Source organism: Pelodiscus sinensis, chromosome 1 (genome assembly GCF_052426305.1).
Source record: "Pelodiscus sinensis isolate ZL-2025 chromosome 1, ASM5242630v1, whole genome shotgun sequence".
Taxonomy (NCBI): Eukaryota; Metazoa; Chordata; order Testudines; family Trionychidae; genus Pelodiscus; species Pelodiscus sinensis.
This window is the reverse complement of record NC_143052.1, coordinates 351826985-351898331: the sequence shown is the minus strand read 5'-3', so window position 1 is coordinate 351898331 and position 71347 is coordinate 351826985. Positions and strand designations below refer to the sequence as shown.

Genomic DNA, 71347 nt, shown 5'->3' with positions numbered 1-71347 from the left:
CCTCATCTAGGTTGTATTTCCCTAGTTTATTTCTGAGAAGAGTGTGCAAAACTCCATAAATGCTTTACCAAAGCCACAACTACCGCTTTCCCCTTATCCACAAGGCTTGCAATCCAATCAAAGAAAGCTATCAGGTTGGTTTCAGATGGTATATTCATTACAAATTCATGATTGCCCCCTTGTTATCTTCCAGATGCAAAAGGATTCCTTAGTTATTTCCTCCATTATAGTTCCTGACACAGAAGTTAAGCTGAGTGATCTGCAGTTTCCCAGGCTGTCAGACTGACAGAGCCAGATGAGTTCCCAGCAATAACCTTATTTGGGACAGCACACAATGCACAGGAAACCTTTGGAACTACTTGTTTGCGGATGCTGTGAAGACTAAGACTAGAACAGAATTGGAAAAGAACTAGATAATTTCATGATGAGCAGGTCCATCAGTGATTATTAACCAAAATGTCTGGGAATACAAAATCCTGCTCTGAAATTTTCCTAACCAATGTTAGCCAGAAACTGAGAAGGAACAACAGGGATGAATAACATGATGATTGTCCACTTGATTCAATCCCTCTAAAGAACCTGGCATACGCCATCAGCAGTGGACAGGATACTGGGCTAGATGGACCATTGGTCTGACACAGAATGGCCATTATTATAAAGCTCAGAATGGAAGGGGTTCCTGTGTCAGAGGCTGAATGCAAGGTGGAGGGAATGTAGCCCAAACTCAAGAGCCAGATGTGGTAGGGGTGTGGTTCATTTACCTGTGTCCTCATCCCAGAAAGCCACAGCTGCCTAAAATATCTCCCCTTTGACATAGAATCATAGAACACTAGGACTGGAAGAGACCTCCAGAGGTCACCGAGTCCAGTCCCCTGCTCTCATGGCAGGACCAAATACTGGCCTTAGAGAAACAGATTAGGGGAACTCTGTGGCTATTACCTCATCATGTATGAGATGCCCTGTGAGATGGGCTGCCCTCTGGCCATAGGAGTGAGGAAGGAATCACTCAGTGAGTGGACACATCCCGCAGAGCTGAGACAGGACAGCACGACCCATTTCTGCATCGCTTTCTGACAGAGGGACAGCGTCTTGAAATGTGATGCTTCCCTGAGGCAGGAAATAGATGAGACATTTCAACAGTTTCAACTGACAGATATGTATCTACATTAGACGAGGGATGTAATAGTGTAGCCGATTCACCTATTATCCACTAAGACAAAGCGTATAGGTTAATGCTATAGGCTACTCTCATTTCCACAACAGGGGCTGCTGTCACCCTGCACTGCTGCCTCTGTATCAGAGGCAGCAGCACGGGGTGACAGGCAGCCGATACGCTAGGGGAGCCGGTTTTTAAACTGGCTCCTCTTGTAGACCAGCTCCTGCTTGGTATCCCATGCAGAGTGGCAGAGGACTCTTTGGGAGTGGGGCTGCTGTGCACTAGCTGCCAGTCCTGTTTCTGGGGACTGTAGGATAGTCGACTAACCGATAAAAATTCATGAGATTACTTGACTATTCAATTAACCGATATTTGGTTACTTGACTATTCAATTAATCGACATCCCTACTTTAGACTTCAGATAGTCTTACTGGACAGGACTTCTGATATCAGAATCCCATGATGAAAAAGCCTTTTCCGTGCCCTTTAGCCTATAATAACTCAGGATCCCCTCATTTCACCTCCAGAGCATGACAGTGACTTTTCTGAGGCCATAGGTTGCTACAATCAGCTTTGTATTTCCCGGGCTTCATTTGCATGTTGCCGGGTGCCACCATTTTTAAATGTCCACTAGTTCGGACTCCGTGCCCCGTGGCTACATGCGGCAAACAAAAATGAGTTTTTCTTCACATAGAACACATTCAACCTGTGGAACTCCTTGCCAGACGAGGTTGTGAAGACAAGGACTTTAACAGACTTCAAAAAGGAACTGGATAAATATATGGAGGTGAAGTCCATCAATACTTATTAGCCAGGATGGGTGGGAATGGTGTCCTTAGCCTCTCTTTGTTACATGCTGCAAATGGATGACAGGAGAGGGATCGATTGATGATTCCCTGTTCCGTTCATTCCCTCTGGGGCATCTGGCATTGGCCACTGTTGGCAGACAGGATACTGGGCTGGATGGACCTTTGGTCTGACCCAGCATGGTCGTTCATATATGTTCTTACACACTTTTTCAGTCAGAATTTTTTTTAACTTCAACCTCCAACCATTAGTATATCTAAGTCGCTATGGCTACGTCATATTTCAAGTAGGAATAAGATATCCTCCGGAAAAGCCTTTATTTTCCGGAGAATAACGTCTAGACTGGCGCTTTTCTCCGGCTTTTCTCCAAGCTGGAAAAAAGCGGCAGCCATGTAAATGCAAATCCCGCGGGGGATATTTAAATCCCCTGCGGAATTTGCAATTGTGATGTGCTACATTAGCATCCCTTTTCCGGAAGGGATGCCAGTGTAGACACAGCCTATATGTTTGGCTGAGAAGTCTATTATTAAATATTTGCTCTATTAAAAAATATTTGTTCTGAATCTAGGTACTAGAGTCTGTTATTAAGTCACTCCTTAACTGTATTTTGTTATCCTAAAGACATCGAGATCTTTGAGTCACTATAAATCAGATTTTGACATCTTTTACTTATTCTTGTGATTCTTCTTGGAATGCCCGTTAGTGTATCAGTATCCATCCTGAAACATGGACACCAGAACTGGACCCTGTATTCCAGCAGCAGTCGCACCAGTGCCGAATACAGAGGTAAAAAAACCCTTCTCTACCTCTCCTTGAGATCCCCCTGATTGTCATCCCAGCATCGCAATGGTTCTTTAGGCAAGAGGATCACAGTGGGAGCCCATTTTGCTTGATTATTCTTTCATGTCCCCCCAATTTTCTTCAGAGACTCTGCTTCTAGTGATTGTTCCCCATCATTTCAGCATTTTTCGTTCCTAGATGTAGATCGCTACATCGCTCTATGAGCACACATTCCATTGGCTGCAACTCACTTTACCAACTGCTCCGGATTGCTCTGAATCGGCAACTGCTCCACTTCATTAGTTATGATCCCCCAGTTTGTGTGTCATCTGCAAACGTTGATGCTGAGGCATGGGAAGGGAAAGCAGTTGGGATGCTGGTACATGTCTGTGCTTACACTTGTCAGTCAAAGCCTTTAACTTATATCTCAGACACAGCTGGTACCTGCAAAACAAAAAAAGCTGGCATGTAGCACTTTAAAGACTAACAAGATAGCGTATTAGGTGATGAGCTTCCATGGGGCAGACCCACTTCTTCAGATCATATTCTGAAAGCAAAATGGCATGACCATTATATACAGAGGGGTACTATGAAAAAAGTAAACAAATTACAAACTAACAAATCAGCTACATAGAACAGAAGGTGGGGGTGAGGGGACAAGGAAGAGATAAGGAAGGAGGAAAGAGACAAGGGAAGTAATAGAAGTGCAGGCCGGTAGCCCTAAATAACAAGGCCCTTGTGCTCTTCATGACCATGCTGTTGAGCAGAAAGTCACAGCTCAGTTGGATAATCTGTGTTTTGTCACCTTTTGGCACCCCAGATCAGGACTATGGTCCATCTAGTCCAGTATCTTCTTTGTGAGAGTGACAGTCCCAGGTGCTCCAAAAGAATTTGTAAGCCCCCCAGTATTAGGGAGATGGGGAGGCGTGACTTCACTGTCATGAGGATGTCAGCCTAATGCCCAACAGACAGAGGTTGGTTTGTGCTGTGAAACACAAGGATCCATTGGCTTTCCAAAATATTTACTCGGCTGTAACTATTCTACCTGGCTAGTTTCACCATCCATGTATATATATTCAAACCCTTCCATGTTCTTGCTTAGTTCATTGCCTGAACCACCTCTTATGACATGAGTTCCTCTGTCTAATTAGGCACTGGGTGAAGAAAAGCATTCTGAATTCCAGAGTTTGAATTTGCCACACTTCAGTTCAGTTGAATGTCCTTTTGATCTTGGGTTATGAGACAGGGAGAGCATATTTTATATCTACTCTCTACCAGTTAGTATTATATAGAACTTTCTCTTCTCCCCTCTTATTCATCACATGTGTAAGGAAACATTCCCAATTTTTTTTTCAACCACTTTCTATATATGTGTTTCCCTCAGCCCTTGAATATTCTTCTTGCCTGAACTCTAGTTCTGCAACACTCTGTGTGAGATGGGTACCCAGTACCACAGAGAAGACTCCAGAAGAAAGGGAAACATTAATTGACTGATCTCATGGTATGGCCTTTTCTGTCAGATTCTGCCTCCCATTTCTCCCGGATCAAAATATTTTCCTTAGCTTCTGTCTGTGCTTATACTGTGAGCAGGGTTTCACAGAACTCAGTGCCCTTCACCCAGGTCCCTCTGCTGAGTCCACATAGTGAATAAAAACATGGTTAGGAGTTGGAGGCATTCAAGCTGTTTCCTACAATGGTCATTTATGATGCTACAGAGATAGAGATAGAGAGAGAGATAGAGAGAGAGAGAGAGAGAGAGAGAGAGAGAGAGAGAGAGAGATAGCGCCCACGCAAATGTTGCCGCCTCAATTGCTTACCCCTCTTTCTAGAGTGATAATAACTATAGCATTTATGGTCTCCAAATTGTTGTGGACAGTGCATAATCCCTTCCTGCGCATCTCTCCTTTCACAGGCAACATAAAACTTTCTGAGACCAAATTATACATTGAAGACGTCATGGCTGGTTTCAGCCTCACTCCTTCTGATCAGTCAACATTTGTCCTAATGGGCATTCCTGGCCTGGAAGCTGCCCACGTCTGGATTGCCATCCCTTTCGCGATGTCCTACATTATCACCATGTTGGGAAATGTCACAGTTCTCATTGTTGTGGGCAGAGATCAGACCCTGCACAAGCCGATGTACCTGCTGATCTGCATGCTGGCACTCACAGACATCATCAAATCCACCTCCATCTTGCCAAAGGCCCTGTGTATATTTTGGTTCAATTTGAAAGGCATTACCGTGAGTGGCTGCCTCACCCAGATGTTCTTCCTTCACACTGTTTCTTTTACACAGTCAGCCATCCTGGTCACAATGGCCTTTGATCGCTACATTGCCATATGTAACCCCCTCAGATATGCCACCATCCTCAGCAATGCACGAATAGCTAAGTTAGGGCTTGTAGGTTTGATAAGAGGCGTCCTCTGTATTCTGCCTCTGTCGCTGTTATTAAGCTGGCTGCCATATTGTGCCAACCACACTATCGCCCATACATACTGTGCAAACATGGTTGTGGCAAAGTTATCGTGTGGGGACATCACCATCATCAGCATGTACAACTTGGTGGTAGCATTTACAGTCAGTGGATTAGACCTGATGCTCATTGCTCTGTCCTATGGTCTGATCATCAGGGCCGTCCTCAGAATCTCCTCCAGGAAAGCCCACCAGAAAGCCCTCAACATCTGCACAGCCCATCTCTGTGTGATGCTGACCATTTATACTCCAGGCTACTTCACCAGCTTGACACAACATTTCGGTCGGGGCATCGCTCCCCATATTCACGTCATCTTGGGTAACCTCAGTCTCCTCATCCCTCCCATGCTCAACCCCATTATTTACGGGGTCAAAACCAAAGAGCTTCGTGACAAAGTGAGCAAATGCTTCCAAAGAAAGTGATTGCCTGTGTGTGACAAGAGGGGGTAAAGACATCTACATCTCCTCATTAATCAGGGAGCTGTATCCCAGGCCAGCTAGGCTCAGCGTTGTTCCAGTTCACAGTCGGAGCAGTTCCAGACACTTAGGCTACGTCTACACTGGCATGAAAAGTTTTCCGTTAAAAGCATTTTTGGAAAAGAGCGTCTAGATTGGCAGGACGCTTTTCCACAAAATCACTTTTTGTGGAAAAGCGTCCGTGCCAATCTAGATGCGCATTTCCGGAAAAAAGCCCCGATCACCATTTTCGCGATCATGGCTTTTTTGCGGAAAATAAATTTCTGCTGTCTACACTGGCCCTTTGGCGCAAAAGTTTTTCGGAAAAAGACTTTTGCCCGAACGGGAGCAGCATAGTATTTCCGCAAAAGCACTGACAATCAATCTTACATGAGATTGTCAGTGCTTTTGCGGAAATTCAAGCGGCCAGTGTAGACACAGCATTAATGTCTTATCACTCTGTTACCGCTCACTACTCTCTCCATTGCTTCTGCCTGACCTTGCCTCTTTCTGTATCCCCCATCAGACCCCAAATTCCCACTCTCTGCCACTTGACTTCTCTCTAACTCCTAGACTGGCACAAGATACTGAAGCTTCCTTAGGCAAGGGAGTTTTCCATTAGTCCCTGCATGAACATGGGTTTTGATCAGTTTGATGGATAGAAGCTCGATTTTCAGATAACCAAAGAAAATGAAAGAAATGACCATGCAGAAATTCTTAACAATATGTACAATGATCTGCTGAGCAAAATTTACCTGATTTTTTTTATACCAATCTTTCAGGAAATCCCGTGGATAAACTTAATAACGTTTGAATCCAATTGGAAATAAATAATATAACGTCGTGGTTGTTTTTACACTACCTGTGTTAAGGGTTCCTTTTGGGCTATTTTTAATGCTGCCAGCTGCCATTTCTCATCTGAAATACCTGCCAGACTTTAGTTAGGATGCAATTATCAGTGCTGGGGTTTTGATTTTTAATCTGCCATTTCATATGTTTGTGGCTATTGTGAATGAGCTTCTTCTGTGGCATACAACTTTAAAAAATTAGAAATCAAATCTATACTAGGTATTTAACAAGAGCTTTCCTTGGTTACTTCATGTATAGACCAAAGGATGAATAAAACAATATTTCAAGAAATACGTCGGGCTACGTTTAAGTGATTTGTAAGTAACTGTGGAAGCAGGCTCTTTGCTGGCCAGGCCTCTTGCCCGTATTGCCATCCAAGCAAAAGGTCAACTTCCCCTTGATGAAAACCCTTACACTATGTAACTTAAAGATCAGTGACGAACAGGAATCAAAACCAGACCTGAAAAGTTCATGTAAAGTTCGTGCTGGTTGTGCTGACTGTGTTATGCCCGATAAGGCAGAAAAGGAAAAACAGGAAACCATCTCACCCTCTTACTCCTGTCACTTAACAGATAGGGTCTGCTAGCCTATCAAAAAAAGTGCGCAAAAGCTCTCTCTATAAAACAGCTACCCCTCCTATATCAAATTGAGGAATCCCGAATAAACATTGGATAGCGAAATATGAGCCAGGTCCGAGGACTGATCACCCCAGGACCCCATCCCGCTCACCGAATCAAACGAGTTCCTGTAGAGCGTAACGTATACCAAACATAACGAATACCAAATATATTGTTATTCTAGTTTGTGTGTCTGTTAAATGTAAGTATTGTTCTCTGAAAGTTTTTTAGAGGTATTGTTAAGTAGCAGTGTTAAAAATTTTAGATAAATGATTAGTCTTATAAGTAAGACTGATGTAAATGTAACTGTTAATAATCCCTAGTCCCTTGTTAACAACTATTGGGATTTAGAGAAAACTCAAGGAATTTTCTTTACTGTATTGCATTTTGCTTATTGGACATTCTAATAATTATTTAGTGCCTACGTATGTAAGAAATTTATAAAATAATAATTTATATGTAGAAGCCCTTTAATAAACGTTTAAAAGATATTTAGTAATAGTTTGCCTGTTTCTATGCCTCCCTGGGACTAGCCACATTTCCAAACCTTTTACTTTAAACCACAGTAACGTTGGGCTATAAGTGCAGTAGAAATCTGGCAAACCCACTCAGAACCAGAGGGGCCAGAGATGCAGCCCGGAAGGTAGACTTGGGCTCGAGTGAAGGAGCAGCACTGAGTCAGAATAACCAGAGCTGGGCCAGAGGCTGAGCAGTAGCCCTGAGGCAGAGGTGGGGAGATGGCGCAGATTAGAACTGGGAGATGGGGAAGCAAACACCAGCTGTGTCAATGGGGAGCCAGGGACAATGGACAGCCGGGAACTGAGGGGCCGGAGCCAGGAAAGTACATGCCAGCCCTGCTACAAGTGAATATGGGGAGCGATGCCCCAACCAAAATGTTGTATCAAGCTGGTGAAATAGCCTGGAACATTATTAGCAGCCATGGAGAGCAGGGTGGGGCCATGAGGAGAGGACTGAACTCAGGAGAGGGGACATGATCTTGATAGAAGGGCACATGCTGAGGAAAAGGGACCTGCCAGCTAATGCTTACGGATGTGTGTGTGTGTGTCTATCACAGGAGCAAGTGTCTGACCCCAGGTGTCACTGTAGAGCAGCCAGAGTGTGCACAGGCAGCTTGGGATCTGTGGGGGCCGATTGTGAACATTTCTCACAGCCCAGAGATGGCTGCTGGCGCTATCCCTATGCCCCAAGAGCGGGGTTCCTTGCGTCCCTGGGCCTCTTTCCTTGGTTGTTTTTCTCACCATTGATGTGGAACACATTGCATATGGTGTGAATGTCGTGGAGGGTTGAGTTGCTCAGGCAAATGACAGATCCCCTGTCTCTCCTGAGTACAGGAGCTCGCGTCCTAAGTGATCACAATGAGACTGTCAAATATGCATCTAATATCAAGAGCTTTCATGGGCCTAACACACTTCATCATTTGAGCTAGGGAGGGATAATAGGACCAAGAGTTTATAACAGTAAATAAAGTAGAATAATAAAGGTAGCTGTCAATTGTAGGGCCAGTGCAAAAGTGAGGTTTTAAATGCAGGGAAAGCTGGCCTTATAATGCAGTAATCAGATCATGGGTTTTTTCAACCCCAAGGAAACAGTGTGAAATTTGCAGCTGAACAGCAGTTCCACACTCTGTCGTTGGCTGGTGAAATTCCTTTGTAGAAGGACAGCTCCTTTTAAATCCATTCATGAGGGCCAGACAGGTTAAAATGTTCCCTTACAGATTTTTCTGTGTTGCCATTTCTGGTAACACCATTAAATTGTATTTTAATAATTTCGTGAGCCGCCTCGAACATGTACTGGTGCATGTACAAGAACCTCATGCGCCAGCACATTCGTGTGCCTGAAAGGCTGGAGGAGACCATGGCCAAGTGGATGTGGGCAAAGGCTCAATGTCATGACCAATTCCTGGATGAGCTCGTCCAGCAGCAGACAGCAAGCTGTGCCACAATCTGGGAATGCCATGGCAATCCCAGGTCCTGTCCCTTTTGCCAATCCTCCTGCTCAACCTGCTCCAGCCCCCGCTGTACTCCCTTCCTCCCTACCCCCAGCCATTGCAGACCCAGCTGCAGCCCCCCTCCTGCCCACCCCCCTACTGTCCCAGGCACCACACAACCCCGATCACATCTAGCTCCACAGACCCAAGGTGGCAGGACTTTGCAGTCCAGGCGACACCGTCTGCCCTGAGTCCCCCTCCCCCTTCCAGGTTTACAGCTCCCCTTCTCCACAGTTAAAGAAATGTTTTTATATTTAAAACAAAGTTTATTTTTGAAAACAACACTGTTATTTTGTTATTGATTGTTATTCCATGCTCACTTTGTTGGTTATTTAATACACAGTCTATTTTCCAAAGAAAACCTGGTGTCTGTGTTTACTGTCCGGAGAGTGGGGCAGGGATGGGTTGTGGGGGGGAAAGGTCTTGGGGGGGGCAGGTCCTACCCCCATTGGGGAGGCCCTGGGGAGAGTCACTGGGATCCTTCTGAGAATCTCTCATGCAGGGCCTCCCAGATGCACATTCTGGCCTGCTTCCCCTCAACATCAGCCAGTGTCTCCCACCCTGAGAGGAAGGCCTCCCCTTTCTTCTCCACCATGCTGTGGAGCACGCAACACGTGGCCACCACGTTGGGGATGCTGTGTTCCCCCAGGGCGAGTGAGTAGGCACCTAAACCTCCACTTCATACCCCCAAAGGCACATTCTACTTGCAAGTGAACCCGGTTCAGGGGCGGGTTAAATTGTTCCCTGCTCTCATCCAGGTGGCCAGTGTAGGGCTTCATGAGCCAGACAAAAGGGGATGCGCCGCATTGGCCACGATGCACATTGGCATCTGCACAACCCTGACTGCAAAGTTTTGCTGTGGAAAAAATGTTCAAGACTGCAGCCCGCAGTACAGGTAGGAATTACGGAAGATGCGGGCATCACGTGCCCGGTCTGACCACCCCATACAAATGTCCATAAACTGTCCCCGGGGGTCTGTAGCCAGACAGGAACCCCCCCTGTAACATCCATTTTTGCTTGCCTGGAGCATACAGGGCACCCAGAGCAGTAAAAGCCTTGAACAGGGGGCTCAGGATATGACAGGCTGCTGTGACCGTGAATGGCTGTAAACAGAGGTATGCCGTTTGCTGACCAAGAGGCTGCCGAGGAGTGCCCTTGACTAAAACCCATATTGATACGAACACACAGCCATCCGCAGGGGGAGGAATCTCTTGCCCAGTAAAAAAATGTCTAGTACTCACAATTTAGTTATCTCTCTTGCAAGTGTAAATTAAGTTGAAACTTGCTTGTAAGAACTGGCGTCACAAAGACAAACCAGTACAATTCGGCATCTTAGACAAGAAAGAGGATACGGGCCCCTATAGGTATAAAGATGGGTCCAGCAGCACATTTACTCTGAGTGTCAATCTACCATCTATCTGCTGGTTGGGTTAGGGGTTTGACCTCCCGAGGTTCCACTGGGACGCCCACCTCGTATTCGTCTTTCCTAGGAATTGAGGGACCGGCCCTGGCTTGACCCTCTGGAGTCGAAAGGCACAGAACGGGTAAAAATTGTACCTGGATGTGTCCTTTGTCTTAAGTGTGCACATAGACTTAGAGGTCTTTAAAGATTAAGCTGTCACTTGGTACCATTCTTTCTGTTTTCTATCTTTATTTTCTTTGTAACCATTTTTAAGATCTGTATTTGCTACCAGTTAAGAAATAGAGCAATAGCCATTGTAACCATATGATTTATAAGCTTTTTTAATAAACCTGTAACTATTTAAGTTTTAACCTGTCTCCTTCATTTGCTGTAACAGAACCAAGCACAATTTAATAGAACTTCAGCCGGTCATAAGGGATAGGTATAGGAAGAGCTTGGGCATTTGGTTCGTGCCACTCCCTGGTGACAGATCCGTTGTGGCATCTCTCAGACTTCCCTAGACTGCACCCTACGAAGGGATCTTGTATCCTAGCAGCTGAAATCTGAGATGTAATAAGCTCTTCCTATTAACTCGGGGCATCTGTCAGGCTGATGGTTGCGCTCCGCGACGGGACCCCGGTCCTAGTGGTAAAGGAATGGACGTTAAAACTTTTCTCGGTAATACACACACACACACACACACTGTCCTGGCCGTCAGCTGACAGGGTCGACCAGGGTCTGCAGCACCATGGAGAAGTAGCCCTTCCTGAGTATGTACTAAGCTGCTTGATGGGGTGGTGCGCGGATCAGGAAACGAGTCCCATCAAGCACTCCTCCACAATTCGGGAATCTCAGCCCAGGAAAGCTGACCATGATGGTGCCCAGGTCTCCAGGACAGACAATCCTGTTCAGCAACTCTGAGTAAAAATAGACACATAGAAACACACAAAATAGGAAATTAGAGGGGGTGCCTGAGCCCTTTGGAGGTGGTTCCCCCCACTGCTCCCAGCCATGACCCCAGGTTCCCCCCTTCACATGCCCCACCCAGCAGCAGGGCAGGGTGAGGCCAGGAGCCCCCCCCAACTCCCACTTCATCACCCACTCCCTCTGTCCTTTCCTGACAGTCCCCCATTTCTGGCCCCCCAACCCTGCAGGGATTGTCCCCTGAGAGTGACTTGCCTCCATCAAGATGGCCCCAACAGTAAACCTTCCCACACCAAACTGGTGTCCCACCAAATGGTAGCTGTCGGGGGTGGCCAGCTTCCACAGGTCAATAGCGACTTGCTTCTCCAGGAGGGTGGCGGGCTTCAGGTGGGTGTCCTGTCATTATAGGGCAGGGGCGAGCCAGGTACACAGCTCCTGGGATGTGGCCTTCTGCATTCGGAAGCTTCAAATCCAATTCTGGTCGTCCCACGGCTCCATGACGAGATGGTCCCACCAGTCGGAATGGGTGTCCAGCCTCCAAAATCACCTCTCCAGAAAGAAGTTCAGTGGCAAGGCCATTGGTGCTACTGCCTGGGCTCAAGGCTGGGTTCTGAGTCCAGATGGGGCAGGAGCATCATGAGGGTGTCATGGAGGTGCAGCAGAATTTCCAGCATGGCAGCATGGGGCCATTGCCTGCCCAGGGGTAGCTCTGGCTCCATGGCAAAAAGAAGATTCAAAACAAGAAAAACCAACCAAGCACCAAACTTGTCCAAGAGGCCACCTGTGTTTTTTCTAGGAGCCCAGTTCTTGCACAAAACCCCCTGCGGATCATCCACACATATCTTTTTGCACAAGAGCTATGGCACAAAAAGGAGTTATTCCTTTTGGGGAGAGGAATAACTCTACCGCAAAAAGCCCTCTCTTCTGCCATTTTACTGTAATTTTTTTAATGCAAAAACATGCTTGAGGTGAGGACACTCTGCTGGTTTTTGCTCAAAACCAGCCGTTTTGGGGGCAAAAACCTTGTAGTGTAGACATAGCCTGAGTGGAGAAGATCCACAGTCCTGAGACAGGACAAGGCAACAGATTTCTGCATCGATTTCTGAAAAGTTAACACAGAATTGAAACTCGATGCTTCCCTGAGGCAGAGAATAGATGAACAAGAGTTTCAACTGCCAGATACCACAGATTCAACTACTTTAGACCTCAGCAAGTCATAATAGAAAGGACTGCTGAGACCACAATCCTGAGACAAGAGAGACTTCTCCATGCTCTTTGGCTTGTAATAGTTCAGAAGCACATTGTTTCATCTCCACAGCAAGGCAGTGACTTTTCTGATGCTACGTCTAGACAGCTGCTTTTTATCAGAAAGAGGTATGAAAATTGCGCTCCGCATTTTGCGTACCTTTTTCCATACTTTTCTCAGAAGAGGCTTTTCCAAAATTTGGCCCATCTACACTAGGCCAAAGTTAGAAAATACCTCCTCTTTCAAAAGAGCCCTCCTTCTTCAGGGCACGAGGAAGACAGGGCTTCTGAAAGAGCACATCTGCTCTTCCGCAAAAAATGTCAGAAGAGCAGATGCATTTCCTGGACGTGGCAGAGTTTTTACGGGATACGTCCCATATCCCAAAAAGACCTCTGCTGTCTAGACATAGCCTGTGGCCAAATAACTGGATATTTCAGCCACAAGGGTGGTATGCAGCCATATGCAGCTACAATCAGTTAAAAATGACTTTGTTCTTTCTTGGGGCAGCATCCCACACTCAGTGCACCTGGATTTACATTGCAACCAGGATTGAAAAGTAAAACCATTAGTTGCTAGAACCTGCAAAATTCAGGTTCACCTGAGACTTTCTGCCTCATCTAAGCAAATTATTTCTTCACTCCCAGGAGAAGCTCTCAAGCTGCACCTCTCTAGGGTCTCTGCTGCTCACGGAGCCAAGGGAATTGTCTGAGAGTCCTGCCAACCTGAGAGTCCACAGAGGCTGTGAACGGGAATGATAAATGGGACGGCCCAGATTGGCGCCTGTCAGACATGTGAGACTCAGACGCTGGTTTAGGGGGCTCAGCCTCTCTGTAGCAGTAGGAAATTTCCTCCCTCTGCTGAGCAGGATTTTGGTGAGTTGCTTTTTTCTGCATTACTGTTAATGCTATGGTAACCCGGACACCTAGGCTGTGTCTAGACTGGCCACTTTTTCTGGAAAAGCAGGTGCTTTTCCGGAAATACTTGCCAGCTGTCTACACTGGCCGCTTGAATTTCCACAAAAATACTGACGATCTCATGTAAGATTGTCAGTATTTTTGCGGAAATACTATGCTGCTCCCGTTTGGGCAAAAGTCTTTTTCCGAAAAACTTTTGCACAAAAGGGCCAGTGTAGACAGCAGAGATTTGTTTTCCTCAAAAAAGACCCGATCGCGAAAATGGCGATCGGGGCTTTTTTGCAGAAAAGCGCGTCTAGATTGGCCATGGATGCTTTTCCGCAAAAAGTACTTTTGCAGAAAAGCATCCTGCCAATCTAGATGAACTTTTCCAAAAATGCTTTTAATGGAAAATCATGCCAGTCTAGACATAGCCCTAATGTGTGGTTCACTGTCCCATGCAATAGCCAAGAGCAAGAGACCTCTACAGTATGGACTGAGAGCCAGCTGACTTGTAGCTCAGAGAGTCGATTCTCCTATACAAGGTCCCAGGTTCAAGTCCAGCAGTTACACTATGGGCACAGGAAGAGGCTCAAGGCAAGAACCACCAGGGAAGGAATTCAACAAGACAGTGGTGGGAAGTGCTTAGTGTTGTCAGAAACACCAAAGGGTTTACCTAGTAAAATTAGAAATAGACAAATATTTATTTATTTTTACTTTTCTCTTACTTTGTTCTTCCATCTGTCCCAGTAGCTTTTTTTTTAGCTGTGCCACTTTTCCTATGGTTTGTTCAATGTCTCCAAATCAGCAACTTCCTTTCCCTTCCTTCCCTCTGCAATGGGCATCTGTGTTTCCAGAACATTCCTATGAAGAATAGGTTGTAGAGTACCCAGATTCTGCTCTCAAATTGTGCCTTTCCTGGGTCACTCCAGATTGACACTGGCTTCCCTGAGAACCGTATCAAGACTCAGGTGTATTGAGATCCCCAGCTTTTAGACATTGTCTCAGAATGCTACATAACCTGAGGGGTTTCCCTCAGACTCTCTCAGCAGCCTCACAGACCAGTGCTCTCTGTAGGACCCAAAGCCGTGATTTTTAAACCTGGGAGCCAAAATATACACAATACGGGTCCCATTGAAGTCAATGGCAAAGCTGCCAATATAGTCAGGAGTTGACCGTGAATCTACACATAAGGACATGAATGGAACGGCCTGATTTACAATGACCATGAGCCTCCAGTGTCTTCAACTGGAGTTGTCCCATGTCCTCTAAGAATGGGTGAGCTCGTTTGGACAGAAGAACTCACTGGAGGCTTGCTGAGATCCCGAAGTTATAAGGGTAAACATTGAAAACAATCAGGATAATAATTTCTTCAGGAAGGCAGACAGCTCTGCTTTCTCCTTGCTCCTTCAGCTCTGTGTTAGTAGAGGATACAAAGTTCCAAAATGAATCGTTCTGGCTGAAAGGAAACCTAGCAGGGTTGAAATCGCATGGGTCAGGTCCAATGAGACACAGCTTCTGGGGCAGAAAAGAGGGTGGGATGGGGAGGCGGGGACACAGGACATGTGGTATTCACATCAGGATGGCCCAGAGTTTGGAAATGCGCTGAATGCTGCTAAAGGGACAGATCAAAGAGATATCACAAGACCTCCTTGGATAAGAGTGGACGAGTTCTTTGGCACCTTGTACACTAACAGATTTATTGGAGCATAAGCTTTCGTGGGCAAAGACCCACTTCATCAGATGCATGTAGTGGAAATTCCATCTGAGGAAGTGGGCCTTTGCCCATGAAAACTTATGCTCTGATAAATATGTTAGTCTATAAGGTGCCACAGGACTCCTTGTTGCTTTTGCAGATCCAGTCTAACACGACCCTGTAGCTGCCTGTAACAGTGGGACCCTGGAACACACCTGTTAAACCCAGGATGATCTGGTGCCATTTGCTAGCCAGTTCTGTTAGTCTTTCATGGCAAGAGTGGGAAACTCATTCCTCAGTGCAGAGATTTCATGGGGTCAAATCATTTTTTTCCCCACCAATAATGTCCATGACGATGGTGACAGGATCGCTCAGACTTGTGAAATGTACATGTAATGTCACATTTCTAAGGTGCCACAGTCACATGAGGATTTTGCCCGATAAAGATAATTCAGCTCGGTAGAGGGCAAAGTGCCCCCAGGTGGGTCCTGGGGAAAAGTGCACAGATTTCACGGCGAGGAGGGAACGTTATGACTGTGCGATCTTAATTCCTGTAGAGAATGATCCAACCTTCATTTAAAACTTCTCAATCATGAAGAATCTGCCATGTCCTTTCGGAAATTATTCTCAAGGTTAAAAGATGGATGCACTGTACCCAGTCAGAATTTCTTTTTATTTCAACTTCCAGCCATTACATCCACCTAAATCTCCTTATGCTCAACTGAGAAGCCTATTATTATATACTAGCAGGGGAAAATATAGTAAAAGGTATGATGAATGAACTATGTCAATAACATTAACATAGCATATTTTATTGGAAATACTTTTCTCTTATATTTTACTTTAAGAAATTAACATAGCTAGTACTTTTTCTGTTATCGTAGGGAAAGGATCTCGTAGTTGCAGTTTATGTGACATGCTTAACAGAAAATCCAGCAAATGCCTATGATCAGGCACTACTAAAAGCTAATTAGTGGCCCAACTGGGGTTCTGGGGCCCAATTGGGACTCTGGGGAAACTGATTTTGAGATATAATCAATCCAGTTAACTTAGGAAATCAGTAGTATCTGTGCAAAATTTAATGTTTCTAGCTCTTACCATTTCGGCGATCTTTTGGGACAAACAAACAAACAAACAAAGAAATTTTCAGAAATATTTTAAAGAAGATGTGTTCCACATCTAGGTAGTAGAGTCTGTTATCCAGTCACTCCATAACTCTATTTGTTAAACTAAAGAGATTGAGATCTTCGAGTCTATCACTCTGAGGCCGGCTTTGAAATGTTTTACTAATTCTTGTGATTCTTCTTGGAATGCCCTCCAGTGCCCTCCATCTTGAACCATGGACACCAGAACTAGACAATGAATTCCAGCCACAGTCACATTAGTGCTCAATACAGAGGTAAAACCATTTCTCTACCTCAGATTGATAACCCTTGGTGGTCATCCAAGGATCACATTGGTTCTTTGGTCCACCCTATCAAACTGAGAGCTCATGTTTGGTTTAATTATTCTTTCATGTCCCCCAAACTTTCTTTTGAGAACCCGTGCTTCCAGGGATTGTCTCCCATCGTTTGAGCATTACCTACGTTCTTTGTTCCTAGAGGTAGATATCTACATTGCTCTAGAATCACATGTTTTATTTGCTTCGACCCACTTTACCAACTGCTCCACAGGGCACTCAATAGGTATCTGCTCTGCTTCACTAGTTATGATCCCCCAATTTTTGTGTCATCTGGAAACGTTGATACTGAGGCATGGGAAGGGCAAGCACTTCAGTAGCTCACACAAGTCTTTGCTTACATTTGTCTGTTAAAGCGACGAGGAGTCCTGTGGCACCTTATAGACTAACTGAAGTGTAGGAGCATAAGCTTTCGTGGGCAAAGACCCACTTCATCAGATGCATGTGGGTCTTTGCCCACGAAGTGGGTCTTTGCCCACGAAAGCTTATGCTCCTACACTTCAGTTAGTCTATAAGGTGCCACAGGACTCCTCATCGCTTTTGCGGATTCAGACTAACATGGCTACCCCTCTGATATTTGTTTGTTAACACCTTCAACTTATGTCTCGGATAAACTAGTGTCTGCAAGAAATTGATGCACCAAAATAAATATGGGAAGTGACAGAGGAACAATCCTGTAGGCCTAAATACCAAGGACTTTCTGCAGTTCATGAACATCCCGGTGAGCACAAAGTCGTAGCTCAGTCTGACAATCTTTGTTTTGTCTCCTTTTGGCATCATAGATCAAGATGATGGTCCATCTAGCCAGTGTTTTCTCTTTGGCTACATGTACATTGCACATACTTGCGAAAGAAGATGTGCAAATGAGGCACAGCAATGACTATCGCTGAGCCTCATTTGTATACCTAATGAGCCGTCATTTTTGTGCAAGGGGCTTTTGCACAAGAAGGAGCAGTATAGACTGCTCCTTTTTGGGCAAAACTTCCTCTTGTGCAAGAGCTGTTCAACCTGAAAATATTCATCACCACGACTCATTTTCATATCTTCTTGCACAAGAATGTGCAATGTAGATGTAGCCATAGAGAGTGACAGCCCTAGGTGCGGCACAGAATGTATAAAACCCCCAGTATTAGGGAGTTGGCCAGAGGTGACTTCATTGTCTGAGGATGCCACTCTATGCCTAGCAAACAGAGATTGGCTAGTGCCATGAAACCCAGGGAGGCATTGGCTTTCCAAAATTTTTACTAAGCTGTAACCGTTCTACCTGGATAGTTCACTGTCCATGTAAATGTCCAAACCCTTCTTGATTCTTGCTTAGGTCATGGCCTCAGCTTTTTGTGTGATGTGAATTCTTCAGGCTGCTTCGGACCTGGGAGATGAAAAGCATTCTGAATTATTGATTTTGATTTTGTGTCATGAGACGGAGGTGTGTCTACACTGCATAGCTTAACTCAAAGCAAGCTATGCAAGTTGAGCTATGTCAATTGAGTAGCTTCTTTCGAAATATGCTACGGAATGGACATAGCTCAGCTTCAACGTAGGGAGTGTCTACATAGTACTTAATTAGAGCACTCTTCCTCTGACTTCCCTTACTCATTGTACAATGAGGGTTACAGGAGTTGGAGTAATAAGACCTCCACCTTGACAGTATTTTGATATTATTTAGAAATAACTCCCTGCTGTGTAGACGCGGACTAAGTTATTTCAGAATAATGCTAGTTATTTCAAAATAGTGTTGCAGAGTAGACGTACACCACGGAGAAGACATTCTTTATCTGCTGCCTAACAGTTAGTATTACAGAGAGTTTTCTCTGTCGTTCTTATTCAGCATCTTTGTGAGGTAACATTCCCACTTTTTTTCAACGTCTTCCGCTATAAGAATTTCCCTCAGCTCTAGAATATTCTTCTTCTCTTGGCCAGAACTCTTCTAGTTCAGCAGTATTTGGTGAGAGATGGGTTCACAATACTACACACAGAGGAGTCCAGAGAGAATGAAACATTGAATGACTGATCTCACGGCACTGTTTTTTCTGTAAAATGGTGCCTCCCACTTCTCCTAGATCAAAATAGTTCCCTTAGTTTCTGGCCATTCTTGCACTGAGAGCTGTGTTTCCGAGAATTGTGTTCCATGAGCCCCACGTCCCTCTGCTGAGTTCACATAATTAAATAAGAGCCTGGTTAAGGCTTGAGAAGATCATGCTTCTCCCTACAATGAGCATGCATGTTGCAATTATGGACACTGATGTTTCTCTGCCATTGTACTGCCCATACACTTGGCTTGCTTAGGTCCCTCTCAGAAGTTCTCTTGATTTAGCTCTAATTTTTATATACAGATCTAGATCTTTAACACAATCTGTATCTAGCTCTAAATATAGATCTGTATCATTACCTCTATTTAAACCAAGATCTAGATCTCTATCTAGATATAGATACAAATATGTAGACAGATGAGAGAGGCTATGTCTAGACTGCAATTTTGAAAAAAGCAGATGTGTTCTTTTGCTATTCCTGTAATCCCCATTTTATGATGAAAAAGGGCTGTGCCAAAAGAGGAGGTTTTTCCAGAATTTGGCCCCATGTAGATGGGACAAATATCAGAAAAGTCTCTTTCGAAAGAAAAGTGGAAAAAAGATACACAAATTAGGTTCACAATTTGTGTATCTTTTTCCAACTTTTCTTTGCATTCTAGATATAGCCAGAGAGAGAGAGGCATAGATATAGATATACATATAGATATAGAGCCATCTACAAATGATGCCACCTCCCTGCAACCCCCCTTTCTATAGACTTATTAATTATAATTATTATTGTGGTGTAACGCATGTAACCCTTTTCTGTGCTTCTCTCTCTTCATAGGCAACATGAGCCTTTCTGACACCAATCTACAAATTGACTACGCCATGGCAGGTTTCAACCTCACTCCCTCTGACGAGTCAACATTCATCCTAACAGGCATCCCTGGCCTGGAAAATACCTATGTCTGGATTGCCATTATTTTTGCTATGTCCTACATTATCACCATGTTGGGAAATGTCACAGTTCTACTTGTGATCGGCAAAGATCAGACCCTGCACAAGCCGATGTACCTGCTGATCTGCATGCTGGCACTCACTGACATCGCCAAATCCACCTCCACCTTGCCGAAGGCCCTGTGTATATTTTGGTTCAATTTAAAAAGCATCATAGTGGGTGCCTGCATCACCCAGACCTTCTTTCTTAACACAATTGGTTTTACGCAGTCAGCCATTCTGGTTGCAATGGCCTTTGATCGCTACGTGGCCATATGTAATCCTCTCAGATACACCACCATCCTCACCAATGCAAGAATAGCCGTGTTAGGTCTTACAAGTTTCATAAGATCTGTTCTCTTTATGCTGCCTCTGCCCCTGTTCTTAAGCAAGCTGTCATTTTGTGCCAACCGCACTATTGCCCATACGCACTGTGAGAACATGGCTGTGGCAAAGCTGTCGTGTGGGGACATCACAGTCAGCAGCATGTACAGCTTGGTGGTATCATTTGTGGTCAGTGGGTTAGACCTGATGCTCATTGCTCTGTCCTACGGTCTGATCATCAGGGCCGTCCTAAGAATCTCTTCCAGGAAAGCCCACCAGAAAGCCTTCAAGACATGTACAGCCCATATCAGTGTAATGCTGACCATTTATACTCCAGGCTACCTGAACAGCTTGACACTAAGATTCGTTCAGGGCATCGCTCCCCATATTCAAGTGATCGTGGCCAACATCTATCTCCTTATCCCTCCCATGCTCAACCCCATTATTTATGGGGTCAAAACCAAAGAGCTTCGCGACAAAATGAGGAAATGCAGCTGCAGAATGTGATTGCCCGTGTGTGTGAAGATGGGATAATGGGATTCCTCATAAACCAGGGGGCTCTGTCCCAATCTGGCTGAGCTCAGCATACTTCCAGTTTGCCATCGGAGCTGTTCCTTACATCTAATGACTTATCACTCCACCACCCAGCACGGCTCTCTCCATTGCTTCTGCTTCACCATCTCTTGCCTCTTTCTTTGTCCCCCATCAGCCTCCCAAATCCCACCCCACCCTCTGCCACTTGGCTTCTGTCTGCAGGGGGTGAACTGTCTGGGCCAAAAGAAATCTGATGAGCTTCAGCAATGAGAAGAGCAGAGTTCTGTAAGAATCCCAAACATTGGTACAGGCTGGGACAGACTGGTTAGGCAGCAGTTCAGCAGAAAAGAATCTCGGGATCATAGTGTCTGAGAAGCTGGATATGAGTCAACAGTGTTTCCTTGTAGTGAAGGCTAATGGCATAGACAGATGCATTAAAAGGATCATTGCCAACAGATCGAGATAAGTGATTATTCCCCTTTATTCAGCACTGGTGAAGCCACATCTGGGATATTGCATCAAATTTTGGGGCCCCCATTCCAGAAAGAATGTGGATACATTGGAGAAAGTCTAGTGGAGGGCAACAAAATGACAAGAAAGCTGTAGCACATGACTTAGGAGGAGGGGCTGATAGATTTGGGCTTGTTTAGTCTTCAGAAGGGAAGAGTGAGAGAGGATTAGATAATAGCTTTTAACTACCTGAAGGGCGGTTCCAAAGAGTCTGGAGAGAGAATGTTCTTTGAAGTGACAGATGGCACAATGAAGAACAATGGTCTACAGTTGCAGAGGGGATGGTCTAGGTTGGATATTAGCATGAAGTATGTCACTAAGAGGGTGATGAAGCAGTGGGATGGGTTCCTTGGGGAGGGGGTGGAATCTCCATCTCTAGAGCTTTTTTTGTCCTGGCATGACAAAGTCCTGGCTGGGATGATTTAGGTGGGGTTGGTCCTGCTTTGGGCAGGGGGTTGGGCTCAGTGACCTACTGAGGTCTCTTCCAACCCTAGGATTCTGTGATTCTAGGATTCTTTTCTCTGCAACTGTCTGAAAGTCTAGCATCTATCCATCAAACTGATCAAAAACCCTGGCCATGCAGGGACCAATGGAACGCCACCTTACCTAACTAAGCTGCAGTGTCTTCCACCAGTCTACCTATCAATCTTCATGCCTTAAACCACTGGATCTTTTTATCTGATTTTGGTATACGTGTCATTCTTGTGTGTGAAATGGGACATATGGAGTAGGGTCTACGTTATGGGGTTTAAATGTGTGAATGAAAGCCATCAAGGGAGGCTTCAGTGTCTGGGCAGTCATAAGCAAAGAGCCTTTTGTCCTTAAGTCTTAGCAGTGGTTGGTAGGGACAAGCCAGGTGACTCCCCATGCAATAAGGGAACCGTTAAAAACAACAGGAAAGTAAGAGTCTTTTGTCTTCAGCTGGAACACCCAGGGGAGTGAACCAGGGACCCCAAGGGGAGGGGAGGGGAGATTTCCTGGTTTGAAAGTGCAGCTGGAACAGAAAAAGTTTTAAGGTGACCTTGTAATAAGTTACTACTGAGGATTTAGTGTTAGAATTAGATTTTTCTGTTACTTTCAATTTGTGATCTTCTTTGCTCTGCTGGTTCTCACTTATAACCACTTAAATCCTACTGCTTGTGCTTAATAAAATCACTTTTATTTATTATCAAGTCCAATGTAAATAATTATTATCTGCAGGTCCAATCAGTATGCATATTGTCCCTTTCTTTGTTAAAGGGGGCTTCCCAAAATAATTAATTGCAGGTTCTGATCCCAGTTGGGAACTGGTATCCCAGGAAATTGGGCCCAAAACTGCCCTCTCCTTAGACCTGAAGAGTTTCAGTGTCTGTGCTGCTTCTCTTGGGGGCAGTGCTCTCGGCTTGGTATCTTGGTTGGGGTAGACCAGCAGTGCTGGCCCAGCAGAACTGATCTGTGAAAAACGTACATATGGACCTAAGTTCAGGACTGGGTCAAAGTTGACAGCATGATGGATAGTAATGGAAATCTTCTGTGTGTGAGGTAAGGGGCAATAACCAGGTAACAGAGGGGGGCAAACCAGTATGTCAGGAATGATGTGTAACATCACACACTGGACAAAAAAAAATCCACAACCATTAATTGCTAGACTGTAAAAAAAGTCTGAAAAATTGAGGTTCCCCTGAGAATCTGTACAAGTCATTTATTCATTCCCAATAGGACTTTCTCAAGTTGCAGTTCTCTGGGGTCTATTTTCTGCTTTTCTCCCTGCTTATGGTGCCAAGGGAATTGTCTTCGAATCTGGCCAACCTGAGACTCCACAGAGACTTTGCAGGGGGATGATAAATGGGACAGTCCAGTTTGGTAACTCTCAGACATGTGAGACTCAGACGCTGGCTCAGGGGGCTCGGCCTCTCTGTAGGAGTAAGGGAATGTTCTCCCTCTGCTGAGCAGGATTTTGGTGAGTTATTTTTGTTTTCTGCATTACAGTTCTGCTAAGGGTTCACCAAGATTTTCAGGGTCAAGGCAGAAACCTTCTGGGAAGGAATTCAGCCAGACTGTGGCTGAAACTGCTTAATGTTGTCAGAAACAGAAAGGGGTAAACCCAGTAAAAATGGAAATATAGACATATTTATTTACTTTTCAGATCAGTTCTTTTCTCTTACCTTGTCCTTCCAGAGGTCCCAGTTACTCTTTTGGGAGCTGTGTGGTTTTTCTTCTGGTTTTTTTTAGTGTCTTCAATTCAGCAACTCCCTTGCCCTGCTGGGGAGTGCATTCCTAGACTCAGCAATGGGCATCTGTGTTTCCAGAACATTCCCAACAAGAAGTGGTTGTAGAGTGCCCAGACTCTGTTCTCAAATTCTGTCTTTACTGAGTTGCTCCAGATTGACACTGGTTTTCTTGAGAGCCCTATCAAGATAATGGAGATTTTTTATCTCCTAGAACTGGAAGGGACCTTGAAAGGTCATGAAGTCCAATCCCCTGCCTTCACAGCAGGACTAAGTACCATTCCTGAGGAATTTTTGCCCAAAATTCCTAAATGGCTTCCACAAGGACTGAACTCACAACCCTGGGTTTAGCAGGTCAATGCTCAAACCACTGAGCTATCCCTTCCCTATTACAGCCCTGTATTACAGTTCTGCTCAGGGTTCACCAAGATTTTCAGAGTTCAAGGCAGAAACCATCTGGGAAGGAATTCAGCCAGACTGTGGCTGAAACTGCTTATATCAAGGCCCAGGTGTACTGAGAGCCCCATTTTTAAACTTTGTCTCATAATGCTTTGTAACTGGGGTGAGGGAGGTTCCCTCAGATCCTCTCAGCAGCCTCACAGAACGTTATCTGTAGCATGACACAAAGCCATACTTCTCACAGCTGGGATACAAAATATAAGCAGTAACGGTGAATCATGATCCCATTGATGTCATGGCAAAGCTGCCAATATGGCCAGGAGTTGACCCTAAATTCACATGTACGAACTGAACAGAATGGCCTATTTTACAATGACCAGGAGCCTCCGGTGACTTCGAATGTAGTCGCTCCATGTTCTCTGAGGATGGGCGAGCTCATGTGGAATGACTGAAGATTTGCTGAGATCTCAAAGTCATAACGTTAAAAGTTGAAATCAACCAGGATAAACATTTCTTCAGGAAGGCAGAAGAACCTCCTCTCTCCTTGCTCCTGCAGCTCGCGGTCTGCAGAGGATACAACGTTCCAAAAGGCCGTACAAATGAATGGATCTCTGGCTAAGAGGAAACTTAGCGTGGTCAACATCTCATGGCGCAGATCCAGTTAGTGCAGCGTCAGGGCAGAAAAGAGAGACACAGGACATGCGGTATCCAGATCAGAATGGGCCAGAGTTTGGAAACCTGCTGATTCCTGGTGAAGCCACAGACCAGAGATACCACAAGTCCTCCTGGGATAGGAGGGCGTGTCAGGCTGGAACATAACCCGGACCGCACTGCAGCAGGTGGTGTCTGATACCATACGGTCCATCGCTCCTCCCGTTAGCAATCCCACCGCATTCTGATAGCAACTTCAGCAATTGCCAGCACAGAAAAGCAGACCCAGGAAGGCAAGGTTGGGTTTCTATCTGGCTGTAGCATGTTAAATGTTTGTCATTGCAAGAAAAAGTTACTCACATGGGCTCCTTTCAGTTTCCAAGTCCCTGTCTCCTTCCCTGTACAAGCTGAGCTGACCTGCTGGGACTCCCTTCCCTCCCCAGGAAATCAGTTTATGCTCCTCTCCCCCTTATCCCTGGTGCAGGCAGACTCTGGGTTTAATTTGGCTGTGGAGGTTTTTCTCTGAGCTGTTGCTATGGGGTCTGGCACCTGTTTTACAACCTCAGAGAGGGATAACACTGTCTGGCAGGGCTGGAAATGGCAGGACCTAGATGGATGTGTGGGCAGGACTGGGGATTGTGGGCAGGGCCAGCCCAAGACATTCTTGTGCCCCGGTCCCCAGGAGCGCAGCACCCCCCACCAACTGGCACCCCGCTCATGCGTGGCCCTGCCTCTAGGTGCCTGGTGCATGTGTGGTGCCACCCTGGGCACGTGGAACATGCACGGTGCCACCCCAGCCCGGCCCGGCAGCCCCGTGCGGCACCCCCTACAATGGGGCGCCTCGGGCGGTAGCCCGGTCAGCCCGTAGCTTGGGCCGGCTCTGATTGTGGGGCAGGGAACAGGATGAACACACTGGCAATGGTAGAGGTAGGGAGGGTACACAGCGATGAAAGCAGTACTGGGGGCTTTGGGAGAGGCAGGAGGTATGTAGAGAAGCAGGCAGCACTGGGGAATGTGGGAACACAGAGGACCATGGACATGGACAGAAGGAACATGTGCACTATTGTAATCCATGCGCACAGTGTGGGTCACTGTCCCATGTAGTGGCACGTGGACCACTTACAGCCAGAAATAAGAACAAGGGGGCTCTACAGCCTAAGCTGAGAGACAGTTGGCTTTATAGCTCAACTTGTAGAGGCTCCTCCACTAAGCTCCAGAGCACCCGCGTTCAAATCTGCTTGGTGGCGGTTACTCGGTATCTGTAGAGTCTGGTACTTGGTTTTGGTCCTGGTTGAGATGTATCATTGTGTGGCTGGAGTGGGGTGTGTGATAAAGGGACATATATGGGCAGCTGAACAGCACTGGACTTTGAGGAAGGAGGCAGAGGATGTACCTGGACAAGCAAACAACAGTGAATGCAGTGGGACTAGGCATTGTAAAATAAGAACCGGCAAAAGTTACAACTCTGGTATTCGGCATAATGGATAGTCCAAATAGGAGAGGCAGACCCCACAGAGAATGGGGAGAGGATCTAGTAGATTGGTGAGGAGCTAGTCTACAGAAATGAAGCCACTCCGCACTGCACAGGGAAAGATGGAAGAAGATAGTGGGAGAGGCATAGGACACCAACGGGCTTTGAGCCAATGGTTGTTGATGATGATGAAGAACTCTGGGACAAAAGACATAAGGGAGCGGTTGACAAAGGCTTCCCTTGTTGACAATCCACGTCTTGACTCGCGCACTGTGCCGACGATCAGCTGAGCTAGCACATCACGGCGGCCATTTTTATTTTAATGAAGCCGGGGATATTTAAATCCTGGCTTCACTGACTATGTCGGGTAGCCTATTTTACATGTCTCTGTCAGCAGAGGCATGTAGTCTAGACCTACCCTGAGAGTCCTCAGAGATTGCGCAGGGCAATGATTAAAGTAACTGGTCCAGTTTGCCAACTGTCAGACATGTGAAACTCAGGTGCTGGCTCAAGGATCTTGGCCTCTCTGTAGAGTAATGAAATGTTCTCTGCTGAGCAGAAGTTCGGTGAGAGGCTTTTTACTGTATTGCAGTTAGTGCTAAGGGCTCAGGAAGAGTTTCATGGTTCAAGGCAAAAACCAGCTGGGAAGGAATTGAACAAGACAGTGTACATTTATTATGCATCTATATATGAGATTCTGGCATCAAGCGACTCCTGAACTATATTTGTTGAACTAAAGAGATTGAGATCTTTGAGTCTATCACCATAATGCAGGTTTTCTAATCATTTTCTAATTCTTGTGATCCTCTTTGCAATGCCTTTCAGTGTATCAATATCCATCTTGAATCATGGACACCAGAAATGGATCCTGGATTCCAGCTTCAGTCGCACCAGTGCCAAATACAGAGGAAAAACCATTTTCTCTGCTGCTGATTGAGAACCCCGGATGTTATCCCAGGATCACATTGGTTTTTTGGCCACACGGTGACAGGGAGAGCTCATGTTCGGCTTAATTATTCTTTCATGTCCCCCAGATTTTCTTCAGAGTATCCAGTGGTTATCCAGCACCATTTCAGCCTCACTTACATTCTTTATTCCTGGATGTAGATGTCTACATTGCTCTATGAGGACACATTTTATTGGCTTAGACCCAGTTTGCCAGCTGCTTCAGATTGTGCTACATCTGTTACTGCTCTTCTTCATTAGTTGTGATCCCCAATTTTTGTGTCATCGGCAAACATTGATTCTGAGGCATGGATAGAGCAAGCACCTGAGTTGCTCACACGTGTCTCTAGTTACACTTATCCAGAAAGGCCTTCGGCTTATGTCTCAGAAGAAGCAGGTGTCCGTAAGAATGGTCCTCACCCACAGAACACTGGGAAGTAACAGAGGTGCAGGCCTGTAGCACTAATAGCAAAGCCCTTGTGCTCTTCGTGAACATGGTGTTGAGCACAAAGTCAGAGCTCGGTATGAAAAACTCTGTTTCCCCCCTGTGATGGATAGGAGGAGTGCTGGTCAACATCTGGTGACCAAGAGGTTAAACTCAGGTAACTCACAAAGGCGTTGGCAGGTGGCCAGAAGAACCAGTTGGGATAGAGTGGCGAAACGTTAATTATATAAGATAACTTGCCTGTTTTCTTTGTGTGGGAGAGGTATACCCGGAGTTGAGAGACACAGATAGATTTTAACCTAAGCAGGATTTCCATGCCTCCAGGGATGATGGTCCATCTAGCCCATTGTTTTCTCTTTGAGAGTGACAGCCCCAGGCAATCCAAAAGTGTGTGTAAAACCCCCAACATTGGGGGTGGGCAGGAACTTCACTGTCATGAGGATGTCACCATCATACCTAACAGAGAGAGATTGGCTTGTGCCATGAAACACACTGAGGTATGGGCTTCCCAGAATATTTATTGAGCTGCAACTATTGTACCAAGATAGTTTCACTAGCCATGTAAATGTCCAAACCTTTCCTGACTCTGGCTTAGGTTCCTCAGTCTGGCTAGGCACTGAGGGACAAAAAGTATTCTTAATGATTTATTTTGAATTTGAGACATTTCAGTTCAGTTGAATGTTCTCTTGCTCTTGTGTTATGAGACAGAGAGAACACAAATCTTTATCTACTCTCTACCAGTTAATATTATACAGACTCTTCTCATATCCCCTCCTACTCATCACATTTCTAAGGTAACATTCCCGCTTTTTTTCAACCTCTCTGCAGAAGCGTTTTCTTAGCCCTGGAATAGTTTTCTCGCTTTAGCTGATCTCCTCTAGTTCTGCAATACTACTAATGTTTCACAGTCATGCCGAAAAGGCATAACAAGTGGAATTTTGCTGGAGTCTAGAAATGGGTGAGAGGAGAGGGGTCAGATGAGGATTCCCTGTTCTGTTCCCTCCCTCTGGGGCATGTGGTATTGGCCACTGTCATCAGACAAGTACTAGGCTAGATGGACCTTTGATCTGATCCTGTATAGCCTTTCTAAAAAAAAAAGTGGGGAGTCAGTTTTGGGACCTTCTCTGTTCAATATCTTCATCAACAATAACCTAATAAACCATCTTGTTAGTCTTTAAAGTGCTACATACAGTAGACCTGGTTTTTGTTCAAGCTAGGAGGGGTCCTCGTTCAAAAAGGAGAAATGGCCCTAGGTAAATCGGATGAAGTTTAATAAAAATGATTTGGGGATGCATTAAAAACGTGTTGTGAGCAAGACACATGAAGGAATTTTTTATCTCTACTCTGCGCTGATTAGGCGCCGGAGTGCTGTATCCAGTTCTGGGCATCACATTTCAAGAAAAATGTGGAGAACTTGGAAAAGGTCCAGAGAAGAACAAAAAAAGTGACTAGAGGTTTTGAGAATATGACCTACGAAGGAAGGCTGAAGGAAATGGACTTGTTTAGTTAGAAAAAGGGAAAACTGAAAGGGGGAAATGAAAGTATTTTTCAAGTATCTAAGGGTATGTCTACTCTACCCCCCTAGTTCGAACTAGGTCTACACTACCTCCCCAGTGGAACGAGGTGTACAGCTAGTTCGGATTAGGAAGCCTAATCTGAACTAGCTAGTTCGTGCCTAGGGAGAGTGAATATTTAAGAGCAGGTATAAACTCCTATGAGAGATGATCTAAATGGTGTTTGGTTCTGCTGTGAGGAGAGGGGATGTGATATGATGACCTCTCAAGGTCCCTTGCAATTCTAGTGCTCCATCATTCTATGATTACTCTGTGTGGGATGGTTACCCAGTATTACAGGCAGTCCCCGACTTACGTCGGATCCGCACTTACGAATGGGGCTTTTCTCGCCCCGGAGCTCACGGGCGGCGGGTCGCCGCCCGTGTCCTCCAGGGCGAGAAAAGCTTCTCCTGGTCTCTCTGGTCTGCTGGGGGGGTCCAGCAAAGCCTCTGGACCCCCCCAGCTGACCAGGGACACCCGAGTAAAGCCGCCGCCTGGGCAGCTTTGCTCGTTTGCCCAGGAGCAAAGCCGCCCAGGCGGCGGCTTTGCTCGGGTGTCCCTGGTCTGCTGGGGGGTCTAGCAGCTTTGCTGGACCCCCCGAGCAGACCAGGGGGACAGGAGCAAAGCCACATGGGTGGCGAGGTCCCTCCGCCTGTGCGGCTTTGCTTGGGTCTCCCTGGTCTGCTGTGGGAGGAGGGGGCACAGCTAGTGCACCCCCCCCCCCAGCAGACCAGGCTTTTGTTGCGGGACGCCTTGGGTAGAGCAGCTGGGGTGCTGCCGGGTTGGTCCTGTGGGAACCTACCGGGCAGCACCCCAGCTGTTCTGTCCCAGGCTCCAGATTCAGCAGCTGTTGAAATTGATCAGGCTGATTCCAGGAAGCTGGGGGCAGAGCAACTCTGCCTCCGGCTTCCTGGAGTCAGCCCCTGGTCAGTTTCAGTGGCAGCAGCTGAATCTGGAGCCAGTTCCGACTTACATACAAATTCAACTTAAGAACAAACCTATAGTCCCTATCTTGTACGTAACCCGGGGACTGCCTGTATAGAGAAGAGTCCAGAGGAGAGGAAAACATCGAATGACTGCTCTCATGGCACTGCCTTTTCTTCTAAGATTCTGCCTCCCACTTCACCTGGATATATTTCCTTAGTTCCTGTCCATTCTTGCTCTGTGAGCAGGGTATCACAAAGCTCAGTACCATGACTCCCCGGTCTTTTTGCTGAGTCCATACAGTTCAGAATATGGTTAGATGTTTGAAGAGTTCAAGCTGTTCCATACAATAGGCATTTATGTGGAGAGGGACAGAGGGAGATGGAGATAGATATAGATAGTGCCATCTGAAATGTTGCCACCTCATTGCTCGTCCCTCTTTTTCGAGTGTTACTAACTATCATGTGTATACTGTACTAAGTGTTGTGGATAGTGCATAAGCCCTTTCATGTGTTTCTCTCTCTTCACAGGCAACATGAGTGTTTCTGAGACCAATCTACAAATTGATAACGTCATGGCAGGTTTCAACCTCACTACCTCTAATCAGTCGATATTTCTCCTTATGGGCATCGCTGGCCTGGAAAACGCCCATGTCTGGATTGCCATCCCTTTCGCTATGTCCTACATTATCACCCTCTTGGGAAATGTCACAATTCTATTTGTTGTAGGCCAAGAGAAGGCCTTGCACAAGCCGATGTACCTGCTGATCTCCATGCTGGTGCTCACAGACATCGCCAAAACCACCTCCACCCTGCCGAATACCCTGTGTATATTTTGGTTCAATTTGAAAGGCATTACGGCGGGTGGCTGCTTCACCCAGATGTTCTTTGTTAACACAGTTTCTTTTACGCAGTCAGCCATCCTGGTCACAATGGCCTTTGATCGCTATGTTGCCATATGTAAACCCCTCAGATACACCACCATCCTCAGCAATGCAAGAATAGCTACCTTAGGGCTTGTGGGTTTGCTAAGAGCTGTTCTCCTCATGCTGCCTCTGCCCCTCTTCTTAAGCAGGCTGCCATTTTGTGCCAGCCGCACTATCGCCCATACATACTGTGAGAACATGGCCGTGGCAAAGCTGTCATGTGGGGACATTAAAGTCAACAGCATGTACAGCTTGGTGGTAGCATTTACAGTTAGTGGATTAGACTTGATGCTCATTGCTCTTTCCTATGGTCTGATCCTCAGGGCCGTCCTCAGAATCTCCTCCCAGACAGCCCACCAGAAGGCTCTCAACACCTGCACCGCCCACATCTGTGTGATAGTTATCAGTTATACTCCAGGCTACTTCACGAGCTTGACACACCGATTCGGTCAGGGCATCGCTCCCCATATTCACATTATCTTGGCCAACCTCTATCTCCTCATCCCTCCCATGCTTAACCCCATCATTTATGGGGCCAGAACCAAAGAGCTTCATGACAAAGTGAGCAAATGCTTCCGCAGAATGTGATTGCCCACGTGTTGCAAGAGAGGGTACAGGTGTCTCCGCATTAATTGGGGTGCTGTATCCCAGTCTTGCTGGGTTCTGCATTGTTCTACTTCACAGTCGGAGCAGGTCCTGACACCTAGGCTGTGTCTACACTGGCCACATTACCCGTTATAGCTATGGAAATGAGAGAAGTCAGAATAGGGAAATACGCGGGGGATTTAAATATCCCCTGCGGGATTTAAATAAACATGGCTGCCGCTTTTTTCCGGCTTGGAGAAAAGCCAGGAAAAAGAGTCCAGACTGGCGCGATCCTCTGGAATAAAGCCCTATTCCGGAGGATCTCTTATTCCTACTTGCAACCCCACCTAAACCCCACCTAAACCATGCCAGACAGATCTTTGTGAAGCCGAGATTTCAAAACCTCTATGGATGGAGGTTCCACCACCTCCCTAGGGAACCCATTCCCATGCTTCAACCCCATCCTAGGGAAACCAGGTTTCCTAATATCCAATCTAGAGCTGCCCACTGTAACTTGAGACCATTGCTCTTTATTCTGCCATCTGACACCACGGAGAACAGCTTCCCTCCATCCTCTTTAGAAACCCCCCTTCAGGGAGTTGAAGGCTGCTATCAAATTCCTCATCACTCTTCTCTTCTGTGGACTAAGGAAGCCCAAATCTCTCAGCCTTTCCTTGTAGGTCATGAGCTCCAGCCCCCTAATCAGTATGGCTGCTCTCCTCTGGATCCTTTGAAATGCATCCACATCCTTTCTATACTGGAGAACCCAGAAGAGGATTCAATTCTCCAGATGTAGCCTCACCATTGTCAAATAAATAGGATGAATAGAAGTTAGATTTTCAGATAGGCAAAGTGAAAAGAAAGAAATGACCATGCTGAACTTATAAATGTATAATAAGTATGATGATCCAGTCAACAAAGTTTACCTGATTTTTTTACAGCCAATCCTTCAGGAAACCCTGCTGATAATACAAAGATTAACAATAACAAAGTAATTATTTGTGCATCACCCTTGGAGTGTTTTATAGCACATGCTGCATGTTTCATCATGAAACAGGAAAAGTCTTTTTATTTTATTGTTTTCTAACCATCTCTCGTGATAAATGAGACAATGTGGAGATCCACACCTATTCACAAATGCATAGAAGTCTGCCCACTGCTTATGAAAATGTTGATATCTATCATCACGTATGATTATGGAAAGATTACTCAAGCAATCAAATAAAAAGGGAATATACACAACCCCCAATGAGTGGAGAGGATCGATGCTTATTAAAATGAACAGTTAAAGGTAAAATAGTCAAAAAAATCTTGACATGAGTAATTACACCATTTAAAAATGTTGAATTAATTTGTCATTTTAATTTAAAAGAGTTACGTGTATTTTGGGGATGACAGAAGAGCCATATTTGGGTCTCTACTGAACCATATTTGACTCTATAAGCATAGGTTGTCGACCCCTGCATTAGACAATGTACAGTTGAATGAGCCTCTGATCTTGTAGTTGATGTGGTTAGGTCCTGTGATGGTGTCACTTGTATAGATGTGTGGACAGAGTTGGCAAAGGGGTTTGTTGCAGGGCTAGGGGCCTGTGTGAGTGTGTCAGAGGTGTGACATGTTTGTTTTAAACCTGCGGTCTATTAATTTTATTTGGTTCCCCTGAGACTTTGGGCTATGTCTCAGCCAATCTTTTCTTCACTCCCAGGGCATATTCTTAAGCTGCAGTTCACTAGGGTCTATTTCTGCTGTTCTCCCTGTTCACGGTGGCTAGGGAATTGTGTGGAAGTCCTGCCAAACTGAGAGTCCACAGAGACCGGGCAAGGGAATGATAAATGGGACAGCCCAGTTTGGTGACTGTCAGACATGTGAGACTCAGATGCTGCCTCGGAGGGCTCAGCCTTTCTGTAGCAGTAACGGAATTACCAGCCTCTTCTGGCTAGAGTTTCGGTGAGTTGCCTCTTTCTGCAGTACAGTTAGTGCGAAGGCTTTCAGGGTTCAAGACAAGAACCACCTGGGAAGGCATTCAAGAAGAAAGTGGCTGGAAGTGTTCGGTGTTGTCAGAAACACCAAGGGTTTTACCTAGTAAAATTGGAAATAGACAAATATTTATTTATATTTAAGATCAGTTCCTTTTCTCGCACCCTGTCCTTTCATCTCTCCCTGTAACTTTCTTGGGAGCCGTGCGGTTTCTCATGTGGTTTGTTCAATATCTCCAATTCAGCAACTTCCGTGCTCTGCTGGGAAGCGCATTCCTACCCTCTGCAAAGGGCATCTATGTTCCCAAAAGATTCCCAACACGAGGGGGTCTGTGAAGGGTGCTCGGATTCTGCTCTCAAATTTTGCTTTCACTGGCTCACTCTAGATTGACACTGGCCTCTTAGAGGAGTATCAAGGCCCAGGTGTATTGAGACAGAGGACATGCAGTGTTCAGATCACAAAGGCCCACAGTTTGGAAACAAGGTGAATCCTGCTGAAGCCACAGACCAGAGATACAACAAGATCTCCTGAGATAAAGGGGTGTCTCAGACTGGCACATCACCTGGACCACACTACGGCAGATGGCGTCTGGCACCGTATGGACCATCCCTCCTCTGTAAGGAATCCCACTGTGTTCTCATGGCAACTTCAGGAATTGCCAGCACAGAAAAGCAGCCTCAGGAAGATGGGTTTGGGTTTCTAACAGGCTACAGTACGCTAAAGCTTTGCCGTTGCAAGGAAAAGTTACTCACGCTGGCTCCTTCCAGTTTCTGAATCCTTGTGTCCTTCCCTGAACAGGCTGAGCTGACCTGCTGGGGCTCCCTTCACCCCCAGAAAAGCAGTTCATGTTGGTCTCCCCATTTTCCCCACGGCTGGCAGACTCTGAGTCTGTGGAGGTGTTTTTCTGAGCTGTTGCTCTTGTAACCACCACTGGGTTGATTTGAACCTGGGACCGCTGAAGCTGAGTAGAGGAGCCTCTACCCTCTGAGCTAAAAGCCAGGCTGCTTCCAACCTCTACTGTCAAGAGCTCTTGGTCTTAACCGTTGCTGTGGTCTAGGTACCACTTGCATTGCTCAGTAACCACACTAGGTGTGCGGGTTACACTATGGTGTCTGGCACCTGTGTTACATCCTGGATGAGGGATTTCACTGTCTGTCCGGGCTGGAAATGGCAGGACCTCTCTGGGTGAGTGGACAGGACCCGGGATTTTGGGGCAGAGAACAGGATGGACACACTGGCAATGGTAGAGGTAGGGAGGGGGGGTTGCACAGTCAGGAGGGCAGCGCTGGGGGTTTTGGGAGAGGCAGGAGGCTCGTAGAGACGCAGGCAGCACTGGGGAATGTGGGAACACAGAGAACCATGTCCATGGAGAGAAGGTCCGTGTGCGCTATGGTAACCCATGTGCACAGTGTGGGTCCCTGTCCAATGTAGTAGCACTTCCAGAGAGAAATAAGGTCAATGGAGCCCTTCAGCCTTGTTTGTGCAGCCACTAGCTTAATAGCTCTAGCTGTAGCAGCTCTTATGCTAAGCACCTGCACCCCCTGGTTCAAATCCACTGGGGGGTGGTAGCACTGTTTCTGTCATGTCTGGTACTTGATTTAGTGCTGGCTGAGGGGAATAAGTGGGGGGAGGGTTGAACAAAGAAACATATGTGGACAACTGAGCAGCACTGGAGTTTGAAGGAGGAGGCAGCAGGTGGATGACCAAGCAACAGTGGAGGTTAAGGGGGTAGGCATTCCACAATGAGAATGGGACATCTGTGGCCTGGTACTAATACACGTGCCATGTCTAGGGGCCACTGAGAGCTGCTCTGGAATCATTTGCTGACCAGCTCTGTTTCTCTTTCATAGCAAAGGTTGGAAACTCATTGCTGGGTGCAGAGATTTCCGGAGGTCAAATCGTGTTTTTCTCACCATTAACATTCATCCACAAAGACGGTAACAGGATCTCTCAGTGTTGTGAAATACACAAGTAAAGTCACATTTCCAAGCTGCGACAATCACAGGAGAATTTTGCCTGACAACGATCATTCAGCTCAATAGATGAGAAAGTGCCCCCAGCTGGGTCCTGGGGAAAAGTGCACAGATTCCACGGCTAGGAGGAAACGTTATGACCACGTACTCTTAATTCTTGTAGAGAATTATCCAACTTTAATTTAAAACTTCTCAGTTATGAAGAATCTGCCGTGTCCTTTCAGAAAATGTTCTACAGTAAATTATTCTCAAGGTTAAAAGATGTTTGTCATTGTTTCCAGTTAGAATTTCTTTTAATTTCAACTTTCAGACAATACATCTACCTAAATCTGTGTATGCTCAGCTGAAAAGCATATTATCAGGTATGTGGTCCACATCTAGGTGATAGGGTCCGTCATAAAGTCACTCTTTAACTGTATTTGTTCAACTAAAGAGATTGAGATCTTTGAGTCTATCACTATGAGGCAGGGTTTCAAATCTTTTACTAATTCTAGTAATTTCTCTTGGAATGCCTTTCAGTATCCACCTTGAACCATGGAGACCAAAACTAGGCAATGGATTCCAGCTGCCGTCACACCAGTGCCCAATTCAAAGGTAAAACAATTTCTCTACCTCAGGATATTCTTCTGAAAAAATGTCAGTTATGTCCACTTTGCAATTGTGTTCTTCTGAATGAAAATCAAAAGACCAGAGGGGTTTTTCTGACATTGGTAATCCTTATTCTATGAGGAAGAAGTCTTCTTCCAAAAGCTCATTCACAAAAAGTTGTGTGTGGACAGGGAAAAGGAAGTTCTTTCAACAGATGAAAGAGGAAAAAGCACGGATGCCCTGGTGGTCACTCCATCCCTAGTAATTACAGCTTACATGAGAGATAGTGTCCGTGCACTGTGGGCGCTATCTTTCAAAATAGCAGATCGTGTTTGCAATACTTTTTTGCTGTGTGGATGCTCATTTCGGAAGAAGCTTTTGCAGAGCTCTTCCGGAAAAGCTTCTTCTGAAAGAAGCCTGCAGTCTAGACATAGCCTCAGATTGAGAACTCGTGGTTGTCACCCCAGATCACATTGGTTCTTTGGGCCACCCGATCACACTGGGAGCTCATGTTTGGTTTAATTATTCTTTCATCTCCCCCAAAACATTTTTTCGAGAACTTGTGCTTCCAGAGATTATCCCCCATCATTTGAGCATCACCTACATTCTTTTTTCCTAGAGGTAAATATCTCCATTGCTCTAGAAGCACACATTTTATTTGCTCCAACCCACTTTGCCAACTTCTCCAGATTGCACTCAATCGGTATCTGCTCCACTTCACTATTTATGATTCCCTAATTTTTCTGCCATGTGCAAACATAGATACTGAGGCATGGGTAGGGCAAGCAGAAGAATTGCTCACATGAGTCTCTGCTTACACTTGTCTGTTAACACCTTCCAGTTATGTCCCAGATAAAACTGGTGCTTGCAAGAAACTGATGCACCAAAAGCAACATGGGAAGTGACAGAGTTGGAAGACTGCAGCCCTAAGTACCAAGGCCTTTAGAATCATCTTTCTCCTGTTCATGAACATCCCAATGAGCACAAACTTTAGCTCAGTCTAACAATCTCCACTTTCTGTCCATTTGGCATCACAGATCAGGACTATGGTCTACCTTCTCTTTGAGAGTGAAAGCCCCAGGTGCTGCAGAAGAATGTGTAAAACCCCCAGCATTGGGGAGATGGGTGGGAGTGACTTCCCCATCATGGGGATGTCACCCTATGCCCATCAGACAGATTGGCTTGTGCCATTGTGGTACGGGCTTTCCAAAATATTTATTTATCTGTAACTATTGTACCTGGATAGTTGTACTATCCATGTAATTGTCCAAACCCTTCCTGATTGTTGCTTAGAACATGGTCTCAATTTCCTCTTGCGACATGTGTTCCTCAGACTGTTTAGGCTCTGAGGGTGTGTCTACACTACCACCCTAGTTGGAACTAGGGTGGTAATGTAGGCAACCGGCATTGCAAATGAAGCCCGGGATTTGAATTTCCCGGGATTCATTTGCATAAAGCCGGGCGCCGCCATTTTTAAATCTCCTCTAGTGTAGCCATGCGGCACGGACTAGGTAGTTCGGACTAGGCTTTCTAGTGAAACGAGGAGTAACGGTAGTTCGGAATAGGAAGCCTAGTCTGAAATACCTAGTCCGTGCTGTGCGGCTACATGCACTAGCGGACATTTAAAAATGGCGGCGCCTAGCTTTATGCAAATGAAGCCCGGGAAATTCAAATCCCGGGCTTCATTTGCAACTCCGGTTGCCTACATTACCACCCTAGTTCCAACGAGGATGGTAGTGTAGACATACCCGGAGTGACAAAAAGCATTCTGAATTACAGATTTTGATTTTGTTGTATAAGACAGAGAGAACACATTCTTTATCTGTTCCCTACCAGTTAGTATTATACAGACTTTTGTCATGTCACTCTTATTCATCACCTTTGTGAGGTAACATTCCCACTTTTTTCAATTTCTTCCTATATAAGAATTTCCCATCTTCTTCTCTGGGTCTGAACTCCTCTAGTTCATCAATATTTGGTGTGAGATGGGTTCACAATACTACACACAGAAGTCTAGAAAGAAGGAAGCATGGAAAGACTGATCTCATGCAGTTGTCTTTTCTCTAAGATTCTGCCTCCCACTTTTCCTAGATCAAAATAGTTTCTTTAGTTTCCTACCACTCTTGCACTGAGAGCCGTGTTCCAAAGAATTGTGTTCCATGATCCCCACGTCCCTCCTCTGAGTTCATATAATTGAATAAGAACCTGGTTAGGTGTTTGAGAAGTTCATGCTTTTCCCTACAATGGGAATTTATCTTGCAGTTATTGACACTGATGTTTCTCTACCATTATACTGCTCATAGGCTCGACTTGCTTAGGTCCCTCTCAGAACTTCTATCGATTTAGCTCTAATTTTTATATACAGATCTATGTTTAGATATCATTTTAACATATGTATCTAGAATTAGATCTATATAAATAGAGATAGTGATATGGATCTATATCTATATCTATATCTATATCTATATCTATATATATACAAATCTGTATCACTATCTCTATTTATATCTAAACTTAGGTATAGATATCTATCTAGATATAGATACAGACATAAAGACAGATAGATGACAGAGATATGGATAGCGAAAGTGATACAGATTATTAGATTTCTAGATAGGGATAGTGATTACTAGATTGTTAACTATAAAGTATTTATTATACTAATTGATGTATAAAGTGTGTAATCCCCTTTCTGTGCTTCTCTCCCTTCACAGGCAACATGAGAACTTCTAAGGCCAATCTATAAATTGATAATTCATGGCAGGTTTCAACCTCACACTCTCTCATCAGTCAACATTCATACTAACAGGCATTCCTGGCTTGGAAAATGCCCACATCTGGATTTCCATCCCTTTCGCTATGTCCTACTTTATCACCCTGTTGGGAAATTTCACAGTTCTGTTTGTTGTGGGCAAAGATCAGACCCTGCACAAGCCGATGTACCTACTGATGTGCATGCTGGCGCTCACCGACATTGCCAAATCCACCTCCACCTTGCCAAAGGCCCTGTGTATATTTTGGTTCAATTGGAATGGCATTACGGCGGGTGGCTGCTTTACCCAGACTTTCTTTCTTAACACAATTGCTTTTACGCAGTCAGCCATTCTGGTCACAATGGCCTTTGATCGCTATGTTGCCATATGCAACCCCCTCAGATATGCCACCATCCTCAGCAATAAAAGAATTACTATGTTAGGGTTTATAGGTTTGATAAGAAGTGTTCTCTGTATGCTGCCTCTGCCTCTGTTCTTAAGCTGGCTGCCATTTTGTGCCAACCACACAATTGCCCATACGCACTGTGAGAACATGGCTGTGGCAAAGCTGTCATGTGGGGACATCACAGTCAACAGCATATACAGCTTGGTGGTATCGTTTGTGGTCAGTGGGTTAGACCTGATGCTCATTGCTCTGTCCTACGGTCTGATCATCAGGGCCGTCCTCAGAATCTCCTCCAGGAAAGCCCACCAGAAAGCCTTCAACACATGCACAGCCCACATCTGTGTAATGCTGACCACTTATACTCCAGGCTATTTCACCAGCTTGACGCAAAGATTCGTTCAGAGCATCGCTCCCCATACTCAAGTGATCTTGGCCAACGTCTATCTCCTCATCTCTCCCATGCTCAACCCCATAATTTATGGGGCCAAAACCAAAGAGCTTCGTGACAAAGTGAGGAGATGCATCTGCAGAATTTGATTTCCTGTGTGTGATAAGAGAGGGTAAAGGTGTCTCTAGATTAATCGGGGGGCTGTATCCCAGACTATTCAGCATTGTTCCAGTTCACACTCTGAGCAGTTTCTGATACATGGAGTATGTCTAGCCTGCATGGCTCTGTCGATGGAGCCATGTAAGCTAGTTTACCCAGCATAAGCAAAGAAGCAGGGATTTAAATAATCCCCGCTACATTAAAATAAACATGGCTGCTGTGCTGTGCCAATGATCAGCTGATCCAGCACAGTGCAGCAGTCTCGACATGGATCTGTCGGCTGGGGAAGCCTTTGCTGACCGACCCTGTAAACCTCATTCCTAACTTAAATAACTGGATTGGTTATATCTCAAAATCAGCCCCCCCGCCCCCCGGAGTCCCAAGTGGCCCCACTGATGATTAGCTTTTAGTAGAGCCTGACCATAGAAACATAAGATTTTGCACAGATACTCCTGCTTTCTAAACTTCAATCACTGGATTGGACATATACTGAAATAGGTTCCCCCAGTTCCTCCAGAACCCCAATTGGGCCCACTGATAATTCCAAAAGATCTCACAGTACAAAGAGGAGGTGGGTAGGAGGACAAGGTTTTGAGAACCATTGAGCCTGAAGAGGACACGGTACACTCAGAACAGCCTATTCTCATTAGAATAGGTAAGTTCAGGAGCTGCATGTTCTGATCATCTATATATCAGTCATTGCACATAGTCTGAAGGTCTTTCGCTCTATCTGATCAATGCAACCGCTCCAGCTACCACTAGGAAGTCCATTCAGGTTACCCCATGGAGCGTGCACTGAAGGTATTCCGGGAGTGGCTACTTGGGGATCAGTGATTTGCTGCTGCTGAAGAGTCCAGGAGACATCTCCTCCATTTCTCAGGACTTCTGGCAAGGAGGCTGCAGGCATTGGTTTGCATAGAGTCGTTAGGGGAAGATGGGCCTTCCTGATTTGTGAAGATTGAGAAAAAAGACCCTATGGGATTTGTTGTTTTATAAGCATATCACTAGCTATGTTAATTTCTTAAAGTAATACATAAGAGAAAAGTATGTCCAATAAAATGTGCTATGTTAATGTCATTGACGTAGTTGATTCATCACGCCTTTTACTCTATTTTCCCTGGGAGATGCCGGGTATTTCTGCTAGTGAAAAATAAGTAGCCGTACTCAAATGTTGCATTTGTTCCTTGTCAGTTTGTTGGGCCATTATCACAGCTCTGTCATGGACTGTTGTTGCCGATAATGGCAGGTCTTGAATTTTCTGAGAAACTCGTCAGTTTGTTATGAAACGCGCCAAATAGTCCATGACCAATTTTTAGCAGGCATCTCTTCATGTAATCCCCCCTTCATGTATCTCTGGAATAGTGCTGTATGAGCTTGCAAATCTTGTGGCGTTTAAGTTCCCACCTTTTTTTGAGCACGCCAGAAAGCTATTTTGTCCAATGTTCATTTTTCGCTGCACCTCCTTGCTTTTTTTTTTGTATTTGTTTGTATGTGTGTGTGCAATTCCCCCAAACTATTTTGAAGCAAATGCTTCATGTTAAATCATGAAATTCTCTCTCTCTCTTTTTTTTAAAAAACAGTCTCTCACTGCAAATGAGTGTGGATATCCAGACCGCCCACAAATGCACACAAGTCTGTCCGCTGCTTTTGAAAATTTCAGTACTCATCATCTCCCTTTCTCTTCACCGTTTTTACTGTTAGGGGTTCACTATCATGTATGAACATGGTGTAGCAAGTCGAGGGTCAGTATCATGGAGTCAGCAGGCCTGAATAGAGGCCTGTAATATGAAAACAGCAACAAGCCTCGAATCTAGTGAGCAAAACTTTAGTTCAGCAACACAGGAGCCAAGAAAGAATTCCCTAGTGATAATTGTGTGATTGGGTAAGTTAGGACACAGGGAAGCACCAGGTACAGACTGTAAGCCGAAAGGAGGCAGCAGAACATCTTAGTAAGGAATGTCTTGGTACAAAGACTCCCTAGAAGCTATGCTCATACCAATCTGGGTTCAGGACCGGGTCAAAATTGGCAGGATGAAGGATAGAAGGTAAGCCTCCTTTTCATAAGGTGAGGGGTGGTAATTAGGCAAAGAGGGTGGCAACCTGGTTCGTAAAGAACTGATGTAAGTTGTTTGTACCTATCTATACAAGGACACCTCAAAGGGAACTCTCCAACCAACCTGGGGGCGAGAAGGGTGTTTAGGAGCCTTTAACGGCAGGTGTCATTGCCTAGGCTTACAGAATGAACATTGGCTTAACTCTGGCTAATCACAGTTAATATCTGTTATATGGCAATAGGCCGCATATGTGTTGGTACATTGTCAATGTGGGTCACATACACAGTGGTGTAGCATTGAGAATTTCTGCGACCAACTGTTAGAGCATCATATTTGACAATAAACCTGCTCAATTGATTTGATCCTTGCCTGCATCTGTTGTTTCCGGGGGCTCTCAGAGATCTCCTGTGTTGACCCAACTGCATGGGGTCTAACACTCTAGATAAAGGGAGCACCGATATTGATGCACACAGCTGGAAGTTGATTACCACTGATGGAGTAGAGGTCCTATCAGGAGCGAACCAGGACAACCCCAAAAACCCTGACCACACGACACTGACAGTATGACATTGCCGGTATGACAAACGGAATCCAATGCATCAGGGAAGGGAAGATAAATAAGCAGTGGCAAATTTTTAAAGAGCTTGTACACAAGTGCTGACTAATAAGATGGATGAACTAGGGGAATTACACAAAAATGAGGAGGTTAGTTAAACGGAAATTGAAAGGCACAGTAACTAGAGCCAAATCCATGAAAGCTGCATGGAAACTTTTTAAAGACACCATAATAGAGGCCCAACTTAAATGTATACCCCAAATTAAAAAACATAGCAAGAGACCTAAAAAAGTGTCACCGTGGTTTAACCACAATGTAAAAGAAGCAGTGAGGGACAAAAAGGTATCTTTTCAGAAGTGGAAGTCCAATCCTAGTGAGATAAATAGAAAGGAATATAAACACTGTCAAATCAAGTGTAAAAATGTAATAAGAAAAGCAAAAAAAGATTTTGAGGAACAGCTAGCCAAAAACTCAAAAAGAAATAACAAAATGTTTTTTAAGTACATTAGAAGCAGGAAGCCTGCTAAAAAGCCTGTGGGTCCCCTAGATGATCGAGCTATAAAAGGAGCAATCAAGGACGATAAAGCCATTGCGGAGAAACTAAATGATTTCTTTGCTTCAGTCTTCACGGCTGAGGACGTTGGGGAGATTCCCGAATCTGTACCGTCCTTTGTGGGTGATGAATCTGAGGAACTGCCCCGGATTGAAGTGTCATTAGAGGAGGTTTTGGAACAAATAGAAAAACTTAATGTTAACAAATCTCCGGGACCGGATGGCATTCATCAAAGGGTTCAAAAAGAACTCAAATGGGAAATTGCTGAGCTATTATGTGTGCTTTGTAACCTATCCTTTAAATCGGCTTCCGTACCTAATGACTGGAAGGTAGCCAACATGACACCAATATTTATAAGGGGCTCTAGAGGCAATCCGGGCAGTTACAGACCGGTAAGTCTAACTCCAGTACCGGGCAAATTAATTGAAACAATAGTGAAGAATAGAATTGTGAAGCATGTAGAAGAACATAATTTGTTGGACAAAAGTCAACATGGTTTCTGTAAAGGGAAATCCTGTCTTGCTAATCCATTAAGAGTTCTTTGAAGGGGTTAACAAACATGCGGACAAGGGGGATTCAGTAGATATAGTATACTTGGATTTTCAGAAAGCCTTTGACAAGGTCCCTCACCAAAGGCTCTTGTGTAAATTACATGGCCATGGGATAAGAGGGAAGGTCCTTTCTTGGATGAGAACGGGCTAAAAGACAGGAAACAAAGGGTAGGAATAAATGGTAAAATTTCAGATTGGAGAGGGGTAACCAGTGGTGTCTCCCAAGGGTCAGTCCTGGGACCAATCCTTTTCAACTTATTCATAAATGATCTGGAGAAAGAGGTAAGCAGTGAGGTAGTAAAGTTTGCAGATGATACCAAGCTGTTTAGGATAGTCAAGACAGAATCAGACTGTGAGGGACTCCAAGAAGATCTCACCAAACTGAGTGATTGGGCAACAAAATGGCAAATGAAATGTAATGTGGATAAGTGCAAAGTACTGCACATTGGGAAAAATAACCCTAACTATACGTACAGTATGTTGGGGGCTAATTTGGCTATGACAAATCAAGAAAAAGATCTTGGAGTTATCGTGGACAGTTCTCTGAAAACTTCCCTGCAGTGTGCAGCAGCCATCAAAAAGGCAAATAGGATGCTAGGAATTATTAGGAAAGGGATAGAAAATAAGACCCAGAATATCTTACTGCCCCTGTATAAAACTATGGTACATCCACATCTTGAATACTGTGTATAGATGTGGTCTCCTCACCTCAAAAAAATCATTTTGGCCTTGGAAAGGGTTTAGAAAAGGGCAACAAAAATGATTAGGAGTTTGGAATGGGTCCCATATGAGGAGAGGTTAAAGCAACTGGGGCTTTTCAGTTTAGAAAAGAGAAGACTGAGGGGGGATATGATGGAGGTCTATAAAATCATGAGTGGTGCGGAGAGGGCCGATATAAAAAAAGTTACTTATTAGTTCCCATAATAGAAGAACTAGAGGTCACCAAATGAAATTAATGGGTAGCAGGTTTAAAATGAATAAAAGAAAGTTCTTCTTCACACAGCGTGTAGTCAACCTGTGGAACTCCTTGCCAGAGGAAGCTGTGAAGGCTAGGAGTATAATAGAGTTTAAAGAGAAGCTAGATAATTTCATGGAGGTTAGGTCCATAAAAGGCTATTAGCCAGGAGATAAAATGGTGTCCTTGGCCTCTGTTTGTCAGAGGCTGGAGAGAGATGGCAAGAGACAAATTGCTTGATCATTATCTTCGGTCCATCCAGTCTGGGGCACCTGGTGCTGGCCACTGTCGGCAGACAGGATACTGGGCTAGAAGGACCTTTGGTCCGACCCAGTACGGCCGTTCTTATGTTCTTTAGTTCTAAATATTTTTCTACTAATCAAACAAAAAAGAGAATATACACAACCCCCAATAAGTGGAGAGGATGTATCCTGATTAAAATGAACAGTTAAAAGTGCAATAGACAAAAAAAAAATCTTGACATGAGTAAGTACACATTTTTTAAATTTTGAATTAATTTTTCACTGTTATGTGTGTTAGGGGGATGACAGAAGAGCCGTATTTGGGTCTGCACTGAGTTGTATTTGGCTCTGCAGCCATAGGTTGCCGACCCCTGCATTAGACAATGTGTAGTTGTATGAGCCTCTGATGATGTAGCTGATATGATTAGGTCCTGTGATGGTGTCACTTGTATAGATGTGTGGACAGAGTTGGCAAAGGGGTTTGTTGCAGGGGTAGGTGCCTGTGTGAGTGTGTCAGAGGTGTGACGTGTGGCTGCTGGAAAGGATTTGCTTGAGATTAGGACGATATCTATAAGTGAGGACTGGCCTGTCTCCCAAAGCCTGTGAAAGTGTGGGATCGTTTTCCAGGATAGGCTGTATCATAGAATCATAGAATCATAGGACTGGAAGGGACCTCGAGAGGTCATCGAGTCCAGCCCCCAGCCCTCAAGGCAGGACCAAGCTCCATCTACACCATCCCTGACAGATGTCTATCTAACCTGTTCTTAAATATCTCCAGAGAGGGAGATTCTACCACCTCCCTTGGCAATTTATTCCAATATTTGACCACCCTGACAGTTAGGAATTTTTTCCTAATGATCAATCTAAACCTCCCCTGCTGCACTTTAAGCCCATTACTCCTTGTCCTGTCCTCAGAAACCAAGAGGAACAAATTTTCCCCTTCCTCCTTGTGACACCCTTTTAGATATTTGAAAACCGCTATCATGTCCTCCCTTAATCTTCTTTTTTCCAAACTAAACAAGCCCAGTTCATGAAGCCTGGCTTCATAGGTCATGTTCTCTAAACCTTTAATCATTCTTGTCGCTCTTCTCTGTACCCTTTCCAATTTCTCCACATCTTTCTTGAAATGTGGCACCCAGAACTGGACACAGTACTCCAGCTGAGGCCTAACTAGTGCATTGTAGATTGTTAATAATGGGCTGTAGCTGATGACTAGGGATGTTCTTTTATTTTCCTTATTTGGTCCATCTAAGCCAGTATCCCAGTGTAGATTAGGCCTAGGTTACTAGGCCTGAGGCGTCTTCGTGTGCTTTGCCTTGAGTGCCAGTGTGTACAGTTCTGACTGGACCCACTCAGAAAAGCCACCAGGAAAGGCTTTATGCAGGTAAAAACACAGCACAGGGTTCAAGTCCAGCAGCCTCCTCTCTGCTTGCAGCCTGCGCAGTTCCAGCTGAGACCCTGCTGGGGGCAGAGGGCACATCCTGGCAGGAACCAGGAAGGTCTCCCAACATGCTGCAGTTTGTCGTTCACACCGTGTAGTTCCCAGGGATGCTGCTGACGTCCACTGGGCTTGGGCTATACACAGATTAGGGGAACTGTGGGATGCCTTGGGAGATTTACTCCTGGTCTTTTTGGCCCTAGCAGTGGGGAAGGAATCACACAGTGAGTGGAGATATCCCACAGTGCTATTATAACCCACACACCTAGGCTATGTCTACGATCTTGCGCCAGAGATAAGCAAATGAGGCTAAGCATGGAATATCGCTGAGCCTCATTTGCATATCTAATGAGCCACCAATTTTGTGGAAGAGGCTCTTGCACCAGAAGGAGCTGTCTACACTGTCCCTTCTTGCGCAAGAAAAACGCTCTTGCACAATGCCGCTACGCTGCTTATTTTCAGGAATAACGGCATTGCGCAAGAGGGTTTTTCTTGCGCAAGAAGGGACAGTGTAGACAGCTCTTTCTGGAGCAAGAGCCTCTTCCGCAAAAATGGCAGCTCATTAGAAATGCAAATGAGGCTCAGCAATCTTCCATGCTTAGCCTCATTTGCATATCTCTGGCGCAACATCGCGCCAGTGTAGACATAGCTCTAGTGTGGCTCATGGTCCCATGCAGTGGCAGCTAGGCCAGAGCAACAACTAAGAACAAGAGACCTCTACAGGGCTGAAAGGCAGCTGGCTTTTAGAACAAAGGGTAGAGGCTCCTATATTAAGCTCCAGATGTCCCAGGTTCAAAGCCACCTGGTGGTGGTTATACTGATACAGGATAGAACAACATCTTTCTGAAAGATTAACAGAGAATTGCAATGTGATGCTTTCCTGATGAACTGTAAAAACATCGCAACCAGAATTAAAAACTAACATCATTAGTAGCTAGAATGGGGAGTCTGCAAAATTTAGTTACCATGGAGAATCTCTACCTCATCTCAGCAAACCATTTTTTCACTCCCAGGGGACCCTCTCAAGCTGCAGTTCTCTAGTGTCTATTTTCTTCTGTTCCAGCTGCTCTTGGAGACAAGGGAGTTGTCTGGGAGTCCCGACAACCTGAGAGTCCACAGAGGCTGGGAACAGGAATGACAAATGGGACTGTCCAGTTTGCTGACTGTCAGACATGTGAGACTCAGACGCTGGCTCGGAGCGCTCGGCCATTCTGTAGCAGTAAGGGAATTTACTCCCTCTGCTGTGTAAGATTTTGGTGAGTTGTTTTTTTTCGGTATGGCAGTTAGTGCTATGGGCTCAGAAAGAGTTTCATGGTTCAAGGCAAGAACCATCTAGGAAGGAATTCAACAAGATAGTGCCTGGAAGTGCTTAGTGTCATCAGAAACACCAAGGGGTTTACCTGGTAAAATTGGAAATAGATAATTATTTATATTTAAGATCAGTTCCTTTTCTCTCACTTTGTCTTTCCATCTCTCCCAGTAGCTTTTTTGAGAGTTGTGTGGTTTCTCCTCTGGTTTGTTCCATTTATCCAATTCAGCATCTTCCTTGACCTGCTGGGAAGTACATTGCTAGCCTTTGCACTGGGTTTCTGTGTTTCCAGAAGATTCCCAACAAGAAGGGGTTATAGGGTACGTCTAGACTACCGCATTTTGTCGACAGAAGTTTTGTCGACAGTATCTGTCGACAAAACTTCCGTCGACAAAGAGCGTCCAGACACATTGAGTTCTGTCGACAAAGCAAGCTGCTTTGTCGACAGAACCCCGTAGTCTGGATGCAACCCTACAGGCAATAACACCTTCTGTCGACAGAACTCTGTCGACAGAAGGTGTTATGCCTCCTAAAATGAGGTTTACCAGCGTCGACAAAACTGCTGAGTTCTGTCGACGTTATGTCGACAGAACTCAGCGGTAGTGTAGACGCTGGTATAGTTTTGTTGACAAAAGTACACTTTTGTCGACAAAACTTGGTAGTCTAGACACACCCATAGAGTGCCCAGATCCTGCTTGCAAATGCTGCCTTCATTGTATCACTCTAGATTGACACTGGCTTCCCTGAGAGCCCTATCAAGGCCCAGGTGTACTGAGAGCCCCTTCTTTCAGCCCTTCTCTGAGAATGCTACATAATCTGGGGGTTTCCCTCAGATCCTCTCAGCATCCTCACAGAACAGTGCTCTGTGTAGCACGACCCAAAGCCATGATTTTCACAGCTGGGTGCCAAAATAGGGTGAACCTTGGTATCACTGAGGTCAATGGTAAAACTGCCAATATGGCCAGGAGTTGACCCTAAATCCACATGTACGGACTTAAATGAATGGCCTGATTTACAAAGCCTCCAGTGACTTCAAATGGAGTTTCTCCATGTCCTCTATGGAGGGTGAGCTTGTTTAGACCAAAGAAGAACTGAGAGGAGATTTGCTGAGATCTCAAAGTCAGAAGATTAAAGGTTGAAAACAATCAGGATAACAATTTCATCAGGAAGGCAGAGAAGTCTGCTCTCTCTTTTCTCCTGCATCTCTGGAGAGGACACAGAGTTCTGAAAGGGAGTGCAAACAAATGGATCTCTTTGGCTGAGAGGAACCTAGCAGAGTTGAAAAGTGGGTGGTGAGGGCACAGGACATGCAGTATCCAGAGCAGAATGGCCCAGAGTTTGGAAACCAGGTGAATCCTGCTGACGGCACAGATCAAAGAGATATAACACCTCCTGCGATGAGGGAGTGATTCAGTCTGTAACATAATCTGGACTGCAGCCCACGGGCCACCCCACCTCCCGTAAGGAATCCCACTGCATTCTCATGGCAACGTCAGCAATTGTCAACACAGAAAAGCTGCCTCAGGAAGGCGGCCTGGGATTCTAACTGGCTGCAGCACATTAAAGGTTGGTCACTGTGAGGAAAAGTTACTCACGCTGGCTCCTTTCAGTTCTGCATCCCTCTCTCCTTCCTCAGGCTGAGCTGACCTTCTGGGGCTCCCTGCCCCCTCCCCTCAGGAAATCAGTTCATGTTCCTCTCCCCCTGTTCCCTGGTGCAGGCAGACTCTGAGTTTAATTTAAACCAGTGGTCTCCAACCTTTCTACACCCAAGATCACTTTTTAAATGACAGACCAAGCCAAGATCTACCGCCCTGCCCCTTCCTTGAAGCCCCTCCCTTTCCTTGAAGCTCAGTGAGGGTGCACCATGCTCCACATGGGCTGGCGCAGAGGAGAAGCTGCCTGGCCAGCTGTCTGTGGCCTTCAGGCTGGAGGAGGCTGAACTGCGCTCCAGCTGATCGGGTGGCTTCCCCTCTGCGCCTGCCCACGTGGAGCTTGGTGCACCCTGGCTGAGCGCCATGGCCAGCTGGCCAGGAAGCCGCTTCTCTTCGCTCCCGCCCGGCTGTCCTGCGCTCAGCCCGGGAAGCTTTCTCCAGCACAGCTGGAGCCTGATGTAACCTCCCTGGTCTGAGCGCAGGGCAGCCGGACTGGAAGTAAGAGAAGCAGCTGCCCGGCCAGCTGGCCATGGCGCTCAGCCAGGGTGCACCAAGCTCCACGTGGGCAGGCTCAGAGGAGAAGCCGCCAATCAGCTGGAGCGCGGGGCAGCCTCTTTCAGCTGAAAGCCACAGTCAGCTGGCTGGGGTGTTTCAGCCCTCCCGACCTCCGAGCTCCCACCATTCCTCGCAGCTACTCATCTGTGTTGTTGTTCGCTGAGTAGCTGCTCCTCAAATGAGGAAATCTAATGTAAATGTACTGCGCAGGCGCGCAGTTCAGAGAGGGCTCAAGAGCTACTCTTAGAGCCCCTGAGATCTACCGGTAGATCGCGATCTACTGGTTGGTGACCACGGATTTAGACTGTGGAGGTGTTTCTCTGAGCTATGGCTACAGGGCCTGAAACATTTCTTACATCCTGTGAGAGGGATTTCACTGTCTGGAAGTTCTGGAAATGGCAGGACTTACAGGGATGAGAGGGAAGGACTGGGGATTGTGGGGCAAGACAGGATAGACACACTACCAGTGATAGAGGCAGGGAGGGAGGGGTACACAGCCAGGAGACCATAAGAACATAAGAACAGCCGTACTGGGTCAGACCAAAGGTCCATCTAGCCCAGTAGCCTGTCTACCAACAGTGGCCAGCACCAGGTGCCCCAGAGAGGGTGGACCGAAGACAATGATCAAGCGATTTGTCTCCTGCCATCTCTCTCCAGCCTCTGACAAACAGAGGTCAAGGACACCATTTTATCCCATGTCTAATAGCCTTTTATGGACCTAACCCCCATGAAATTATCTAGCTTCTCTTTAAACTCTGTGGGTATGTCTACACTACAAAGTTAGTTCGAACTAACTTTCATAGCCGCTACACTAGCGCTCCGTTAGTTCGAATTTAATTCAAACTAACGGAGCGCTTAGTTCGAACTAGGTAATCCTCATTCCACGAGGATTAAGCCTAGTTCGAATTTACTAGTTCGAATTAAGGGGTATGTAGACCCTTAATTCGAACTAGTGGGAGGCTAGCCCTCCCCAGCTTTCCCTGGTGGCCACTCTGGCCAACACCAAGGAAACTCTATTGCCACCCTCCCAGCTCCGAACCCCTTAAAGGGGCACGGGCTGGCTACGGTGCCCGTGCCAGGTCCAAGCCTGCCAGCACCCAGCTAGAAGACCCTGCACCTGGCACGGCTCAAGCCAGCCACCCAATGCCCCCCAGCCCTCCCCCTCTTCCTGGGACCAGGCTGGCGGCTCCCGGGTGCTTGCCCGGGACCACAAGAGGCAGGCACCCGCCTGGTCTAGTGCAGACACCGTGGTCCTCGTCCACGAGGCACAGGAAAGTGGCTGTTTAGGGCAGGGGAGCTGCCAGCCTGGCCACCCGGGAGCAGGTGTGCATGAAAATTAAAGTGGTCCACTGAGACCCCCCCGACCCTGAGCCCTGAGCTTACAATAGCCGCCCTGGGTCAGACCAAAGGTCCAATCTAGCCCAGTAGCCTGTCTGCTGACAGTGGCCAGCACCAGGTGCCCCAGAAAGGGTGGACCGAAGACAATGATCAAGCAATTTTGTCTCCTGCCATCCTTCTCCAGCTTCTGACAAACAGAGGACAGGGGCACAATTTCTATCCCCTGACTAATAGCCTTTTATGGACCTAACCACCATGAAATTAACTAGCTTCTCTTTAAACTCTGTTATAGTCCTAGCCTTCACAGCTTCCTCTGGCAAGGAGTTCCACAGGTTGACTACACGCTGTGTGAAGAAGAACTTTCTTTTATTCGTTTTAAACCTGCTACCCATTAATTTCATTTGGTGTCCTCTAGTTCTTCTATTATGGGAACTAATAAATATTTTTCTTTAGCCGCCCACTCCACACCACCCATGATTTTATATACCTCTATATAACCTTGTCAAAGGCTTTCTGAAAATCCAAGTAAACTATATCTACTGGATCCCCTTTGTCTACATGTTTGTTAATCCCTTCAAAGAACTCTAAGGCTGTGTCTACACTGCACCCCTTTTCTGGAAAAGGGATGCAGATGAGACAAGTCGGAATTGCAAATGAAGCGGGGGATTTAGATATCCCCCGCTTCATTTGTATAAACATGGATGCTGCTTTTTTCCAGCTCGGGGCTTTGCTGGAAAAAAGTGCCGGTCTAGACGGGGCTCTTTCGGAAAATAAAGCCTTTTCCGAAAGGTCCCTTATTCCTCTTAAAATCAGGAATAAGGGACCTTTCGGAAAAGGCTTTATTTTCCGAAAGATCCCCGTCTAGACTGGTGCTTTTTTCCGGTAAAGCCCCGAGCTGGAAAAAAGCAGCAGCCATGTTTATACAAATGAAGCGGGGGATATCTAAATCCCCCGCTTCATTTGCAATTCTAACTTGTCTCATCTGCATCCCTTTTCCGGAAAAGGGGTGCAGTGTAGACACAGCCTAATAGACTAGTAAGATAGGATTTCCCTTTACAGAAACCATGTTAATTTTTGTCCAACAAATTATGTTCTTTTACATGCTTCACAATTTTATTCTTCGTTATTGTTTCAACTAATTTGCCCGGTACTGAAGTTAGACTTACCGGTCTGTAATTGCCAGGATCGCCTCTAGAGCCCCTTTTAAATATTGGTGTCACGTTGGCTACGTTCCAGTCATTAGGTACGGAAGCCGATTTAAAGGATAGGTTACAAAGCACACATAATAGCTCAGCAATTTCCCATTTGAGTTCTTTTAGAACCCTTGGATGAATGCCATCCGGTCCCGGAGATTTGTTAACATTAAGTTTTTCTATTTGTGCCAAAACCTCCTCTAATGACACTTCAGTCCGGGACAGTTCCTCCAATTCATCACCCACAAAGGACGGTGCAGATTCGGGAATCTCCCCAACATCCTCAGCCATGAAGACTGAATCAAAGAAATCATTTAGTTTCTCCGCAATGGCTTTATTGTCCTTGATTGTTCCTTTTATAGCTTGATCATCTAGGGGACCCACAGGTTTTTTAGCAGGCTTCCTGCTTCTAATATACTTAAAAACATTTTGTTATTTCTATTTGAGTTTTTGGCTAGCTGTTCCTCAAAATCTTTTTTTGCTTTTCTTATTACATGTTTACACTTGATTTGACAGGGTTTATGTTCCTTTCTATTTATCTCACTAGGGCTGTGTCCAGACTCCATGCCTCCGTCGACGGAGGCATGTAGATTAGCCAGCTCGGAAGAGGGAAATGAAGCCGCGATTAAAATAATCGCGGCTTCATTTAAATTTAAATGGCTGCCCCGATCTGCCGATCAGCTGTTTGTCGGCAGATCGGGAAAGTCTGGACGCGATGCCCCGACAAAGAAGCCTTTCTTCATCGACACAGGTAAGCCTCGTGAAACCAGGTTTACCTGTGTCGATGAAGAAAGGCTTCTTTGTCGGGGCATCGCGTCCAGACTCTCCCGATCTGCCGACAAACAGCTGATCGGCAGATCGGGGCAGCCATTTAAATTTAAATGAAGCCGCGATTATTTTAATCGCGGCTTCATTTCCCTCTTCCGAGCTGGCTAATCTACATGCCTCCGTCGACGGAGGCATGGAGTCTGGACACAGCCTAGGATTGGACTTCCATTTCTGAAAAGATACCTTTTTGTCCCTCACTGCGTCTTTTACATGGTGGTTAAGCCACGGTGACACTTTTTTAGGTCTCTTGCTATGTTTTTTAATTTGGGGTATACATTTAAGTTGGGCCTCTATTATGGTGTCTTTAAAAATTTTCCATGCAGCTTTCAGGGATTTGGCTCTAGTCACTGTGCCTTTTAATTTCTGTTTAACTAACCTCTTCATTTTTGTGTAATTCACCTTTTTGAAATTAAATGCCAGGGTGCTGGACTGCTGAGGTGTTCTTCCCACCTCAGGAATGTTGAATGTTGTTATATTATGGTCACTATTCCCAAGCGGTCCTGTAATGGTTATATCCTGGATCTGATCCTGCACTCCACTCAGGACTAAATCGAGAATTGCCTGTCCCCTTGTGGGTTCCTGCACCAGCTGCTCCAAGAAGCAGTCATTTAAGCCATTGAGAAATTTTATCACTGCTTCTCTTCCTGAGGTGCCATGTATCCAGTCAATATGGGGGTAATTTAAGTCCCCCATTATTATAGAGTTCTTTATTTTGGTAACCTCTCTAATCTCCCTCAGCATTTCAATGTCAGTATCGCTGTCCTGGTCAGGTGGTCGGTAATATATCCCTAGTGCTAATTTCTTATTATTGGAGGATGGAATTACTATCCATAGCGATTCTATTGAACATGTTGATTCACTTAATATTTTTATTTCATTTGATTCTACATTATCTTTCACATACAGTGCCACTCCGCCACCCACCCGGCCTATTCTATCCTTTTTATATATTTTATATCCTGGTATGATTGTGTCCCACAGACTTTCCTCATTCCACCAGGTTTCAGTGATGCCTATTATGTCAATCTCCTCCTTTAATACGAGGTACTCTAGTTCACCCATCTTATTAGTCAGACTCCTAGCATTTGTGTACAAGCACTTTAAAAATGTGCCACTGCTTATTTGTCTGCCCTTCCCTGATGCATTGGATTCTGTTTGTCATACCGGCAGTGTCATACTTTCAGTGTCGTCTGGTCAGGGTATTTGGGGTGGTCCTGGTACGCTCCTGACAGGACCTCTACTCCGTCAGTGATGATCAACTTTTGGCTGTGTGCGTCAATATCGGTGCTCCCTTATCTAGAGTGTTAGACCCCATGCAGTTGGGTCAACACAGGAGATCTCTGAGAGCCCCCAGAAACAACAGATGCATGCAAGGATCAAATCAATTGAGCAGATTTATTGTCAAATGTGATGCTCTAACAGTTGGTAGCAGAAATTCTCAATGCTACACCACTGTGTATGTGACCCGCATTGACAATGTACCAACACATATGTGGCCTATTGCCATATAACAGATATTAACTGTGATTAGCCAGAGTTAAGCCAATGTTCATTCTGTAAGTCTAGGCAATGACACCTGCCGTTTCAGGCGCCTAACCACCGCCCCCCCCCCCAGGTTGGTTGGAGAGTTCCCTTTGTGGTGTCCTTCTATAGATAGGTACAAACAACTTACATCAGTTCTTTACGTACCAGGTTGCCACCCTCTGTAGCCTAATTACCACCCCTCACCTTATGGAAGGGAGGCTTACCTTCTATCCTTCATCCTGTCAATGTTGACCCGGTCCTGAACCCAGATCGGTATGTGCATAGCTTCTAGGGAGTCTTTGTACCAAGACATTCCTTACTAAGATGTTCTGCTGTTCCCTTTCAGCTTATAGTCTGTACCTGGTGCCTCCCTGTGTCCTAACTTACCCAATCACACAATTATCACTAGGGACTCTTTCTTGGCTCCTGTGTTGCTGAACTAAAGTTTTGCTCAGTAGATTCCAGGCTTGTTGCTGTTTTCATTTTACAGGCCTCTATTCAGGCCTGCTGACTCCGTGATACTGACCCTCGACTTACTACACCATCTTCATACATGATAGTGAACCCCTAACAGTAAAAACGGTGAAGAGAAAGGGAGATGATGACTACTGAATTTTTCAAAAGCAGCAGATAGACTTGTGTGCATTTGTGGATAGGTCTCATTTGCAGTGAGAGTCTGTTTTAAAAAAGAGAGAGATAGAGAATTTCATGATTTAACATGCAGCATTTGCTTCAAAATACCTCGAGGGTATTGCACACTCACACACACACACACACACACACACACACACACAAAGCAAGGAGTTGCAGCGAAAAATGAACATTGGACAAAATAGCTTTCTGCCATGGTCAAAAAAAGGTGGGAACTTCAACGCCACAAGATTTGCAAGCTCATACAGCACTATTCCAGAGAAGAAGCCTTTTACTGATGGGGATTACATGAAGAGATTCCTGCTAAAAATTGGTCATGGACTATTTGGCGTGTTTCATAACAAATTGACGAGTTTCACAGAAAATTCAAGGCGTGCCATTATCGGCAACAACAATCCATGACAGAGCTGTGAAAATGGCCCAACAAACTGACAAGGAACAAATGCAACATTTGAGTATGGCTACTTATTTTTTACTAGCAGAAATACCCGGCATCTCCCAGGGAAAATATAGTAAAAGGCATGATGAATGAACTACATCAATGACATTAACATAGCATGTTTTATTGGACATACTTTTCTCTTATGTATTACTTTAAGAAATTAACATAGCTAGTGATATGCTTATAAAACAACAAATCCCATACGGTCCCTTTTCTCAATCTTCACAAATCAGGAAGGCCCATCTTCCCCTAACGACTCTATGCAAACCAATGCCTGCAGCCTCCTTGCCAGAAGTCCTGAGAAATGGAGGAGATGTCTCCTGGGCTCTTCAGCAGCAGCAAATCACTGATCCCCAAGTAGCCACTCCCCGAGTGCCTTCAGTGCACGCACCATGGGGCAACCTGAATGGACTTCCTAGTGGTAGCTGGAGCGGTTGCATTGATCAGATAGAGCGAAAGACCTTCAGACTAGGTGCAATTAGTGATATCTAGATGATCAGAACATGCAGCTCCTGAACTTACCTATTCTAATGAGAATAGGCTGTTCTGAGTGTACCGTGTCCTCTTCAGGCTCCATGGTTCTCAAAACCTTGTCCTCCTACCCGCCTCCTCTTTGTACTGTGAGCTGAATCCTGCAAAGGGCATAATGTCTGTGGCACTTGCTGATAACACACACTTCCCTGCCAGGAAAACACAGGCAGCCCAAAGGAGGGCGAGTGGTGGGATGGCTCTGTTTGGTGCATGGGGAGGGTAGCAACTTTAATTTCCAGAAGGGGTTCAGTCGGAGCCTAGCTGTGTGAAAATGTTGAGAGGCTGTGATAGCTGGAGGTTTCTCCCAGACACAATTAGGAAGTCTAGACCCCAGCCAGCATCAGTGACATTTGGGTCTGTCCTGGAGACCTGCTGGTGCCCTAGTATGGGGGAGGTTGCTGATTCTCTGCCCCACTGCAGCCTCTCGCCTATGGGCTTTTCCTTGATGGTGCTGCAGGTGCCCAATGTTTTATCCTCTAGGATCTCGTAGTTGCAGTTTATGTGACATGCTTAACAGAAAAATCCAGCAAATGCCTATGATCAGGCGCTACTAAAAGCTAATTATCAGTGGGCCCAATTGAGGCTCTGGGGGAACCAATTTCGAGATATAACAAATCCAGTTATTTAAATTAGGAAATCAATAGTATCAGTGCAAAATTTGGTGCTTCTAGCTCTTCCCGTTTCAGACATCTTTCGGAATTATCAGTGGGCCCAATTGGGGTTCTGGAGGAACTGGGGGAACCGATTTCAATATATGTCCAATCCAGTGATTGAAGTTAGGAAATCTGTGCAAAATTTTATGTTTCTATGGTCAGGAGCTACTAAAAGCTAATCATCAGTGGGCCCAATTGGGGTTCCGGGAGGGGACTGATTTTGAGATATAACCAATCCAGTTATTTAAGTTAGAAACGAAGTTTACAGGATCGGTCAGTAAAGGCTTCCCCAGCCAACAGATCCATGTCTAGACTGCTGCACTGTGCTGGATCTGCTGATGGTTTGCACAGCACAGCGGCCATGTTTATTTTAATGAAGCGGGGATTATTTGCTTATGCCGGGTAAACTAGTTTACATGTATCCATCAACAGAGCCATGCAGTCTTGACATACATTAGGTGTCAAAAACCGCTCAGAGTGTGAACTGGAACAATGCTGAATAGTCTGGGATACAGCGCCCCGATTAATCGATAGACACCTTTACCGTCTCTTATCACACACAGGAAATCACATTCTGCAGGTGCATCTCCTCACTTTGTCACGAAGCTCTTTGGTTTTGGCCCCATAAATTATGGGGTTGAGCATGGGAGAGATGAGGAGATAGACGTTGGCCAAGATCACTTGAGTATGGGGAGCGATGCTCTGAACGAATCTTTGCGTCAAGCTGTTCAGGTATCCTGGAGTATAAGTGGTCAGCATTACACATATGTGGGCTGTGCATGTGTTGAAGGCTTTCTGGTGGGCTTTCCTGGAGGAGATTCTGAGGACGGCCCTGATGATCAGACCGTAGGACAGAGCAATGAGCATCAGGTCTAACCCACTGACCACAAACGATACCACCAAGCTGTATATGCTGTTGACTGTGATGTCCCCACATGACAGCTTTGCCACAGCCATGTTCTCACAGTGCGTATGGGCAATTGTGTGGTTGGCACAAAATGGCAGCCAGCTTAAGAACAGAGGCAGAGGCAGCATACAGAGAACACCTCTTATCAAACCTACAAACCCTAACACAGTAATTCTTGTATTGCTGAGGATGGTGGCATATCTAAGGGGGTTGCATATGGCAACATAGCGATCAAAGGCCATTGTGACCAGAATGGCGGACTGCGTAAAAGCAATTGTGTTAAGAAAGAAAGTCTGGGTAAAGCAGCCACCCGCCGTAATGCCATTCCAATTGAACCAAAATATACACAGGGCCTTCGGCAAGGTGGAGGTGGATTTAGCAATGTCGGTGAGCGCCAGCATGCACATCAGTAGGTACATCGGCTTTTGCAGGGTCTGATCTTTGCCCACAACAAACAGAACTGTGAAATTTCCCAACAGGGTGATAAAGTAGGACATAGCGAAAGGGATGGAAATCCAGATGTGGGCATTTTCCAAGCCAGGAATGCCTGTTAGTATGAAAGTTGACTGATGAGAGGGTGTGAGGTTGAAACCTGCCATGAATGATCAGTTCATAGATTGGCCTTAGAAGTTCTCATGCTTCCTGTGAAGGGAGAGAAGCACGGAAATGGGATTACACACTTTACACATCAATTAGTATAATAAATAGTTTATAGTTAACAATCTAGTAATCACTATCCCTATCTAGAAATCTAATAATCTGTATCGCTATCGCTATCCATATCTCTGTCATCTATCTGTCTTTATGTCTGTATCTATATCTAGATAGATATCTATACCTAAGTTTAGATATGAATAGAGATAGTGATACAGATTTCTATATATATATATATCTAGATCCATATCACTATCTCTATTTATATAGATCTAATTCTAGATACATATGTTAAAATGATATCTAAACATAGATCTGTATGTAAAAATTAGAGCTAAATCGATAGAAGTTCTGAGAGGGACCTAAGCAAGTCGAGCCTATGAGGAGTATAATGGAAGAGAAACATCAGTGTCAATAATTGCAAGATAAATTCCCATTGTAGGGAAAAGCATGAACTTTTCAAACACCTAACCAGGTTCTTATTCAATTATATGAACTCAGCAGAGGGACGTGGGGATCATGGAACACAATTCTTTGAAACACGGCTCTCAGTGCAAGAGTGGTAGGAAACTAAAGAAACTATTTTGATCTAGGAAAAGTGGGAGGCAGAATCTTAGAGAAAAGACAACTGCATGAGATCAGTCATTCCATGCTTCATTCTCTCTGGACTCTTCTGTGCGTACTTCTGTGTGTAGTATCGTGAACCCATCTCACACCAAATATTGATGAACTAGAGGAGTTCAGACCCAGAGAAGAAGATGGGAAATTCTTATATAGGAAGAAGTTGAAAAAAGTTGGAATGTTACCTCACAAAGGTGATGAATAAGAGTGACATGACAAAAATCTGTATAATACTAATGGTAGGGAACAGATAAAGAATGTGTTCTCTCTGTCTTATACAACAAAATCAAAATTTGTGATTCAGAATGCTTTTTATCACTCAGGGCCTAACCAGTCTGAGGAACACATGTCACAAGAGGAAGCTGAGACCATGTTCTAAGCAACAATCAGGAAGGGTTTGGACAATTACATGGATAGTACAACTATCCAGGTACAATAGTTACAGATAAATATTTTGGAAAGTCCGTACCTCAATGGCACAGGCCAATCTGTCTGATGGGCATAGGGTGACATCCCCATGATGGGGAAGTCACTCCCACCCATCTCCCTAATGCTGGGGATTTTACACATTCTTCTGCAGCACCTGGGGCTTTCACTCTCAAAGAGAAGGTAGACCATAGTCCTGATCTGTGATGCCAAATGGACACAAAGTGGAGATTGTTAGACTGAGCTAAAGTTTGTGCTCATTGGGAAGTTCATGAACAGGAGAAAGATGATTCTAAAGGCCTTGGTACTTAGGGCTGCAGTCTTCCAACTCTGTCACTTCCCATGTTGCTTTTGGTGCATCAGTTTCTTGCAAGCACCAGTTTTATCTGGGACATAACTGGAAGGTGTTAACAGACAAGTGTAAGCAGAGACTCATGTGAGCAGTTCTTCTGCTTGCCCTCCTCATGCCTCAGTATCTACATTTGCACATGGCACAAAAATTAGGGGATCATAAATAGTGAAGTGGAGCAGATACCGATTGAGTGCAATCTGGAGAAGTTGGCAAAGTGGGTTGGAGCAAATAAAATGTGTGCTCCTAGAGCAATGGAGATATCTACCTCTAGGAAAAAAGAACGTAGGTGATGCTCAAATGATGGGGGACAATCCCTGGAAGCACAAGTTCTCAAAAAAATGTTTTGGGGGAGATGAAAGAATAATTAAAGCAAACATGAGCTCCCAGTTTGATTGGGTGGCCCAAAGAATCTCTTTCATCTTTTTCCTCCTTCATCTTTTGAAAAAACTCCCTCTTCCCCATCCACACACGCCTTTTTGGGAAAGAGCTTTTGGAAGAAGACTTCTTCCTCATAGAATAAGCATTACCAATGTCAGAAAAACCCCTCTGGTCTTTTGATTTTCATTCAGAAGAACACAATTGCAAAGTGGACATAACTGACATTTTTTCAGAAGAATATCCTGAGGTAAAGAAATTATTTTACCTCTGTATTGGGCACTGGTGTGACGGCAGCTGGAATCCATTGCCTAGTTCTGGTCTCCATGGTTCAAGGTGGATACTGAAAGGCATTCCAAGAGAAATTACAAGAATTAGTAAAAGATTTCAAACCCTGTCTCATAGCAATAGACTCAAAGATCTCAATCTCTTTAGTTGAACAAATACAGTTAAAGAGTGGCTTTATGACAAACCCTATTATCTAGATGTGGACCACATACTTAATAATATACTTTTCAGCCGAGCATACACAGATTTAGGTGGATGTATTGTCTGGAAGTTGAAATTAAAAGAAATTCTAACTGGAAACAGTGACAAACATCTTTTAACCTTGAGAATAATTTACTGTAGAACATTTTCTGAAAGGACACGGCAGATTCTTCATAACTGAGAAGTTTTAAATTAAAGTTGGATAATTCTCTACAAGAATTAAGAGTACGTGGTCATAACGTTTCCTCCTAGCCGTGGAATCTGTGCACTTTTCCCCAGGACCCAGCAGGGGGCACTTTCCCATCTATTGAGCTGAATGATCGTTGTCAGGCAAAATTCTCCTGTGATTGTCGCAGCTTGGAAATGTGACTTTACTTGTGTATTTCACAACACTGAGAGATCCTGTTACCGTCTTTGTGGATGAATGTTAATGGTGAGAAAAACACGATTTGACCTTTCCAACCTTTGCCATGAAAGAGAAACAGAGCTGGTCAGCAAATGATTCCAGAGCAGCTCTCAGTGGCCCCTAGACATGGCACGTGTATTAGTACCAGGCCACAGATGTCCCATTCTCATTGTGGAATGCCTACCCCCTTAACCTCCACTGTTGCTTGGTCATCCACCTGCTGCCTCCTTCAAACTCCAGTGCTGCTCAGTTGTCCACATATGTTTCTTTGTTCAACCCCCCCCCCCCTTATTCACCTCAGCCAGCACTAAATTAAGTACCAGACTTGACAGAAACAGTGCTACCACCCCCCAGTGGATTTGAACCAGGGGGCGCTGGTGCTTAGCATAAGAGCTGCTACAGCTAGACCTGTGAAGCCAGCGGATACACAAACAAGGCTGAAGAGCTCCCTTGACCTTATTTCTCTCTGGAAGTGCCACTACATTGGACAGGGACCCACACTGTGCACATGGGTTACCATAGCACGCACGGACCTTCTCTCCATGGACACGGTTCTCTGTGTTCCCACAGTCCCCAGTGCTGCCTGCATCTCTACGAGCCTCCTGCCTCTCCCCAAACCCCCAGCGCTGCCCTCCTGGCTGTGCACCCCTCTCCCCCTACCTCTACCATTGCCAGTGTGTCCATCCTGTTCTCTGCCCCAAAATCCCGGGTCCTGTCCACTCACCCAGAGAGGTCCTGCCATTTCCAGCCCGGACAGACAGTGAAATCCCTCACCCAGGTTGTAACACAGGTGCCAGACACCATAGTGTAACCCGCACACCTAGTGTGATTTCTGAGCAATGCAAGTGGTACCTAGACCACAGCAACAGTTAAGACCAAGAGCCCTAGGCAGTAGGGTTTGGAAGCAGCCTGGCTTTTAGCTCATAGGGTAGAGGCTCCTCTACTCAGCTTCAGAGGTCCCAGATTCAAATCCACCCAGTGGTGGTTACAAGAGCAACAGCTCAGAAAAACACCTCCACATACTCAGAGTCTGCTTGCAGTGGGGAAAATGGGGAGACCAACATGAACTGCTTTTCTGGGGGTGAAGGGAGCCCCAGCAGGTCAGGTCAGCCTGTGCAGGGAAGGACACAAGGATTCAGAAACTGGAAGGAGCCAGCGTGAGTAACTTTTCCTTGCAATGGCAAAGCTTTAGCGTTCTGCAGCCTGTTAGAAACCCAAACCCATCTTCCTGAGGCTGCTTTTCTGTGCTGGCAATTACTGAAATTGCCACGAGAACACAGTGGGATTCCTTACAGAGGAGGGATGGTCCGTACGGTGCCAGACGCCATCTGCCGTAGTGTGGTCCAGGTGATATGCCAGTCTGAGACACCCCTTTATCTCAGGAGATCTTGTATCTCTGGTCTGTGGCTTCAGCAGGATTCACCTTGTTTCCAAACTGTGGGCCTTTGTGATCTGAACACTGCATGTCTTCTGTCTCAATACACCTGGGCCTTGATACTCCTCTAAGAGGCCAGTGTCAATCTAGAGTGAGCCAGTGAAAGCAGAATTTGAGAGCAGAATCCGGGATCCTTCTGAGACCCCCTCGTGTTGGGAATCTTCTGGGAACACAGATGCCCTTTGCAGAGGGTAGGAACGCACTTCCCAGCAGGGCACGGAAGTTGCTGAATTGGAGATATTGAACAAACCACAGGAGAAACCGCACAGCTCCCAAAAGAGTTACTGGGACAGATGGTAGGACAGGGTGAGAGAAAAGGAACTGACCATAAATATAAATAAATATTTGTCTATTTCCAATTTTACTAGGTAAAACCCTTGGTGTTTCTGACAACACTGAACAATTCTAGCCACTTTCTTGTTCAATGCCTTCCCAGGCGGTTCTTGTCTTGAACCCTGAAAGCCTTCGCACTAACTGTAATGCAGAAAGAGGCAACTCACCGAAACTCTAGCCAGAAGAGGCTGGTAATTCCGTTACTGCTACAGAAAGGCTGAGCCCTCCAAGGCAGCATCTGAGTCTCACATGTCTGACAGTCACCAAACTGGGCAGTCCCATTTATCATTCCCTTGCCCGGTCTCTGTGGACTCTCAGTTTGGCAGGACTTCCACACAATTCCCTAGCCACCGTGAACAGGGAGAACAGCAGAAATAGACCCTAGTGAACTGCAGCTTTAGAATATCCCCTGGGAGTGAAGAAAAGATTGGCTGAGACATAGCCCAAAGTCTCAGGGGAACCAAATAAAATTAATAGGCAGCAGGCTTAAAACAAACAAAGGAACATAAGAATGGCTGGACTGGGTTAGACCAAGGGTCCGTCCAGCCCAGTATCCTGTCTGCCAACAGTGGCCAGCACCAGGTGCCCCAGAGAGGGTGGACCGAAGACAATGATCTAGAGCTTTGTCTCCTGCCATCCTTGTCCAGCCTCTGACAAACAGAGGACAGGGACACCATTTCTATCCCCTGGCCTTTTATGGACCTAACCTCCATGAAATTATCTAGCTTCTCTTTAAACTCTGTTATAGTCCTAGCCTTCTCACCCTCCTCAGGCAAGGAGTTGCACAGATTGACTTGAGCAGTTTAGTATCGTCTGCAAACTTTGCCACCTCGCTGTTTGCCCCTTTCTCCAGATCATTTATGAATAAGTTGAAAAGGATTGGTCCCAGGACTGACCCTTGGGAGACACCACTAGTTACCCCTCTCCATTCTGAAAATGTACCATTTATTCCAACCCTTTGTTTCCTGTCTTTTAACCAGTTCTCAGTCCATGAAAGGATCTTCCTTCTTATCCCATGACAACTTAATTTTTGTAAGAGCCTTTGGTGAGGGACCTTGTCAAAGGCTTTCTGAAAATCTAAGTACACTATATCTACTGGATCCCCCTTGTCCACATGTTTGTTGACCCCTCACAGAACTCTAAGGGTATGTCTACACTAGCCCCCTAGTTCAAACTAGGGTGGCTAATGTAGGCATTCGAATTTGCAAGTGAAGCCCGTGATTTAAATATCCTGGGCTTCATTTGCATGTTCTCGGGCGGGTGCCATTTTTAAATCCCCTTAGTTTGAACTGACTGCCTGCGGCTACACGCAGCAGTCAGAAGTTAATCCGAACTAAGTTCTTAGTTCGGATTAACTGATACACCTCATTGCAGGTCGGAAGTGTGTGGGGCCTTCCCTGAAGCTGAGAGCAGCAGCCTGTATGTGCTCCGGGGCTGCCTCCTGAGACCATATGGTGCACACTGCCACTGCACGTGGTTGCATGTGCACAACCATTTGCGTGCTGTCCAGGCTGAGCATGTCGAGTGACAATCACGCCCACCTCCCCCCACCTATGTGTGTCACAACTTGACAGCAGTCACCTGATGATCCCTCCCTGGCGTCAGATGATGCCTGGGAGATGTCCAGGGCCTGGGGTACCAGCTCCAGGGTGAGGGTGACAATGCTGCTGGTGTGCTCCTCCTCTTGCAGCTGATGTCGGTCATCGTCATCATCATCCTCTTCCTCCAGGAGCTCCAGCCGGTGCTCCAAGCCCGAGTCCACCAGTATGTGTGGGGAAAGGGCTTGCCTACCACCCAGTATCTGGTGAAGCTCTCTATAGTACGGGCAGGAGTGTGGTCTTGCTCCGGAGCGAGAGCTGCCCTCCCTAGCTCGGGCGTACCCTTGCCAGAGCTCCTTGGCCTTGCTCCGGACTTGATCAAGGGTGCAGGGGTGGCCATGCACCCATAAATGTCCGCATTGAGGCACTTGGAGGTCAGATCCTTCAGGGCCTCTTCCTTCCTCGACAGCTCCAGGAGAGAAAGGATCTCTGGCCCGGTCCAGGAAGGCACCCGGTGTTTAGTGCCTCTGGGTGGGTCCTGGGACCCCTGGGGCTGCTCCCTGGAAGGACCAGGGGAATCCCAGGGGGCTTGTGGCTCTGCTATCTGTCAGTAGGCCTGTGGCAGTCAGAGCCTCGAAGTCAAGGTCCTGCTGCAAGTATGGCTTCCTGCCACAAGGCTTGCCCCTGGTGCCTGCAGCTTTAATAGCTGCTGGGAGACAGGAACTATAGAGCTGTGATTAGTGTGGATGGAGTGTCCATCAGGGCACCTGTGCTTTTTCCCGGAGGCCTCTTTTTCCCTGCGCTCTTTCGGAAAAGATGTTCTTCCTCGTAGAATGGGGTTTACAATGTCAGAACCCTCCCCGCCCCCTGCGTTCTTTTGATTTTCTTTCAAAAGAACACGAGTGGTATGGACACAGGTGAAGTTTTTTCGAAAAAAGGATGTTTTTCTGAAAAATCCCTGTAGTCTAGACGCACCCCAAATCTCTTTCCTGAAGACTTGCTGCTCAGATTGCTCATGATATGAACTGTGGAACCAGGCCTGGGCCTGTGTTCCCTAACACAAGCCAATCTCTGCCTGTTTGGCATTACGATGATATCCTCATAACGGTGACGTCACCCCCACCCATCTCCCTAAGGGTGGGAGAGTTTACACATTCTTCTGCATCACCTAGGTCTGTCACTCTCATAGAGAAGGCACTAGACTAGCTGGACCAAACAAGGAAAATAACAGAACGTCCCTAATCATCAGCTACAGCCCATCATTAACAATCTACAGCATATCATGGAAAACGATCCCTCACTCTTACAGACCTTGGGAGACTGGCCAGTCCTTGCCTATAGACAATCCCCTAACCTGAAGCAAATCCTTTCTAGCAGCCACACGTCACACCTCTGACACACTCACACAGGCCCTTAGCCCTGCAACAAACCCCTTTGCCAACTCTGTCCACACATCTATACAAGTGACACCATCACAGGACCTAACCACATCAGCTACAACACCAGAGGCTCATGCAACTACACATTGTCTAATGCAGGGGTCGACAACCTATGGCGGTAGAGTCAAATATGGTTCAATAGAGACTCAAATATGGCTCTGTCATCCCCAAATGTCATCCCCAAATATGGCTCTGTCATCCATCCCCAAAATACATGTAACTCTTTTAAATTTAAATGAAAAATTAATTCACACCTCCAGATCAGCTACTAGAAGTGGGCCTCATCCTCCTTGATTGGATCCACCTTGTAATTTCCAGCCTGATTCTGGCCTGCATATTTATATCTGCCTCTGGAAATTTCCACTGCATGCATCTGATGAAGTGGGTCTTTGCCCATGAAAGCTTATGCTCCTACACTTCAGTTAGTCTGTAAGGTGCCACAGGACTCCTCGCCGCTTTTACAGATTCAGACTAATACGGCTACCCCTCTGATACTTAAAATTGAGTAATTAGTCATGTCAAGATTTTTTTAACTATTTTACCTTTAACTGTTCATTTTAATAAGCATCGATCCTCTCCACTCATTGGGGGTTGTGTATATTCCCTTTTTATTTGATTGCTTGAGAAATCTTTCCATAATCGTACGTGATGATAGATATCAACATTTTCATAAGCAGTGGGCAGACTTGTATGCATTTGGGAACAGGTGTGGATCTCCACATTGTCTCATTTATAGCGAGAGATGGTCACAAAACAATACAATAAAAAGACTTTTCCTGTTTCATGATGAAACATGAAGCATGTGCTACAAAACACTCCGAGGGTGATGCACAAATAATTACTTTGTTATTGTTAATCTTTGTATTATCAGCAGGGTTTCCTGAAGGATTGGCTGTAAAAAATCAGGTAAACTTTGTTGACTGGATCATCATACTTATTATACATTTCTAAGTTCAGCATGGTCATTTCTTTCTTTTCACTTTGCCTATCTGAAAACCTAACTTCTATTCATCCTATTTATTCGATAATGGTGAGGCTACATCTGGAGAATTGAATCCTCTTCTGGGTCCCCCAGTATAGAAAGGATGTGGACGCATTTCAGAGGATCCAGAGGAGAGCAACCATACTGATTAGGGGGCTGGAGCTCATGACCTAAAAGGAAAGGCTGAGAGATTTGGGCTTCCTTAATCCAAAGAAGAGAAGCGTGAGGCGGAATTTGATAGCAGCCTTCAACTCCCTGAATGGGGGGTTCCAAAGAGGATGGAGGGAAGCTGTTCTCAGTGGTGTCAGATGGCAGAATAAAGAGCAATGGTCTTAAGTTACAGTGGGCAGCTCTAGATTGGATATTAGGAAACCTGGTTTCCCTAGGATGGGGTTGAAGCATGGGAATGGGTTCCCTAGGGAGGTAGTGGAACCTCCATCCATAGAGGTTTTGAAATCTCGGCTTCACAAAGATCTGTCTGGGATGGTTTAGGTGGGGTTGGTCCTTCCAGGCTGGATTCGATGACTCTTGAGGTCCATGCCAGCGCTAGGATTCTAGGATTCTATAATTCTATGAAACTGATCAAAACCCCTGGTCATGGAGGGACTAATGAAAAGCCACCTTGGCTAAGACAGCTGCAGTGTCTTCTGCCAGTCTAGGAGTTACAGAGAAGCCAAGTGGCAGTGGGTGAGAGTTTGGAGGCTGACAGGGGACAAAAAAAGAGGTAAGGGATGGTCAGCCAGAAGCAGTGGAGAGAGCCGTGCTGGGTGACGGAGTGACAAGACATTAGGGCTACGTCTAGACTGGCATGATTTTCCGGAAATGCTTTTAACGGAAACGTTTTCCATTAAAAGCATTTTCGGAAAAGAGCATCTAGATTGGCAGGACTTCTTGCGGAAAAGCGTCCGTGGCCAATCTAGACGTGCTTTTCCACAAAAAAACCCCGATCGCCATTTTCGCGATCGGGGCTTTGTTGCGGAAAACAAATCTCAGCTGTCTACACTGGCCCTTTTGTGCAAAAGTTTTTCGGAAAAAGACTTTTGCCTGAATGGGAGCAGCATAGTATTTCCACAAAAACACTGACAATCTTACAGGAGATTGTCAGTGCTTTTGCGGAAATTCAAGTGGCCAGTGTAGATACCTGGCAAGTTTTTCCGGAAAAGCGCCTGCTTTTCTGGAAAAAGTGGCCAGTCTAGACACAGCTTAGGTCTCAGGACCTGCTCCAACTGTGAAGTAGAACAATGCAGAACCCAGCCAGACTGGGATAGAGCGCCCCGATTAATGTGGAGACACCAGTACCCTCTCTTGCAACACATGAGCAATCACATTCTGCGGAAGCATTTGCTCACTTTGTCATGAAGCTCTTTGGTTCTGGCCCCATAAATGATGGGGTTGAGCATGGGAGGGCCGAGGAGATAGAAGTTGGCCAAGATAATGTGAATATGGGGAGCGATGCCCTGCCCAAACCGGTGTGTCAAGCTGGTGAAGTAGCCTGGAGTATAATTAAAAACTATCACACAGATGTGGGTAGTTCAGGTGTTGAGGGCCTTCTGGTGGGGCTGTCTGGGAGGAGATTCTGAGGACGGCCCTGAGGATCAGACCATAGGAAAGAGCAATGAGCATCAGGTCTAACCCACTGACTACAAATGCTACCACCAAGCAGTACATGCTGTTGACTTTAATGTCCCCACACGACAGCTTTGCCACGGCCATGTTCTCACAGTATGTATGGGCGATAGTGCGGCTGGCACAAAATGGCAGCCTGCTTAAGAAGAGGGGCAGAGGCAGCATAAGGAGAACAGCTCTTAGCAAACCCACAAGCCCTAAGGTAGCTATTCGTGCATTGCTGAGGATGGTGGTGTATCTGAGAGGATTACATATGGCAACATAGCGATCAAAGGCCATCGTCACCAGGATGGCTGACTGCGTAAAAGAAACTGTGTTAACAAAGAACATCTGGGTGAAGCAGCCACCCGCCGTAATGCCTTTCAAATGGAACCAAAATATACACAGGGTATTCGGCAGGGTGGAGGTGGTTTTGGCGATGTCTGTGAGCGCCAGCATGGAGATCAGCAGGTACATCGGCTTGTGCAAGGCCTTCTCTTGGCCTACAACAAACAGAATTGTCACATTTCCCAAGAGGGTGAAAATGTAGGACATAGCGAAAGGGACGGCAATCCAGACATGGGCGTTTTCCAGGCCAGCGATGCCCATAAGGAGAAATGTCAACTGATTAGAGGAAGTGAGGTTGAAACCTGCCATGACGTTATCAATTTGTAGATTGGTCTCAGAAACACTCATGTTGCTTGTGAAGAGAGAGAACACAGGAAAGGGCTTATGCACTATCCACAACACTTAGTACAGTATACACATGATAGTTAGTAACACTCGAAAAAGGGGGACGAGCAATGAGGTGGCAACATTTCAGATGGCACTATCTATATCTATATCCATCTCCCTCTGTCCCTCTCCACATAAATGCCTATTGTATGGAACAGCTTGAACTCTTCAAACATCTAACCATATTCTGAACTGTATGGACTCAGCAAAGAGACCGGGGAGTCATGGTACTGAGCTTTGTGATACCCTTTCTCACAGAGCAAGAATGGACAGGAACTAAGGAAATATATCCAGGTGAAGTGGGAGGCAGAATCTTACAGAAAAGGCAATGCCATGAGAGCAGTCATTCGAAGTTTCTCTCTCCTCTGGACTCTTCTCTATAATACTGGGTACCCATCTCACACAGAGTAATCATAGAATGATGGAGCACTAGAACTGCAAGGGACCTTGAGAGGTCATCCTGTCACGTCCCCTATGCTCACAGCAGGACCAACACCAATTACATCTCTAGGCAATTTATTCCAGTGTTTAACCACCCTGACAGTTAGGAAGTTTTTCCACATGTCCAACCTAAACCTCTCTGGCTGCATTTAAACCCACTGCTTCTTGTACTATCATCAGAGGTCAAGGAGATATTTTTTTCTCCCTTCCCTTGTAAAACCCTTTTAGATACTTGAAAAATACTTTCATGTCCCCCTCTCAGTTTTCTCTTTTTCAAACTAAACAAGCCCATTTCCTTCAGCCTTCCTTAATAGGTCATATTCTCAAAACCTTTCACCACTTTTGTTGTTCTTCTCTGGACCTTCTCCAAGTTCTCCACATTTTTCTTGAAATGTGGTGCCCAGAAATGGACACAGCACTCCGGCACCTAATCAGCGCAGAGTAGAGAAAAAGAATTCCTTCTTTTGTCTTGCTCACAACACATTTTTAATGCTTCCCAAAATCATTTTTATTAAACTTCATCCGATTTACCTTGGGCCAATTCTCCAGTTTGTCCCGATCATTTTGAACGAGGACCCCTCCTAGCTTGGTATCATCTACAAAATTAATAAGCGTACTCTTTATGCCATCATCTGAATTGTCGATTAAGATATTGAACAGAGAAGGTCCCAAAACTGACTCCTCACTTTTTTTTTCAGAAAGGCCATAGAGGATCAGATCAAAGGTCCATCTAGCCTAGTACTTGTCTGATGACAGTGGCCAGTACCACATGCCCTAGAGGGAGGGAACAGAACAGGGAATCCTCACCTGACCCCTCTTCTCTCACCCATTTCTAGACTTCAGCAAAATCCCACTTGTTATGCCTTTCCGGCATGACTGTGAACCATTAGTAGTATTGCAGAACTAGAGGAGATCAGCTAAAGCGAGAAAACTATTCCAGGGCTAAGAAAACGCTTGTGCAGAGAGGTTGAAAAAAAACGGGAATTTTACCTTACAAATGTGATGAGTAGGAGGGGATATGAGAAGAATCTGTATAATATTAACTGGTAGAGAGTAGATAAAGATTTGTGTTCTCTCTGTCTCATAACACAAGAGCAAGAGAACATTCAACTGAACTGAAATGTTGCAAATTCAAAATAAATAATTAAAAATACTTTTTTCCCTCAGTGCCTAGCCAGACTGAGGAACCTAAGCCAGAGTCAGGAAAGGTTTGGACATTTACAGGGCTAGTGAAACTATCTTGGTACAATAAGTGCAGCTCAATAAATATTCTGGGAAGCCCATACCTCAGTGTGTTTCATGGCACAAGCCAATCTCTCTCTGTCAGGTATGATGGTGACACCCTCATGACAGTGAAGTTCCCGCCCACCCCCAATGTTGGGGGTTTTACACACACTTTTGGATCACCTGGGGCTGTCACTCTCAAAGAGAAAACAATGGGCTAGATGGACCATCGTCCCTGGAGGCATGGAAATACTGCTTAGGTTAAAATCTATCTGTCTCTCTCAACTCCGGGTATACCTCCACCACACAAAGAAAACAGGCAAGTTATCTTATACAATTCACATTTCGCCACTCTATCCCAACTGGTTCTTCTGGCCACCTGCACTTTATGAGCTACCTGAGTTTAGCCTCTTGGTCACCAGGTGTTGGCCAGCACTCCTCCTATCCATCACAGGGGGGAAACAGAGTTTACCATACTGAGCTCTGACTTTGTGCTCAACACCATGTTCACGAAGAGCACAAGGGCTTTGCTATTAGTGCTACAGGCCTGCACCTCTGTTACTTCCCAGTGTTCTGTGGGTGAGGACCTTTCTTACAGACACCTGCTTCTTCTGAGACATAAGCCGAAGGCCTTTCTGGATGAGTGTAACTAGAGACACATGTAAGCAACTCAGGTGCTTGCTCTATCCATGCCTCAGAATCAATGTTTGCCGATGACACAAAAATTGGGGGATGACAACTAATGAAGCAGAGCAGTAACCGATGTAGCACAATCTGGAGTAGCTGGCAAACTGGGTCTAAGCCAATAAAATGTGTCCTCATAGAGCAATGTAGACATCTACATCCAGGAATAAAGAATGTAAGTGAGGC

At 45.6% G+C, this 71347-nt stretch overlaps 5 protein-coding genes and 1 pseudogene across 5 annotated transcripts; 4 read left to right on the top strand and 2 right to left on the bottom strand.

Annotated features, from left to right (window-relative positions):
• The first annotated feature begins 4699 nt into the window (after nucleotides 1-4699).
• LOC102458162 (olfactory receptor 52D1-like) lies at nucleotides 4700-5638 on the top strand. Its single transcript, XM_006113714.3, has one exon. The coding sequence runs from the start codon at nucleotides 4700-4702 to the stop codon at nucleotides 5636-5638; it is 939 nt and encodes a 312-aa protein (XP_006113776.3).
• A 3305-nt stretch (nucleotides 5639-8943) lies between these two features.
• On the top strand, nucleotides 8944-20604 carry LOC142829077 (olfactory receptor 52K2-like). Its single transcript, XM_089780809.1, has 2 exons — nucleotides 8944-9091; nucleotides 19622-20604. Exons 1-2 carry the CDS (start codon nucleotides 8944-8946, stop codon nucleotides 20602-20604), a joined length of 1131 nt encoding a protein of 376 aa, XP_089636935.1.
• Nucleotides 20605-30310: 9706 nt separating this feature from the next.
• Nucleotides 30311-31249, top strand: LOC102445684 (olfactory receptor 52P1-like). The gene has a single exon (XM_075926506.2). The coding sequence runs from the start codon at nucleotides 30311-30313 to the stop codon at nucleotides 31247-31249; it is 939 nt and encodes a 312-aa protein (XP_075782621.2).
• A 7292-nt stretch (nucleotides 31250-38541) lies between these two features.
• LOC149526034 (olfactory receptor 52D1-like) lies at nucleotides 38542-39480 on the top strand. The gene has a single exon (XM_089780747.1). It carries the CDS (start codon nucleotides 38542-38544, stop codon nucleotides 39478-39480), a length of 939 nt encoding a protein of 312 aa, XP_089636873.1.
• Nucleotides 39481-57082: 17602 nt separating this feature from the next.
• LOC142829063 (olfactory receptor 52P1-like) lies at nucleotides 57083-58021 on the bottom strand. Its single transcript, XM_075926421.2, has one exon. It carries the CDS (start codon nucleotides 58019-58021, stop codon nucleotides 57083-57085), a length of 939 nt encoding a protein of 312 aa, XP_075782536.2.
• A 24-nt stretch (nucleotides 58022-58045) lies between these two features.
• LOC149526033 (olfactory receptor 52D1-like) lies at nucleotides 58046-68734 on the bottom strand (annotated as a pseudogene).
• Between the last annotated feature and the right edge of the window lie 2613 nt (nucleotides 68735-71347).

Bases quoted from the DNA above. Each gene is read 5' to 3' on its own strand.
- LOC102458162 (XM_006113714.3), top strand. From the start codon at position 4,700: ATGGCTGGTTTCAGCCTCACTCCTTCTGATCAGTCAACATTTGTCCTA.
- LOC142829077 (XM_089780809.1), top strand. From the start codon at position 8,944: ATGTACTGGTGCATGTACAAGAACCTCATGCGCCAGCACATTCGTGTG. The intron at 9,092-19,621 runs GTGCCACAATCT...CTCTCTTCATAG, and splicing joins CCAGCAGCAGACAGCAAGCT to GCAACATGAGCCTTTCTGAC.
- LOC102445684 (XM_075926506.2), top strand. From the start codon at position 30,311: ATGGCAGGTTTCAACCTCACTACCTCTAATCAGTCGATATTTCTCCTT.
- LOC149526034 (XM_089780747.1), top strand. From the start codon at position 38,542: ATGGCAGGTTTCAACCTCACACTCTCTCATCAGTCAACATTCATACTA.
- LOC142829063 (XM_075926421.2), bottom strand. From the start codon at position 58,021: ATGGCAGGTTTCAACCTCACACCCTCTCATCAGTCAACTTTCATACTA.